This window comes from Peromyscus eremicus, chromosome 2, assembly GCF_949786415.1.
Source record: "Peromyscus eremicus chromosome 2, PerEre_H2_v1, whole genome shotgun sequence".
In the NCBI taxonomy this organism is placed as follows: Eukaryota; Metazoa; Chordata; class Mammalia; order Rodentia; family Cricetidae; genus Peromyscus; species Peromyscus eremicus.
This window is the reverse complement of record NC_081417.1, coordinates 144,478,715-144,547,697: the sequence shown is the minus strand read 5'-3', so window position 1 is coordinate 144,547,697 and position 68,983 is coordinate 144,478,715. Positions and strand designations below refer to the sequence as shown.

The following is a 68,983-nucleotide window of genomic DNA, read 5'->3' as shown; positions in this document are numbered from 1 at the left end:
GAAATACTAAAATGCTGGGTACTGAGCTGGACACAGTGCTGTGTTCACCTGCGGTCCCAGCTCTTAGTAGGAAGATGGCTTGGGTCCAGGGGTTTAGAGCGAGCCCAAGGAGCCCCTGTCCTTCTCTGTTTCCATCTCTGTCTCTTTGTCTCTCTCTTTGGTTTTTAATTACATTTTATTTATTTTGTTGTTTGTTTTTTCGAGACAGATTTTCTCTGTGTAACAGCCCTGGCTGTCCTGGAACTCGCTTTGTAGACCAGACTGGCTTCGAACTCAGAGATCCACCTGCCTCTGCCTCCCTAGTGCTGGGATTAAAGGCGTGCACCACAACCGCTGGTGGATTTTATTTGTTTTGTGTATGTATGCATATGTGTTGCCATGGCATGCATGTGACCGCCAGAGGACACCTTGTGAGTCACTCTCCTTCTTTCGTCCTGTGGGCTCCAGGGCCACACTCAGGCCATCGAGCTGGATAGCAAGCATTATATGCTGAACCATCTCAGTTTTGGCCTGGGTTTGTTTTTTGTTTTTTGCTGCCACAAAAAAAATGAGGGCTAGGTATGGTGGTGTGTGTGTATATTCGGGGTGGAAGCCGAAAAATCAAGAGTTCAAGGCCAGCTTAGAAAGTTTCAGGCCAGGTTGGGCTATCTAGCAAGTTCCTGTTGGAAGGAAGGGATGGAGGAAGAGGGACCTGCCTGCCAGCGTCGTGTGAGGGAGACTATCTGTTGACCTCATCTGACATTGGAAGAAGTCCAGGATTAACTAGTAATGTCTGCTCTGGGCACTTACAGGGAGGAGCTGCACTCACCTCCCCTGCCCTTCAGGGAGAGAGAGGCTCTTTTCAAGAACGTGGTACCCCAGGGAGTAATCTGCACTCTCTTCTTTCCTAGCTGCCCCTACCTGGCCCGCGAGCTGACCCTGGCCATCCCCATCATCGCTGCCATCCTCTTCTTCTTCGTCATGAGCTGCCTCCTGCAGACCAGCTTCACTGACCCTGGCATCCTACCCCGGGCGACCATCTGTGAAGCAGCCGCCCTGGAGAAGCAGATTGGTGAGGCTCTTACTCCCAGCCCGTGATAGCCCTCCAGCTCCACTCCCAGCCCGTGATAGCTCCCCAGCTCCACTCCCAGCCCGTGCTAGCTCCCCAGCTCCACTCCCAGCCCGTGCTAGCTCCCCAGCTCCACTCCCAGCCCGTGATAGCTCCCCAGCTCCACTCCCAGCCCGTGCTAGCTCCCCAGCTCCACTCCCAGCCCGTGATAGCTCCCCAGCTCCACTCCCAGCCCGTGCTAGCTCCCCAGCTCCACTCCCAGCCCGTGATAGCTCCCCAGCTCCACGGTCCGGATGTGAGAGGAAGCCTGGTTTTCCCTCCTACAGCCCTTTGCTAGGAATTTAGGAATTGAGCCGTGAGCAAGGCAGGCTGGAGCTGACACTGTAGTAGAGGGAGGCAGATGATGAGCAAGCAGGTGAATAAGTAAGCAAGAAATGCTGGCATCCAGGGTGCAGGGCTGCCATTTGAGCTGCCCTTGTATGTGTGACTACTGATAGGCCATTAGCCTGTGAGGTCAGTGTTATTACTCTTTTCCTATTCATTCACTGAAAGGAGACACAGAGAGTTTAAGTACATGGTTCAGGATCACACAGCCGAAGCCAGGCAGTGGTGGTGTGTGCCTGTAATCCCAGAGACAGAGGCAGGCAGATTTCTGTAAATTCCAGGACAGCTTGTTCTGCAAAGGGAGTTCCAGGACAGCCAGAGCTACATAGTGAGATCCTTCCTGGGGGGGGAAGGAACCAAGCAAAAAAAGAACACACAGTTAGTCAAGACCTGTGATGCACCTCCAGGCAGCGGTTGGCCTGAGCCTTGCTCTTAGATGTTCATATACTCCCCCGCACCCCCCACAACAAGGTATCATGTAGCCTAGGCTGGCCTTGAACTCACCATGTAGCTGAGGATGGCCTTCATTTCTGATCTGTCTGCCTCCACCTCCTAAGTGCTAGGATTATAGGCATGTTCCCCAACACTAGGCTAAATGTTTGTGTACTCTTTATTCATTCAATCATGAAACATTTATTGAACCCCTGCTGTGCGCCATGAGCTATTCCAGATGCTGGGGACAGGGAATGAAGGAAACTGACAATAATCTCTGTCCTCATGGAGGTCGAGGTGACATTCCAGGGTACAAGAAAGACAGTAAACAAATAAAAAGGATGTTAGGGAAGAGGCACGGGACTTGGGGCTGGCGGGGGTAGGTGGGTGAGGGGCCTGGCGGGGTGGGGGGGCGCGGGGGCCAGCTATGGGGCTATGAGGGAGGCATAGGCCTGGGAGGGGAACAGGCTAGGGGGGCAGCAGCACGGGGCATGGGCTAGTTTAGCCTAGAGGTCAGGACAAGCCCTAGAGGCTATGTGAGGAAGGAAAAGGTCTGTCGACTGAGGTGAAAGCATGGAGGAGGGAAAGCTGGGTGCCCAGAAAAGAACCTGCCCTCCCAGGCCTCTGAGTGGCTAGCTCTTAATTCCTCTGGAGGAGAGAGCTGTCTGCCCAGGGCCAGGACCTTCCTCTCAGCTGGCCCCACCCCAGCTCCTTCCTGCTGCGAAGTGACTCGGATGTTTGCACACCTCCAGGGTTTCCGGTCATGGCTGGCTCCTTGCCCTAAGAAGGCAGTATACTCACAGGCTTTTAACCGCCTAGCTGGCCTGGTGAGATCTAGTGACCTGTAAATGTCAGAGCCCAGCCACATCCATCCCCAGGAATTATTTTGCTAATTCTGAAGCAGCTGGGGAGGGCCCAGGAGCGGATACCTCTCAGCTTTGCCTGTTCATGGACACCTCCTCCTGGGCCCAGGAAGGGGGTGGAGCATGGGGGTGGAGCAACCACACCCATGTCTTCCTCTAGAAGCTTCCTTCCCCTTTGCATGGCTCTGGCCTCCCCATGCGTCTCCTCAGTGTATGACCTGGGCTGCTCAGCAGCCTCCGGGTTCATGTCCACTTCAGTCAGGCTAATCCCGAAGCAGGATTATTGTGCAACTCAGCCAGGCCTCTGTGTCTGGCTGCCTGGAATCCCCTGGCTCCTGAGCTGCTTGACTAGTAACAACAGTAATCCCCGTGTTTAGGGAGAGCTGGGATCTGTGTGTCCAGCACTGTCCACTGTTTTCCCCACAGATCTTCACATCTGCGGAGGGTGACCCCAGATGTGTAAATGTACACTCCAAGCAAGGGGTCACAGGGCCAAGGGTTGAAGAGAGAGGGAGGGAGTAGGTGCCCTCTTCCCACACCCAGGCTTTGTGTTTAGGGGTGGCAGCAGGGATACATCCCCTCCATCCTTTTATCTCCACTTTAATGTCCTGTATCTTGGGGTAGACCTTCTATGACACATTCCCACGGGGCTACATGGTGGTCATGATGAAATTGTTTTTCGCTGGGGTGTTCAGGCAAGGGAGATGAAGACATGGGTTTACCTATCACCGTGCAGGAAGCTCAGTGGTGTTAGCTGAAGAGAGGGATGGATGGAAGGATGGCTGAGGAATGAATGGGAGCCTCCAGGAGCTCTATTTGCTGCACTGGGGACATGTGAGAGGTTTTGGTGTCTCCCAGGGAGGACAGGGTGGGTTCATGCAGTTAAATGCCAGCTCTATACAATGCCTCTTGGCAGCCAAATGGATAACAAGAGTCTTTTCCTTTTCCTTTCTTTCTTCCTTTCTTTCTTTCTTTTTTTTTTTTTCCAACACAGGATTTCTCTGTGTAGCCCTGGCTACCTGCCCTAGAACTCACTCTGTAGACCAGGCTGGCCTTGAACTCAGAGATCCACCTGCCTCCTTCTCCCAAGTGCTGGAATTAAAAGCATGCACCACGACTGCCTTGTTGCTTTGAACTTTTTTTTTTTTTTCTTTTCAAGGCAAGGCTTCTCTGTGTAGCCTTGGCTGTCCTGAAATTTACTTTGTAGACCAGACTGGCCTCCTCAAACTCACAAAGATCCACCTGCCTCTTCCTTCTGAGTGCTGGGATTAAAGGTGTGTGCCACTACTGCCGGGCCGGATGGCCAGAATCTAAAAACAGGGATCTGATAGGGAGCCTACCCTGTGGGGTCGAGGCCAGTGTTAGGTGGAGAGGTCTGACTGGAAGAGCCTTTGGAAGCTCGTTGGGAGGAATTGGAGTGTGTTCTGTATGTGAGACTTGGAGAGGGGACGGTTGCTACCCTGTGAGGCCACACTGCACTTCAAGCACAAGAACCTGCGTGAAGGGAGCCCTCCAGGCAGACGACAGAGCAAAGGAAGGACAGAGCAGGAGGGAACGGGGCCAGGCCCGGGGCCACTGAGCAGGGCACGTTAGCCGAGCACACGGAGTCGTGCCCTTAGGAAGCCGTGCTTGAAAGGGTAGTGTGGAACTGGGAATAAGACTCATCTGAGAACAGAGTCTGAGAGTGGCACCATTGCCACCTGCTTGAATTGTACCTAGATTTTGAAATGTGGCCAGGAAGCTTCTGTCAGAGTTGAAACACATTTTCTTGAAAGGGTCTAAGGTCCCTGAGCCCTTCTGGCTCTGAGGTGAGTGTTCAAAGAAACAGGAACTGAACAGGAACAGTTGGGCAGGGCAGGGACTGAGCCTTGCTGCTCCAACAGGGACAGCAGGGGACCAGCTCCTCCCAGTTTGCCCAGCACTAAAACAGAAAAGTTTTAGAACTGAAAGCCTTGTCTTGGGAGAGCACCTGAGGTAAACTGAGGCAGTTGGTCACCTTCATCTGAGGTCTGGGCTCATCATCTGGTGGGCAGCTTTGCTAGATCACCCCAAGGCCCCGGGGCAGTTGCTCAAGAATCAGGACGTGTTCCTGAGGCATTCCTGGTCCAATAGGAGACAGCCCACACCAAGGCATTCACCTAGGCCCAGCCACACTCCCAGGACAGACACAAGGTCTGCTCTCTGGGGTGTCCTGGGATGCTCACAGCCTGTCCCATCAGCTCTGTGTGTCCGTCCCTGGCAAACCAAGGGCCCTTTCCAGGGAGGCCTGCCTCATCTCCTCCCTGGGCTGCTTCAGGGCTCTGCTGACCGGGCCACCCTCCTGCTTTCTCCAATTGGAGTTGTTTGGCCTCTGGCCTTCCTCAGCTTAGAATTTAGGTGCCTCCCTAGCACGCCCAGCTTGCTTTTCCTGAGGAGCAGTCATTGGAATTCAGCTTGCATGATTTTTTTTTTTTTTTTTTTTTTCCGGTTTTTCGAGGCAGGGTTTCTCTGTGTAGCTTTGCGCCTTTCCTGGAACTCGCTTTGGAGACCAGGCTGGCCTCGAACTCACAGAAATCCGCCTGGCTCTGCCTCCCGAGTGCTGGGATTAAAGGCGTGTGCCACCACCGCCCGGCGTAGCTTGCATGATTTTTACCCTGCTCATGTCCCAGCCCTACCTTCGTTAGTTTTTTCTTTTGTTTGTTAGTTGTTTTGAAATAGGGTTTCCCTGTATGTCCCTGGCTGGCCTGGATATATATGGACTCAATCTACAGACCAGGCGAATGCTCTCCCGCTTCTGTCTTTCCTGGGTGCTAGGGTTACAGGCTCCTAGCCCACCTAATGCCCAACTTTTTTGTAAAATTTCTGAGTGTTTTGCCTGCATGAATATATGGGCACCATTCATGTGTGCCTGGTATCTGCAGAGATCATAAGAAGGTATTGGATCCCTTGGAACTGGAGTTTGGGTGGTTATGGGCTACCATGTGGGTACTGGGAACCGAACCTGAGTCCTTCTTGAGACTAACAAATGCTCTTAACCGCCGAGCCATCTCTCCAGCCCCTCTCGTCATTTCTTTAGGTTTCCTTCAGTTGGCTCACTTTGGTTTGTTTGTTTGTTTGTTTGTTTGTTTTTGAGACTGGGTTTCCCTGTGTGACAATCTTGGCTGTCCTAGAACTCACTATGTAGACCAGGCTGGCCTTGAAGTGGGAGAGATCCACCTGCCTCTGCCTCTGTGAGCTACCACCGCCCGACAAATGGTTCATTTTTTTATGAGACTAGTTTACATGGCAAGTTTCAGACCACCATAGTGAGACCCTGTGGAGTCCCCTCCCAAAAAATATTCACTTTTAAATAAGCCTTATGCTATATAACAATGCTTTAGTCACTGACAAACTCCATTTATAACTGAGGTCCCCATTAAGCCACCTAATGGAACCAGAGCCTCCTTAGTTTGTGTGAGTACTTCCTGTGACATCTGCCTGGGGAAATCACCTACAGACACAATGACGTATTTCTTGAAACTGCTTTTATGTGACATGTGACATAAAAGTTTAAAAGAGAAATTTATGTAGGCCCCGTGAGGACAAAGCCAGGCTTATTTGCTCTGCAGAAAGCTAGGTTGCAGGGTTCCTGGCCATTATGGCGGCTGTTGAAGCAGGTACATGGAGGTGTGTGAGGTTCTCGGTGTAGGCGGAGATTTTCCCTTTGCTGGAGTAGAAGGATGGAAACCGGGAAGGGGAAATAACTTTCTCAGACCATGATTCACAAGCCTAGTGCAGGAAACTCCCTGCGGGGCAGAGCCACCAGGAGGCCAGCAGCAGCCCTCCCCACTTCCTCCCACCCCCACCCCCCCATCCCAACAATGTGGGACCTCAGGGCCTCTGGGCCTTTTCCTTTGCTTGCCCTGCTCCCCTCCTGGGTGCTGTCCACCCATCCCTGCTGAGCTGGTGTCTGATTCTATCTGGTATATTGCCACTTTGTGTTTTATTTTAATTTGGGGGTTTTGGTTTGTTCGTTTTGTCTGAGGGGGTCTTATGTAGCTCAGGTTCACTAAAGATGATCCTTCACCCCCAGGTGCTGAGGTTACTAGGGTGGGAACCACTGCACCCAGTTCACATGGCCCTGGGGATCAGAGTCAGGCTTTGTGATGTTAGGCAAGCACACTACCAACTGAACTTACATCCCCAGCCTGGGTTTAGGTTTTGAGACAGTCTGGGATAGCTGGGCTGGCCTTGAATTCCCAGTCCTGCCTTCACCCCCCAGTTGCTAGGAGCACAGGTATGTGACATCTTACCTGGCGCTCTTCTCTATTCCTGGTGGTGTTTTGTTTGTTTATTTTTAATTTTGTTTTGGTTTTTGAGACAGGATCTCCACCATGTGTTAGGCTGTCCTGGAACTCACTATATAGAGCAGGCTGGTCTCTAGCTCACAGAGAGCTGCCTGCCTCTGCCTCCTGAGTGCTGAGATTAAAGCCATGTACCGCCACACCTGGCTTTTCGGTATTTCCCTTCCTGTTAGATGGGTAATGTGCCGATATGGTTGTTACAAGGTTTGTGGGAGGCATGTGTTACACAGTGGTGAATAACCACTCATCATGCTCATGACCCCCCCCCCCCCCAGAAAAAGAGCTCTATTCTTTGTGTGTTTGTTTTTTGTTTTTTGTTTTTTTTGGTTTTTCGAGACAGGGTTTCTCTGTGTAGCTTTGCGCCTTTCCTGGGACTCACTTGGTAGCCCAGGCTGGCCTCGAACTCACAGAGATCCGCCTGCCTCTGCCTCCCGAGTGCTGGGATTAAAGGTGTGCGCCACCACCGCCTGGCTGTGTGTTTGTTTTTTGAGGTAGAGTCTCACTGTGTAGCTCTGGCTATCCTGGAACTCACTTTGTAGACTAGGCTAGCCTCGAACTCCCAGAGATCTGCTGCCTCTGCCTTCTGAGTGCTGGGATTAAAGGAAAGATCCACCACACCCAGTTTCTGTATTCTTCTTTTTTTAAAAAATATTTTATTTTATTTTATGTACATTGTTGTGAGGATGTGAGATCCCTTGGAACTGGAACAGTTGTGAGCTGCCATGTGAGTGCTGGGAATTGAACTCAGGACCTCTGGAAGAGCAGCCAGTGCTCTTAACCTCTGAGCCATCTCTCCAGCCCCGCTTCTGTATGCTCAAGAGTATAGACACCAACATCGGTAACTGAGTAGCTATGGGCTGAGCCTTGATAAAATGTCATCTCTTGTTTGCACACAGTCTTACAAGATCCCATTGCTCATTTTAGAATGAAGAAACTGAGGCTCTAAAGGCTGACAGGCTGACGGGCAGCCATGCCACATTTCAAAATGAAATCAAACTGGTCCCAAGTCACCCCATGGCGTCAGTGGCATCGACTCACTGCTTTCTCCGTGGCCACACAGTCACAGCTTCTGTGTCATCTTCCTGTGTCCCCTGGCCTTGCACTAAGCCTGGTGGGTGGCAGGGCTCCGTCAACCTCAGGGACGAACAGAAGTGGTCATGTGGAGATTACAGTGACCAGAACTTGAAAGTTGGTTTATGGTTAGCCTTGAGCTGGTGCTGGGGACAGGTGCTAACAGCTGTGGTGACGGCTGGGTGGCAGGCAGGCAGGGCCTTCCTTCCTTAAGCCTTCTCTGGAGTTGAGACCAGTGGTGGACCACCTGCATGTGAAGCCCAGGGCTCCACCTCTAGCACTACGACGGGAAAGCCTTTCCTGTAACCCAGGCCCACCCTGCCCTGGTGGAATGAGGTCTTGTTCCACACCAGTACTGGCTCCCATCGACAGCCCCAGCCAACAAAGCTATTTTGAAGGTGTGATGGGTCCTGGCAGTACCTCAGGCAGGAGGAAGCTGTGGGAAGGTCATCTGCTTCTCACAGTCGTGCACACGTGGGGAGAGGCGAGCCTCAGTTCTTGAAATGACTTCCTCTAGAGTTTCCTGTCTAGAAGGCACACTGGCCAGGGCGCTCACCAGTGTGTGGGCATCTGTTTGCTTTCCTGGGGAAGAGTTGGTCATAGCAGAAAGCTCTGAGATGCACCTAGAGGCCCAGCCGGCCAGGAAGTATTTCTTTTTCTTTCTTTTCTTTTTTTTTTTTTTCTTTTTTTTTTTTTTTGAGATGGAGTTTCTCTGTCTAGCCTTAGCTGTCCTGGAACTCACTCTGTAGACCAGGCTAGCCTGGAACTCACAGAGATCCGCCTGCCTCTGCCTTCCAAGTGCTGGGATTAAAGACATGCACCACCACTGCCTGGCCAGGAAGCATTTCTTAACCACTTCCTCCTTTCTTTAGTGAGTTTTTTTTTCCCTCAGGTGGCGGCCAGAGGACCTGAAGACAACCTTGCTGCATAGCGAGGCCTTGTCTCGTACCCTTGTATAAGGATGATTTGTCTGCATGTCTGTCTGTGTGCCATGTGTGTCCAGTGCCCACTGAGATCAGAAGAGGGCATTGGATCTTCTGGGACAGGAGTTATAGGCAGCTATGAGCCACCATGGGTGCTGGGAATGGAACTCAAGTCCTCCGGAAGAGTAGTCGGTGCTCCTAACCACTGAGCCATCTCTCCAGCTCCCAAACATTTTTAAATATATATTACTGTGGTGTGCCAAGCAGGCATCGAGTGAGCAGACATTTCTGGCTCATCTGTCTGTATGGGTCCCTTACCCACCACACCCAGGCCTGTACAGTATCTTGCATGTAGTGAATGCTTGTGTGTGAAGGAATGAACAAATGGATGCCTTGGGAGACAGAGATTCTAATCTCAGCCCCGCCTTCTAATCCGGGTTAATTTGGTTTCGCATCTGTAGAATGTGGCCTTGTGTCCTTGCCCGGCCTGCATACTCTGTGATTCAGGAAGACGGTCTCAGGGCACCTTGGTAATCACGTTTCCCTGTTGACCCTTGAAAGACTGAGCATTTGGTCGGGAGTAGCGGTGGACCTGCTCTGGGGGCAACAAGCTGTCGAGGTGGTAGCTGCTGGGCAGAGCAGGCGGCAGGCAGACCGGCTCGTTATGGCCCCCTCAAGCCTCCTTTGACCAAACCGTGGCTGCCGCTGAGCATCTGAATGGTGCCTGTGCCCCAGCTCCCCGGCTCTTGGCAGCTTACCTTCCTGTCACAGCTCTGGAGGGAGGGGGAACAGGCTGCCAGGGCCTCCCTCCCTCCCTCCCTTGTGGGAGAGGCCAAGGTTCCCGTGTGTCCTGAGGAGGATCTTTGGGATCCGGTGAGATTCCCAGGAGGTCCTCACAATACTGAAGAGGGTCTGTATGTGCCCTTCACTCCCAGAGGTTTCTTTATAACTCACTCTGTGTCTGTGTTGTTCCTATAGCAACAATAGTAGTGTTAGCTTCTATTTACGAGGCTCAGCATCCCTTACCTGAAAATCCTAAATGCTTCAAAATCTGAGACCACAACCAGAAAATTCCCCAGCAGACCTCACCCAGCAGATTTCAGTCAGAACACAGGTGCACTAAAAATATACCATAAATTACCTTCTGAAGCCAGGTGAGGTCCCTCATACTTTAATCCCAGCAGAGACAAGCCGGTCTCTGTGAGTTCAAAGCCAGCCTACAAAGTGAGATCCAGACCAACCAGGGCTACCTAGTGAGATCTTGTCTCAAAACAATAATGAAAAAAGAAATTGCCTTCTGGCTATGTGTAGAAGACCTGTGTAAAACCTGTGTGTAAGAGAATTTCATGTGTGGCTTGGATTCCACTCTCTATATATGTCATTATATATATGTAGATATTCTAAAATCTGAAATATGCCCAAATCTAAAATAGTTCTGGTTCCCAGTATTTCAGATAGGGGTGCACAGCCTCCCCAAGGCTCTTGCTAAATGCTAGACATTGTGTTGACCCCACTTAGTAAATTCTTAGCTAGTTCTCCCAGCAACCCTCGGGGGTGGAGTCAGTTCTGTTCCATTTTATTGATTTATTTTGATCAGAAAAGCTGAATGGTTTGATCTGCCTACCTCAGTAAGTGGTTGGGCAGAGATGTGTAGCCATATATATCTTACCAGCTTGAAAGCTCCTGTACAGGACAGGGAGACAGCAGTGGTCAGCTGGCCAGCGCTGGAGCCCCGTGGGCAGTGGGTCAGGACTTGGGGTCTGGTATGGAGCGATGCCAGTAGCTTGGAAAGAGCTGGCTGGGCCTTTTACCTTTTGGCATGTTCTGGCCCATTGGCCAGGACCAAGGTCAGTGACTCCCGGGCCACTAGCATTGTGCCTCAGACGGCCTTGTCCTCCTCCCTGCCTCACCACAGCAGAGAGCACGGGACCACCTGATCTCTGTTTTACTGAGGGAGAAACCGAGGCTCAGAAGTGAAAGGACTTCCTTCATGAATTCCAGGTGGGAAGGATTCAAGCTCAGTGTTCTGAGCCTGGTCCTCTGGCCTCTCCTGTGAATAGCTACGTAGGTACTTCCCAACCGCCCGTTCTGGTCTTTATAGCCTTGGGCATTGTGGTGCTCATCTGCTTCTGTGAGGCAGCAGTTAAGTTACTTACCCAGAAGCACCTGCTCCTAAGTGGAAAGGTCAGAACTTGAACTCCCAGCCTGCCTCAGCCTTAAAGCTTGTCTTCTTCCTCGGCTCTCTGCCTCCTAGTTCTTAGCCCCAGGACTGCCCTTGTATTGCCTTGTTACAGTCTAGCTCGAGGGAGGAGGCGCACACACACACAGGTCCTACTACAGCATCACGCAGTGACAGGTGTGTTCGGTGTGATGTGAGGAGCAGGAGTCTACAAGGCCTGAGGTGGCTGCGTAGGGTAATTGGAGATGAGGTTGGGCTTTGGTGAAGCCTGGTGAGAGAAGAAAAAGGAAGTGGCTAGGGTGTCCTGGGGCCAGAGACAGGACATCCAAAGCAGCAGCAGCCTGTTAGGGAAGGGGTGTGGGAGAAAGGCCCTGAACACCCCTGCAGGAGTTGGTTCTTTGGGCTGTGGATGTAGCTAGTGGCCTTGCAAGCACTTCCCTGGGATATAAAAGGTATTGATTGGATTTGATTCTCCAGTACCCCAAAGGGAAAAAAGTGCTGGGTCCACACACACTTTTAATCCCAACACTTGGAAAGCAGAGGTAGGCAGATCTCTGAGTTCCAAGCCAGTTGGGGATATATAGGAAACTCTGTCTCAGGGGGAAGATTGAGAGAGAGAGAGAGAGAGAGAGAGAGAGAGAGAGAGAGAGAGAGAGAGAGAGAGAGAGAGAAGAAGGAGGAGGAGGAGGAGGAGGAGGAGGAGGAGGAGGAGAAAAAGAAAAGAAAGGGACTAGAGAGATGGCTCAGAGGTTAAGAGCCCTGGCTGCTCTTCCAGACGTCCTGAGTTCAATTCCCAGCAGCCACATGGTGGCTCACAACCATCAATAATGAGATTTATAGCGTGCAGGCGTCCATGCAGGAGGAACACTGTCTACAAAACAAATAATTAAATCTTAAAGAGAGACGGGAGGGTGGGCTAGGGTGCAGCTCAGTTGGTAGCGTGCTTGTCTAGCATCATAGGCTCTGGTTTTCATCCCAGGACCACAAAAACTACCTGTGACAGAGGCTTAGCACTTAGGAGGTAGAGGCTTAGCACTTAGGAGGTAGAGGCTGGCAGGTCAGAGTTTCGAAGCCATCCTGATACACAGCAAGCTTGAGGCCAGCCTGGGCTACAGTGAGACCCAGTCAAAAGAGTAAAGTTTGTTTCTGGGTGGTGGTGGCACATGCCTTTAATCCCAGCACTCTGGAGGCGGAGGCAGGCTGATCTGTGTAGCCTTGGCTGTCCTGGAACTCACTTTGTAGACCAGGCTGGCCTCAAAGTCACAGAGATCCCCCTGCCTCTGCTTCTGCCTCCCGAGTGCTGGTTTAAAGATGAGTGCCACCAAGCTCATCTGGTTGTTGTTTTAAGATTTATTTTTATTTTATGTGTATGGGTGTTTCACATACGTGTATGCAGTGCCCATGGATTCCAGAAGAGGGCATTCGATTTTTTTTTTTTTTTTTTTTTTTTTTGGTGGTGGTGGTGGTTTTTCAAGACAGCTCTGGCTGTCTTGGAACTCAATTTGTAGACCAGGCTAGCCTCAAACTTACAGAGATCTGCCTGCCTCTGCCTCCTGAGTGCTGAGATTAAAGGTGTGCTCCACCACCATCTGGTAAGAGCTTTAGATTCTTTAGAATTGATAGCCACCATGTGGGTACTGGGAACCAAATCCAGGTCCTTTCAAAGAGCAGCACATGCTCTTAACCACTAAGCCAGCTCTTCAGCCCCTAGGTATATTTTTTTAATGGTTGAAGATGTTGAGACAGGGTCTCATGCAGTCCCAGCTTCCTTCAGTCTTTGCTAGGTAGCCAAGGCTGAGCTCAGCTCCTGAGTCTCCTATATCTACCTGCTAAGAGCTGGGATTGCGGAATGCCTGGCCAGTCTTGTGTGTCTTTGTTTTTTTAAGATTTATTTATTTGATTTCTGTGTATGTCTGTTTGCCTGTTTGAGTCTGTGTACACCATATGTCTTCAGGAGTCTGAGGAGGCCAGGAGGATGTCCCATGCAGGTCGTGGTGAGCTCTTCAGTGTGGGTGCTGGGAACTGAATTTAAGACTCTTAACTACTGAGCATCTCTCTAGCCCTCGTCTTGTCTTTTTTTTTTTTTTTTTAAGATTTATTTATTATGTATACACTGTTCTGTTTGCATGTATGCCTGCAGGTCAGAAGAGGGCACCAGATCTCATTGCAGGTGGTTGTGAGCCACCATGTGGTTGCTGGGAATTGAACTCAGGACCTCTTGAAGAACAGTTAGTGCTCTTAACCGCTGAGCCATCTCTCCAGCCCTCGTCTTGTCTTAAAAGGACTCTGGGAAAGTGTTTGGAGCTAGGAAGTAACTTGGAAGGGGCATTAGGAAGGATGCAGCTGTGTAGAGGGATGGGAGAGGAAGTCTTTTGGAGCAGCTCTTTGTAATATGGGCCTGACCTGCATCAGGGCGATGCGGGGAGGGGACAGAGGGCTGGAGAGGACATGCAGACCGTGGACTGGCCAGGCAAGGGTGGGGGCAAAGAAGCTGTCTGCAGAGAGGCACTAGTAGTTACTTGTTGCTCCGCAAATGCCTAAGAAAAGTAACTTAGGGGAGGAACAATTTAACTGGAGAGATGGCTCAGCAGTTAAGAGCACTGGCTACTTTTCCAGAGGACCCGAGTTTAATTCCCAGCACCCACATGGGAGCTCAGAACTGTCTGTAACTCCTGTGTCCGGGGGTCTAATCCCTTCCTCTGGCCCCCATGTACATCAGGCACACACGTGGTGTACAGGTATACATGCAGGCAAAACACCCACATACATAAAATGAAATGAATTGATTCTTTTGTTTATTTGTCTTTTCTTTTCAAGACAGGGTTTCTCTGTGTAGCTCTGGCTATCCTGGAACTCACTCTGTAGCCCAGGCTGGCCTCGAAGTCAGAGATCTGCCTGGCTCTGCCTCCCAAGTGCTGGGATTAAAGGCGAGTGCCACCACCACTCCCCATCCCCCCTTTATTATTAAGACAAAGTTATATATATATATATATACATATATATATATATATATATATATATATATATTTTTTTTTTTTTTTTTTGGTTTTTCGAGACAGGGTTTCTCTGTGTAGCTTTGCGCCTCTCCTGGAACTCACTTGGTAGCCCAGGCTAGCCTCGAACTCACAGAGATCCGCCTGCCTCTGCCTCCCGAGTGCTGGGATTAAAGGCGTGCGCCACCACCGCCCGGCTAAGACAAAGTTTTATGTAGTCCATGTTGGCCTCAAATTTGTCATGTAGCTGAGGGTAGCCTCAAACTCATGATTCTCCTGCCTCTACCTCCCAAGCACTGGGCTTGCAAGCATGCCCAGCAGGAATCTTGATAATTTCTATTATTTATTTTTTGGGGTACTGGGGATTAAACCTGGGGATCTGGTATGCTGGTCAAAGTGCTTTTTTGAGCTGCAGCCCTACTAGGGTGCTACAAATTGTTTTAAAGGACCTTAAACGAGAACTTTGAAACCTGGGTTCAAATCCTGGTTTTGCTGTGTACTGTGTGGCCTAGGGCAAGTCACTTAATGTGTTGAGCAAGTCTTAGCTGTAAGGTAAGGATGCTGAGAATGATCTTACCTTTAAAGCATGTGTCGGGATAAAGTAGATGTGTCTGCCTGAGTTCAAGACCAGACTAAACTCTGAAGTAATACCCTGTCTCAAAAACTAAACAACAGGACAAGGTGTGTGACTCAGTTGGTAGAATGTGCTTGCCCAGCTTCAGTTCCCAGCACCACATAGAGCCAGATGTGGTAGTTACATGTCTGTAATTCCAACATGTGAGAGGTGAAAGGATCAGGGTCATCCTCAGCTACAAAGTGAGTTTAAGCCAGCCTGGCCTACATGAGATCTTGTCTCACAAAGGACCAAAATGTATTCACCATTCTACCGGTGAATCCTATTTTACAAATTAGAAAGCTAAGACTCAGAGTTCACTTGACTCAGTCTCCTGGGCCCCAACCCCTGCCTTTCTGTACTTCCTGTTCTAAAGAGGAAATCTTTAGGTGCTTAATTGCATTTTAGACATGTGTGGTCAAGGTTATGATAAGAGTCTCTTTGGTGGTTGGAACTTAGATCAGAATGCATGTGCCTCACCAGTGCATGCTGGGTACCTGGACTAGAGCCTGGTGCTCCTGAAAGCCCTCAGACGCTAGTCACTGGAGGTAAGCAGCCAAACTGGAGGCTGCAGTAGACTAGTGTTTAGGGGCCCGGTTGATGAATGTTCCCAAGCTCAGCACCCATATCAAAACAGTAAGTAACTGGGCTGGTGGTTCCAGCACCCTGGCAGGTGAATGCAGGAGGATCTCTGTGAGTTCAAGGGCAACCAGGCCTACATAATGAATTCCAGGAACTAGGGATACATGGTGAGACCCTATTTTGTGGTTTTTTTGTTCTTTGAAACAGTGTTTCTCTGTGTAGCCCTGGCTGACCTAGAACTTTTTCTGTAGACCAGATTGGCCTTGAACTCACAGATCTGCCTGCCTCTGCTTCCCAAGTGCTGGGATTAAAGGTGTGTGCCACCACCGCCTGGTCAGACAGGATCTCTTTACACAGCCCTGGCTGTCCACAAACTCACAGAGATCCACTTACCTCTGCCTCCCGAGTGCTGGGATTAAAGGGGTGCACCACCACACCTGGCTGGCTACACACTCTTTTGATCTGAACTCTAAGATCATGTGAGTTCAGTTTGGAAACATTCATCCAACAGAACATGTAGAATTTGTAGACTTCGGGTAAACTTGTTATTCCTTCCATTAAAAAACAAGAAAATAAAAAGGTTCAGGCAACAGGTGGTTCTTCTGTTATCTACTTCTGTCTTACAGTGTGGTCAGTAAACATCTTTTTCTAAAAAAAAAAGTAAGAGGAGGAGGAGGAAAAGATACATTGTAGTCTAGGCTAGCCTTGAACTCACAGTTTTCCAGTTTCACGTGTCTGGGATTACAAGCATGAGCTACCATCCTAGCTCTGACATTCTGTTGACGTTGTTGTTTTGTTGTTTGTTAAGATTTTGTTTTTAATTATGTGTGAGGCGAGGGAGGTGTGCATGTGACTGCCAGAAGAGCTGAGCCACCTGACATGGGTGCTGGGGACAGAATCAGGTCCTCTGGGAGGGCAGGAAGTACCCTTCACTAGCACTGAGCCGCCTTCACTAACACTGAGTCCAGCTCTTCTCTGTAAGTATCATGGGCTTGGGTGAGAGTCAGACCAGTGGGCTGTAGATGTCCAAGTTCTAGATCCAGTTGCTTCCCTGGGGCTTACCTTGTTCCTCTAACTGGGAAGTTCTCATGGATTAGAGGCACATGACCTCCCTAAACCTTCCTAGGAGCTCTGTCCCTGATGGCCTTGCTCAGGGTGAAGGCCGGCGGGTATGTGAGCAGATGTGTGAGATAAGAGCACAGTCCCAGGCCTGGATGGAGTGCTGGGCCTGTAAGCAGTTCATAACGTTTGACCCTGTGCTAGTGTGTCGTCCCCCACTCCCATCTGGGCATCCTCTTTCTCTCTCTTCCCACCCCCAGACAACACAGGCAGCTCCACATACCGACCGCCCCCTCGGACCCGGGAGGTGATGATCAACGGGCAGATGGTGAAGCTGAAGTATTGCTTCACCTGTAAGATGTTTCGGCCACCCAGGACCTCACACTGCAGTGTCTGCGACAACTGTGTGGGTGAGTGGGAGGCCTCGGGGACCCCTGAGAGACTGAGTCTTGGATGCAGGAAGTCACGTGTAGGGCAAGACGGGCAGCATCTGAAATACTTAGGGCTGAGCCGGAAGGCTGGCTCTCCCAGATTGGCTGTGACACCTCTTGGCCCAGGGTTGATATATCCTGTCCTCCAGTCCCCAAGTATTTCGGCAGACAGAGACCTTGAACTTGTCTGGAGGCTTCGGTCCACTCTTCAGTAGGTCTGTGATCCCCGAAGCCTACAGCAGTGACATGGAAGACAGAGAGAGGATGATGTAACTGAGAAAGAAGGTGGGGAGGGAAAGAATCTGGAGGGTGAGGTGGAGAGCCTGGGCCAGAACTGGCAGGTGGCTCTTGACCACCCTCCTCTGCTAGGTCTGTTCCCTCACCCTGCTCCTTGGAGGCTCTACAGCTTGACAAGGACCCAGGATGGTCCCTTGGGAGGGTGTCATAAGGGAGAATCTATGTGACACCCAAGTGAGCTGAGCCATGGTGACAGTGCGCAGTTCCCAGGGCAGTGACTTCATCTTGCCAGCTCAGCACTCCCTCAAGAGGAGAGCTGGGGCAGCAGGCAGGGGAGTGGGTGACTCAGTGGGTGTTATTCATCCCTACCAGTCTGCCCCACCCACCTCCTTAGAGGGCACCAGCCTTGGCATAAGGCCCGCAACGGGCTTATGACCCAGATTCCCACAGGGACTTTCCTCATCAGTTGGGTGTGACTCCCACCCTCAGGGACTTAGCGCTGGTATGAGCTCAGTCCCTTGCCCTGGCCTCTGGTGCCAGCTCTCCATGAGTTACCTAGCGGCCCAGCCCTCTCTGGGCCTTAGGCCCAGAGTTGTTGGTATGTAGCTGGTAATAGGCCATGGTCTATGAATCTTTGAACCAGACACTCTATTGGATCCTGGAGATTTCAGGGGTCTGAGGCCGTCCATGTCTTGCATGAATGTCAACACTCAAGGGCAAAGCTATATAAAAAAGGAGTTACAGAGCAGGTGACAGGGGACCCCTACCTAGTTCGAGGCCATAGGAGACGTTTTAAGGGAGTGGCTTTGTAGTTGACATCTGAAGGAGTTACTATGGAGCTAAAAGAATAGAGGGAATGTGTCAGGCAGTGGGTGGGATCTGATGATCAAGGACTACCAGTAGGGTGTGTCCAAGGGAGGGATAGGAGTCAGCTGCTGTTGGGGGTGAGAGGATGGGACAGTGCCAGCCTGGGGGGAGGGCTAGCCACCAGTGCTGACTGAGACCCACACTGACTCCTTCCCTTTCTAGAACGGTTTGACCATCACTGCCCCTGGGTGGGCAACTGTGTTGGGAGACGGAACTACCGCTTCTTTTATGCGTTTATCCTCTCCCTCTCCTTCCTGACGGCCTTCATCTTCGCCTGCGTGGTCACCCACCTGACTCTGCGTGAGTGGGGGGGACAACAGGGGCGGAGGAGGACTGGCCAGTGAGCTTGGCCCTAGCAAGGGGCAGTGGTCACCACCCTGAGCTGGGTCTCTGTCCTTCCTTCCTAGGTTCTCGAGAAAGCAACTTCCTGTCCACTCTGAAAGAGACACCAGCAAGATATCTTTTGCCAGTTGTCGCCCTGGGTGGGAGTTGAGGCCTCTTCATGGGGCGGGTCTCCAAGTGGGATGGTAGGGCCATGTTCCCTAGAATCCACTCTGCCAGTTACTGTGTCAACACCCGGCCTAGAGATGATCCTGAATGGATCGTCATGGGAAGGGGCTGAGCAGGCAACCCCAGGAAACTGTCCCTGTCTGTAAAGGCCTGGCAAAGAGCGCATTTATGTATATATATTACACACACATTGTTTTTGTCTGCGTGTATGTCTGTGTGAGGGCGTCAGATCCCCTGGAACTGGAGTTACAGACAGTTGTGAGCTGCCATGTGGGTGCTGGGAATTGAACAGGGGTCCTCTGGAAGAGCAGTCTGCACTCTAAACTGCTGAGGCATCTCTCCAACCCCAAGTGTGTTTCTTAATTAAATCTTTGTTTATTGTATCTTGCGTGGGGGCAGTGGAGAACACGCGTGTGCCACAGCACACAAATGAGGTCAGAGGAACTCGAAGTTCCAACTCCGGCCAGCAGGCTTGGCGACAAACGCCTTTACCCCTGAGGCATGTCACCAGCCGCATGTTCCTTAGGGTGCCAAGCTCCCTGGACCATGTCGTGGCCAAGAGCCTGTGGTTAGAATTCCCCGGGCCATCCCTAGCCAGATCTTGACTTGCTCCTCAGGACTCCCATCCTGTTTTGGGGGTGCAGAGGTGATCCGCTGAGAAATGATGACTGGATCACAGAAAGGTTAGAAAACCTGTGCTTTTCAGGGGTATGGCTCCAGGGAAGGGTGAGTGAGGAAGGGTGAGCACAGGGTCCCAGGGTCTCCACCCTCCTCCACACATGTGTCCTTGATGGTCCCACTGTGCTGGAGTTGGTCATCTGCTTCTTCTCGATCTGGTCCATCCTGGGCCTCTCAGGGTTCCACACTTACCTCGTCGCCTCCAACCTGACGACGAACGAAGATGTGAGTAAAGTTGGGCAGGGCTGGGGAGCCTGGGGTGGTCCAGTGCAGCCCTGCTGGGGAAGCCCAGGCAGAGCCTAATGTCAGAGCCAGGGTTCCCACACGCTGCACGTCCTGTGCTTTGAGAGTCAGCACAGAGCAGCGTGGCTCCATTGATCCCTCCTACCTGCTCCCTTGTAAGACATCACCAGCTAGCATCATCTGAGCGCCCGCTGTGCCCAGTCCAGACATGCCCTCCCCTCACTGACCTTCAGCTCACAAAAAGAAGACAGTAGTGTGTGTCCCCAGGGCTGCTGCGTAACATTGACCCTCTAGAGAGCCACCATCCAAAAGAAGTGGATTCATTGCAGACTGGATGTATGGTGGTACATCCCTGTCATCCCAACACTTAGGAGACCGAGGCAAGAGGATCCTTGGTTTGAGGCTAGGCTGGGCTATGTGGGGAGATATTGACTTGGGGAGAAGTAAAAGGTCGGTTGGGAAGAGAAAGAACAGGAGCTTGGTTAGTCTGGTGGCTCAGGCCTGTAATCCCAGCCGCTCTTCCGGAGGACCGGGTGTGACTCCCAGCCCACACACGGCAGTCTGTGTAACCCTGCTGTAACTAACCCTGGGTAATCCAGTGCCCGCTTGTGCCTCCTCTGGCACATGCAGGCAAGACACCCACACGCATAAAATACATAATAAAGTCTTTAAAAACAGAGGAGCGAGGAGGAAACCACCTTCAAGAGTAGTGGTACGTACATGTTATCCCAGCATTTGAAAGGTGGAGGCAGGAGAATCAGGAATTCAAGGTCATCCTTGGCTACATAGAAAGTTGGAGGCTATCCCAGGACACATATGACCAGCCTGGTCTACAAACTGAGTTCCAGGACAGCCAGGGCTGTTACACAGAGAAACCCTGTCTCAAAAAATCAACCGCCCCCCCCAAAAAAAAATCCCATGACCTCTCACACTCTCGTTTGGGAAAACAAAACTGAGCACATTGATGAGGGCGGAAATGACATCAGCCCCAGCCCGCCCCCACCACCACTGGGTGTGCTCAGCACTAGTTCTGCAGGGTGTTACTGCAGCCTAAGCAGAAAGGGGTGCTTGGCCCAGCAAGTGGGGAACTTCCTGCTGAGCCCCTCCATGCCTTCAACAGAGGGCTTCCCAGAGGCAGACTGTTCAGCAGTGCTGAGTCCTGTCATCCAGAAATGATCTGTCCGAGGTCGTGGAGTGGAGTGGTAGGGTCAGAGGGGTTCAGCGGCTTTGTGCCCTCCATCCTGCCCCCCTCTCAGTTGGGGTTTCTATTGCTGTGATGAATCACCACGACCAAAAGCAAGTTGAGGAAATGGTTCATTTGGCTTACACTTGCACAGCATTGTTCATCAAAGGAAGTCAGGACAGGAACTCAAACAGGGCAAGAATCTGGAGGCAGGAGCTGATGCAGAGGCCATGGAGGAGAGCTGCTTACTGGCTTGCTCCCTCATGGCTTGGTCAGCCTTTCTTATAGAATCCAGGACCACCAGCCCGGGGTGGCCCCACCCACAATGGGCTGGGCCCTCCCCATCAATCGCTAATTAAGAAAATGCCCTACAGGTTTGTCTATACCCAGATCTTATGGGCATTTTCTTATTGAGGGTCCCTTCTTTCAGATAATGCTAGCTTGTATCCAGTATGTAAAACTATCCGCACAGATGGGTAGCCAAGGGAGAGGTGGTCTACCCAAGCATCCTCCCCAAGAATCTGGAGACTTCCTCTAGGTTCTGTCTTCTGTGCTAGCTGGAGCCTTCTAGTCTCTACTAGAGAGCTCCCTACACCCGGAAGTCCCCCCCCCCCCATCTTCATTGAAGGCCTCCACTAAAGACTTGTTCCCTCCAGTAGTCCAACCAGAACTGGTTTCTGAATGGACTTCCCCGGCCTCTGGGTCCCATTTCTAGATGGTGAAGAGAAGGGAGGCAGGCGTGACGGGAGTAGTTCCACAGGAGAGCGTGCCTCAGGGTGGAGGGTGGAGGAGGGAGCTCAGTGGTCAGTGCTTCGGCTATACAGTCCCCAACTCTTCTCCAGGGAGGGAGGCTGCAAGAAGGGAGCTTACCCAGGCTTCTTCCTCTTTCTAGATCAAAGGGTCTTGGTCCAGCAAGAGGGGCGGTGAGGCGTCTGTCAACCCCTACAGCCATAAAAGTATTATCACCAACTGCTGTGCTGTGCTCTGTGGCCCTCTACCTCCCAGGTAAGAGAGGGCACAGGGGAGGTGGCCTTGAGTCTGGACCTTAGCAGGTCTTTCTCCCTGCACGTACATGGATTCCTTGTGTGCCATCCTCTGCTCTGCTGGATGACTCAGAAATTCTGAGGAAGGCTGTTAGCTGTTAGTTTTAATCACATGTACTCATTTGTAGAATAAAAATAAGTACAACCAAGCATGGTTGTACATGCCTGTAATCCTCTCACTTGAAAGCTGAGGCAGGAGGATTGCTTCATGTTCAAGGCCAGCCTAGGAGACACAGTGAAACTGTTTCGAAGGGAAAAAAGTACAAAATAGTAAAGATCATAGGGTAGTCTGTGTAACCCTACTTCTCAGAGATTACCACAGTGACTGTCATGACCACACTGGGTGACATGCTCTTCCTGTATGTGGTGAGGTCACCACCCTCTCCCGGAACCTTAGTGGCTCAGCCCTGCTGGGAGGCTCCATGTCAGTGCTGACAGCAGGGGGCACCAGAACTCCAGAACAGGCGTTAAATGGCCATGGGTACAGAGGGGACAAGACCTTCCTTCTACAGATGTGCCCCAACGAGGGAGACAGAACTAGACCTCTCACGGCCTCCGAATAGCTGTTCGTTCTTACTTTTCTCTCACCTGTAGCCTCGCTTCTTGGCACCCAGACAGCTGAGTCAGTTTGAATTAACAATGAATAAACTTGGGAGGTAGAGGCAGGCCTGTCAGAAGTTCAAGATCATGCTCAGCTACATCCTCAAGTAGCAAGGCCACTTGGGGGTCCTATCTCAAAAAACAAAAACATTCTGGCATGATGGCACTACCATGTGTACCCCCTCCCTTTTTTTTTTTTTTTTGAGGCATAGTTTCTCTGTGTAGTCCTGAAACTCGCTCTGTAGACCAGGCTGGCTTCAAACTCACAGAGATCCACCTGTCTCTGCCTCCCCAGTGCTGGGATTATAGGCATGCGCCACCTCCACCCAGGGGCACCTGCCTTTTTAATCTGAACAGAAACAGGCAGATCTTTGTGAGTTCAAGACCAGTTTGATCTACATAGTGAGTTCCAAGAAAGCCAGGGCTGCAGAGTGAATCACTGTCTCAAAAAATAATAATAAGCTGTGCATAGTAGTTCATGCCTTTAGTTCCAGCACTTGGGAGGCAGAGGCAGATTGATTTCTGTGAATTCAAGGCCAGCCTGGTCTACATCATGAGTTCCAGGACAATCTACAATCTACAGAGCTACATAATGAGATCCTGTCTAAAAATAGTAATAATAATAAACAACAAAACCAAACTAGTGAATGAATTATATGGAAAAAGTAAGTGTCCAAAAGGTCTTATTTTACATGTATTTACATGTGTGTGTACACACATACAATGGTGTGCATATGGAGGTCATGAGTCCTTGGGGTTGAAATCAAGTCATCAGGTTTGGTGGCAGACACCTTCACCCGTGGAACTGTCTCCCCAGTCCCAGAGGGAGGGTCTTGAACTTCTGAATGGGAAGCAGCTTCCATTTGCCCAGCTTTCCTAGGGCTGGATCTTCCCTGGAAGACATTGTCTGTGTTGTCACACCACCTGGCCTTTGGCCCGGAGCCATGTCAGGAGTTCATGTCCTGTCCTTATGTTTTGGAAGCCTGATTGACCGGCGGGGATTCGTGCAGTCTGACGCTGTGTTGCCCTCGCCCATCAGAAGTGACGAGCCACCCTGTGGGGCCAAGCCAGACGCCAGCATGGTAGGAGGCCACCCCTGAATGTGACTCAGTGCTTGCCACCTGCTGCCCTCTACGCCTGCCGGGACCCTCCCCATACCATCCGAGGGAAGCAGAGCTGCCAAAGACTCCAGTCTTCGTATTTATTTCCCATCCTGCGTGGCTTTCTCTGAACTGTCCCATAGCTGGGCCCTCTGCTCCCCAAACCCAGGTTCCCACAGTTCGGACCCTAGGTTCCTGAGCTGATCAGTGGGAGGAGAGGAGAGCCACAGCCTGGGGGGGGGGGGTCACCAAGGGGACCATGCCAAGCCATTGCCTGTGCCTGGGAGGCCCAGTGTGAGTGAGGGTGTGAGCTGAGTGGACAGCCTCCCAGGTGGAGGCATGCATGGGCCCCGGGGAGTCAAGAGGCTTCTGGAAGCAGGACTGTTGAGCAACTGGCCCTGAACCACAGGTGGCCACAGGCCAGCGCCCTTCCTTGAACTGCTTTGTTCTGGGGTTCCTGCATTCCCTTTGTGATGATGATGGTTATTTTGGTGGGCTTTTTGTGGGGAGGTTGTATGGAATTGGCCAATAGGATAGAGCTGGGTACCAGTAGAGAGAGCATGGGCAGAGGGTGGGAGGCAGCTGGTGTCAGAGGAAGTCAAACTGGCCATCCAGGCCCCCAGAAGTTCAGCTCCTGTAGAGTCCTGGGCAGCACAGTAGAATGGGGAGCCTGCCTTCCCCAGCCCATGGAGACGCTAAGGATCCTTTCCTGTGCCCCCCAAATCTCTTCCAAGTCAGGGTTAGAGGTGGGTGGGTTAGATCATGCTGGCAATACTTGAAACGGGTTTATTAATGCTGGGTATTTTGCACAATTTTATAGACCTCTTTTTTACATACCCTTTTTTAAAATAGAAGTTAATGTGTTACTATCTGTGTAGTGCCAAGTCAAGGGTTTTCAGAAGGCTAGGTGGTTTAATACATTTTTTTTTTAACAGCAGATCTAGCTGTGAGTGATTGAGTGTGTGTGTGTGTGTGTGTGTGTGTGTGTGTGTGTGTGTGTGTGTGTCCCCGCCTGTGTACAAATACAGCTGACTTCCATATTCCCTGGGCTATTCCCTTCCCCTATTACCCTGTGTTCAGAAGCAGCATGGGGACTGGGAGGATATGCATTAGTCACAAGAGACCCCTGGGTTCCTGCCCTCTTTACTTCTGCCACAGCCATCAGACAGACAACCAGTGGCTAGGGACTCTGCCACCCAGCCCCCAGGTCAGGCTCCCAGCTGTGATCTGTCCCAACAGGCTGAGGCTAGGTGTGGTGGGTGGGGTGATGGGTCTGGGGAACAGCTGCCATTCTGCAAAGCCACACCCCCTCCTTGGTGTTCTGCTGAGTATGGGCCCCAGTGCTAGGGTCTAAAAGACGATGCATTTCTGCTGATTAGAAATGAAGGAAGAAGTAGAATAGACCAGGAGGCATGTGGGTTGGCCAGGAGCTCATAGCAAATCCTTCTGCTGGGAGCTGTAGTTTCTAATCAAAATAGAGACTTGTTCTTCTAGGCCCTGCTTTGGCCCTTCAGGTGGGTGAAGCCCTTGGGTCATAGCTCACTTAACTTCCATTCCTTGTTCCTGAGGCCAGTGGGTCCCAGACAGAGGGGGAAGTGGTGGCTGGGAGAGACAGTTTCAGAGTCCTAGGCCATCCTGCAGTGGCCCTGGGAGGTAGACAGAGGGGCTGGTTAGGAGGGCTCCCTAACCTGCCTTTTGTTTAAGCCAGTATTCTTTGTTCCCGCTTGTAATAAAACTTGTGTTTTTAAGAGCTGCTTTTCTTTGGTTTGGTTTTTGTTGGCTTTTGTTTTGCCGAGTCCCTGGCTTGCAGCTTATTAGTTCTGGGTTCTTTCAGACACACTTGGGTCTTCCCTGGGAAATGGGAGGCAGGCAGGCAGGCAGGCGACTGGAGGCACTCTGTGGCAGAGGGGCTGGGCCTAACCCACCTGACTGCCTTCAGCATGTCCTACCTTCTTGGGCCTCAGGGATTGGTACCTGCTGAGCTCTTTCCTGCTGACTTTCCACCCTGATCCCGTGATCGCTCAGCCAGAAACATGTGGAGACAGTAGGTCCCAGTTGGAGCTTCTCTTTTTTTTTTTCAAGACAGGGTTTCTCTGTGTAGCTTTGGCGCCTGCCCTGGATCTTGCTCTGTAGACAAGGCTGACAAACTCACAGAGATCCGCCTGGCTCTGCCTCCAGAGTGCTGGGATTAAAGGCGTGTGCCACCACTGCCTGGCGGCCAGTTAGACCTTCTTGTCCCTGCCCCAACCCAACCTCCTAGGTAGCCAGAACAGCAGATGCTAACACAGGCCGACCTCTCTGGTATCTCCTCCAGGAGGACACTTGTCAGGACTTTGCCATCTCCTGCACAGCCTGAGGGGAGCTAACAGGCCTCTCTGCAGAGGGTTAGCTGGTAAGACCATGTCTCACCTGTCAGCCAGCTCTGCCCACTCCTCACACACCATCTCATCCCCATCGCATGCTCACCAACCCATGGAAGAGTCCATCCATCTGTCTGCTGTGTGGTGTGGTGTGTGTGCTGGTGGTGGCAGGTCCCCAGGGGTCCCCCAAACAGAAAGCTCTTAGTCCTGCCCCATCCCTCCTTGGACGGGCGCATCCGTCCTTTCAGAAGAGGAGGGGTGAGGCCGGGGAGGGTGACACACGTGCTCTGAGGGGCCTGGGCCTGTGCTGGTAGTGTTGTGGTGTGCAGGGCCCTCAGTCAGGTCACTAACACCTCTGCATCCTGCCCTGTGTCCCTGCCAAGCTCTCCTGCCTGCCTGGTTTCTCTCCTGCTCTGTTTATTACCTGCTGCCTGCGCTTTGGCCCTTTTCTGGGAGAGGGGCAGCTACTATGGTAGCCTTTGACCCCGCTGGGGCCCCCGCAGGCTACCTCTTTCCATCCATCCATCCGCTAACCCTCTGTCTCCTCCTTCTTTGCCATCCTGTGGGATCGTCCAGTATGTTCGGGGGCTGAAGGAGCTCCTGAGGACCGCCATTCTCTGCCTCTTCAGGAGTGGCCTGGGGGGAGCCGGGCACCCTGTACCTTCACCTGCCTAACCTGTGGCCCATCTGCCACCATCTGTGCCTACAGGGTCTGTCCCCCAGCCTGTCCTACTTGTGTGCTCTCTGGAGCCCCCCACAGTGGGCAGGTGCTGACCTCTTGGCCCCCACCCCCACTCCCTGCCGGCCCGAGTTTAGAAAGCCATACTGCAGCCTCACAATATACAATACTGTACCACTGCTGAACCTGACCCTCCCCTCCTCCCGCCATGCCCCTTCCCCGGATTTGTGAAGTGTCAAGACTCTTCAGGAATCTTGCCTTACAGCCTCCCCCCAAGTCGGCAGGGCCATAGGCAAGCCAAGCAGGTTTCTTCAGGAGCTATCTGGGTGTCCCAACGCTGCTGAACAAGTTTGGCGACTGTTCTGAGCACACCGGCTCAACACTGTTCCCACGCCCCCATCCCCCTAGGAGGATGTGAAGTGTGAGCCTGTATCCTTGGCCCCGGGCACCAAGGGCTACACAGCTCCATGTTCTTCCAAGGACCCAAAGGGAAACGGGCCAGACCTGGGGAGATTAGCTGTGCCCAGCATGGGGGCTGCTCACCCGCTGTCCACTACCTTTTGTAACAGAAATAAAGACCTCCCCTCTTCTTGCCATAGCCTCCAGTGTCTAGAGTGTCTTGTACCACTTTCCTTTGGGGCGTGGGTGGGGCCTGCTGTGGATGTGTGAGAAACAATTGTTTGCCCCCTTCCGGCGCTGCTCTGGAGACAGAGGCCAGGAGGGACATGGGGAAGTGACCTCTTGGCTCTCTCTCCAGAACTCATTGCCTCCCAAGAGACCTTCAAGGCTTAGCTGAACTCTGAACTTCGAAAAACGGTGCCTAGTCCAAAACGAGGGGTGGTGGGTGTCAAACTCCAATCTGAAGCTCACATTCCCCAGTTGAGCCCAACCCAAGGTAGTCCATAGAGTCTCCTTCCCATTCCCCAGGTGCTTTCCACATGGACACACATGGACACACAAACACACAGTAAGTAAACATAAAAGGGAATTGCCAGGCTGGAGAGATGGCTCAGTGGTTAAGAGCACTGACGGCTCTTCCAGAGGACCTGGGTTCAATTCCCAGCAACCACATGGCAGTTCACAACCATCTATAACTCCAGTTCCAGGGGATCTGACACCCTCACAGACATACATGTAGGCGAAACACCCGTGTACACAAAATACAAATAATAAATTATTAAAAAAAAAAAAAAAAGCCCAGGCGGATGGTATTGCTGCTACCATTTATCAGGGCTTGCTAAGTATTAGGCTGCTTTTTTTCCCCCCGTAACCAAAGAGACAGGTGATCTCAGCTTTCTTACAAATGAGAGAGCTCAGGGAAGGTCACCTAGCCAACAGAGCTGTGTTACCACAGCAGGAAGAGGGAGGGCGGTTGAAGAAGCCCTAAACTTGGAGAATGCCATACCCAGGACGGGGCTGCCAGCCTCCTGTTACTGGTGGGGAGGCCTTAGCCCAGGAGGGGCAGGAAGGGACCTGCCCAAGGCCTCTTATGACCCAGCTGGAATGCAGTTCTACATGCTGACCTCATTCGGGCCTGTTTCTATAAATTCCACACTGTCTCATACCCTGGACTGGTTTAGCAGAGGGGGGCTACCTCGAATAGCAATACTTGAGAAGAAAAACAGGCAAACAGCTGCATCACCTAAGCGTCCTCCATTGTCCCTTTCTAGAGGCTGCGAGTATTCAGCTCGCAGCTCCGTAACTATTAAAACCAACCACAAGGACCCTCTGGTCAACTGCTGAATTTGATCATTCCAAAGCGAGAAATTACCTAAGAAATTACTAGAAAAGAAATGGTTTTGCCAGTTGTGGTAGAATCCCTCTTGCTGCCAGCCACTCCAGAAAGGTGGCCAGTGGCCACCAGGATGAGGAGAGCCCCCTGGACTGTATTGTAGCCCCGTCTCCTGTCCTGCTGACTCAGGCAGCCGCCTTGGAGTCCCATGCTCTGCCAGGACCTGCAGCCTCCTGCCTGCCTGGGCTTCTGGACTTGGGAAGTGGAAGCCTGGAGGCAAAGGGTGGCGACTGAGACAGGAACTGAGTCAGGATCTACAGGTCAGAGCCGGCAGGAGTGCCGAGCAGCCTGGCTTCAGTGGAGGAGGAGGAGGAGGGGGGGGGGGAGAAGCTTGCCGAGGGTCTAGAACCTGGCTCTAGACACCCACCACGTTCCTGGCTTAAGAGGCGTGAGAGAACACTCCCTTCTTGGACTTGGAATTTTGCCGGACCCGAGGTCCAAGCTCTTAGTGTCCTGGGATCTCCAAGTTGCCCCCCAGGACTTGGGGAAGCCCAGGCTAGATGACTAGGGCCAAGGGAAGCCCTTGAGAGCTGCGAGGAGTGTTCCAGAAGGAAAGGGAGGAGTCAGTGCTGATGGCACCTAACCGTTTGTCAGTCTGGAGAGGGAAGTCTGGGCAAAAAGTCTACCTGGCTGGGCCACATGGTGTGGATAGTTTGTGATCTTTCTTTATTCCAGAGAACCCAGCTAGAAAAGAGCTGAGGATGTAGTTTAGCTGACAGAGTTCTTAGGACCCCTGGGGACAATCCCAGCACCGCTGCATAAACCAAGCGTGGCGCACGCACTCCGTATGTAGACCTGACCAGCCTCGAACTTGAGATCCTCCTGCCTCTGCTTTTCTGCCTTGTGAGTGTTGGAATTACAGATGTGCAACAGTCTCTGCAGATCCCCTATACTGGGGACCCAACTCCAGACATCTAGGCAGGAACTCTACCCACCCAGCTACATCCCCAACCTTTTTTTTTTTTTTTTTTTTTTTTTTCTGGAGGTTGGAAGCGGGGACAGCGAGTCTCTTTGTAGCCAAGCTGGCCACCAACTGGAACGTGTCCCACGTCAGTCAGCCTGAGTGCTGAGATTCAAGGTGTGCCACGGCCTTCCCTAATGTGACGTTTTAGTGTGATTTCATTCCATCCCTTCCTGTGTCTGTGCTCCCAGTTAGGCAAAGCCCTCGGCATCTCAGGAGGGAAATCCCATCCGCTTCCTGGGAAACCCCAGAGAGTTAGCCAGGATCTGAAGAGTCTCTACTCTTGTGGTATACAAGCACATGCCATCGTGTCCTGAGGCCCACGCCCCCCTCCCGGAGGCAATGAGCAGCGTGATCAGGCACGGGGTGGGGGAGAAGACAGGCCAGGCTGTGCAACAGTCCTGGTTCAAGGATTAGATTGGCTGGGTCCCAGGGAGAAGGTTCCTTAGAAGGGACCCCGGAGTCCCGTCTGAGCTTGGGGGGTGAGGCAGATAAGCAGGAACCTACCCTATCCTCAGTACCCATACTCTTGATAAGGCTTGAAGACAGGGCCCAACCAAACAAGGACCGAAAAGTGGTCTCCATCTCTGAGGAGGCTTCTCTCCAGTTGGAGGCGAGGCTTTGATCGATGAGAGGGGACTGGAACCTCTGGGAGTCAAGTGGGGTGTCTCCCTGAGCTGGAATTGCTGCCCCATAAAACAAAATGGTGTGTGTCATCACTGGCTCCTTCTCAGCCCTGTCTTCCTCCCCAGGTTGCTAGCGTCCCCCCTGGGGGTCCAAACTGGACTGAGCACCCCATGGCCTGCTTCCCAGCCTCTGACAGGGCAGTCTGAGTCAGGCAAGACAGTCAGAGAGCTATGCCCCCGCCCTCTGTGAGCCTTGCTCATACATGATGGCAGGCGGCTCGGAAGGGACAGGTGACCTGACGTGGGGAACCGGAGAGTAAGGTCTCAGACAAGTGTCAACAGGCCACCAACTTGAAAGGGAAAATTGTGCTGTAATGAGGAAGGTGTCCAACAAACCGACTGGGTGACTAATTACCGAGGCTGGGCTGAAGCTTCAGAGGCCACTCGTTAAACACTCCATTAAGTGGCACCCTGAAATGCCACCTGCGCATTCCGGGTGTTCAGAGGGGACCTCGAAGGAGAACAAGGACCAAGGGATGGAACCGTCTTTGGGCGGACTCAGGAAGAAGTCTAGCTCTCGATTCCAGATAATGGCTCCCAGGCCAGAGGCCTCAATGGGGAAAAGTCAGAAGAAACAGGGAGCTGGCAGCTGGTGACCCTAAAAGCAGTTTCTCCTCTTGAGACTTGATGTTTCTACCTCTGCCGTCCTACAGAGCCATCAAGGGATTATATCAGATCATGGCTGCTAGTGTTTGGGAAACTGTATAGTCCTGCCTACACATGAATTCTCAGTGGAACCCTCCCAGCCCTCTAGACCAGCTCCTTGGGCTCTGCCCAGGCTAAAGAAGCCCAGTGGCTGAAGCCATCCTTACACCTGGAGGGACCCCCTGAAAGACAATCTGACTCGGTGATCTAGAATGTTCCTGCAACTCTGCTCTGAACAGCAGGGGGCAGTCTGGAAGCCTGAAGGATGCCTGTTCAGGTGGGACCCATGGCCAGGTTTCTCCTGCTGACTGTCCTGATGACTCACCCCATCCCATCCCAGCCCTTTTACCTTTAAGGAAGAGCCGGAAAGGGTGTGGAGAAGAGGAGGAGGCAGGGCCCAGGCCCGCCCAGGCCACTCCCAACCCCTCTCCAGGCCTGCCACCCAAGCCAAAAGGCAGACCAGGAGCAAGAGAGGCACAGAATCCAGCATTGGTCTCAAGGCAGCCAGTTCACCCTCCTGTCTGTCCCCGGAGTCATGGAGAGAGCCAGTCTGATCCAGAAGGCCAAGTTGGCAGAGCAGGCGGAACGCTATGAGGACATGGCAGCCTTCATGAAGGGTGCGTGGAAAAGGGTGAGGAACTCTCCTGCGAGGAGCGAAATCTGCTCTCCGTGGCCTATAAGAATGTGGTGGGCGGCCAGAGAGCGGCCTGGAGGGTCCTGTCCAGCATCGAACAGAAGAGCAACGAGGAGGGGTCGGAAGAGAAAGGCCCCGAGGTGAAAGAGTACCGGGAGAAGGTAGAGACAGAGCTCCGAGGTGTGTGCGACACCGTGCTGGGCCTGCTGGACTCCCACCTCATCAAGGAGGCTGGAGAGGCAGAGAGCCGCGTCTTCTACCTGAAGATGAAGGGTGACTACTACCGCTATCTGGCCGAGGTGGCCACCGGCGATGACAAGAAGCGCATCATCGATTCTGCCCGGTCGGCCTACCAAGAGGCCATGGACATCAGCAAGAAGGAGATGCCGCCCACCAACCCCATCCGCCTGGGCCTGGCCCTGAACTTTTCTGTCTTCCACTACGAGATAGCCAACAGCGCCGAGGAGGCCATCTCACTGGCCAAGACCACCTTCGACGAGGCCATGGCTGATCTGCACACTCTCAACGAGGACTCCTACAAGGACAGCACCCTCATTATGCAGCTGCTGAGAGACAACCTGACGCTGTGGACAGCCGACAGTGCTGGGGAAGAGGGTGGAGAGGCTCCAGAGGAGCCCCAGAGCTGAGGCAGTCTGCTCCCTCCCCGCCCCGCCTTGCCCTCCGGTCCCCAGTCTGCAGAGAGGACTAACAGGGAGTGAGATCGATCCGGCCCTTCCCAAACCCTCAATGTTCTGCCACACCCTGAAACGCTCCCTGGAAGGGGTGCAGCCAGGCTGACAGGGGCTGGAGACCCCACTCTTCATGCAGCTGTCTGGTGGGTGTTCCTAACCCTGCCCACCCCCGCTCTCTGCACCCCAACTTCCTTACACTGCTCCTGAACCTGTCCTCTGCCCCTGTGCCTCCTTCTGTTCCTGTTGCTTCCAGAGCCTAGGAATCGAGGAGGCTCCCACCACTGTGGCTGAGAACTGGACTGTGGCAAGGGCTGTGAGTGTGTGTGTGTGTGTGAGTGTGTGTGTGAGAGTGTGTGTGTGAGAGAGAAGGAGAAGGAACACATGTTTGCTGGGTGTGACCATGTTTCCTCTCAATAAAGTTGCCCTGTGACACTCCCGTCTTCTCCAGTTATTGGTCATGGGCTGGGAGGGGAATTGAAGGGAGTTAGAGAACCGGACTCTAGAACACCGAGTTAGGGCCTCAAGTTCCCCCGGGTCTGGGTCGGGTGACTTCAGGTGAGAGGCCATCGGAAGCCCCCACAGCGCACTGGTCCAGACCAGGTGAGCACAAAGGCAGATCAGGCGAGGAGAGGTGAGTAGGTGCCGTGGGCGGGAAAGCCGCAAAGCCCAGATGTGGCAGGAGCCACGAAGCCACTGAAGACAGCACAGTGGCCCTACTGAGCGCTTCAGATCTGAAAGCGGGGGAGCGGTCACATCAAGTGCTCAGACCTGAGCCGGAGGGGTGCACGATCCGAGGGAGGCAGGGGCATGGCGCCTCCACTAAAAACCCAGATCTAATAAGGGAAAGCTCTCCAAGGCTCGGCGATTCTAGGTGGGGACAAAAGGAAAGCCGCTGGCGAGCCGCCGGAGCGAGCAGGGTGGGAAGGGCCGCGGGGAGTCGGGCTGGACCAGCCCACGGCCGGCACACCTAGCAGGCAGCGACACGCACCAGCCCGCTCCGCTGCCTTCAGTCTACGGCCCAATCACAGGACGGGGTCCCCACAGGGTCCGCCCCCGGAACCCGATTGGCCAATGGGAGAGCGAACGGCCAGTACTCCCGCCTCCCGCCCCGCCGGCCCGGCGACCCCTCGCGGAAAGATGAAGCTGCGTCCCCGCGGCCCGTGGAGCGCAGCGGGGCGGCGCCTTCCCGGTTTCACTCCGACAAGTTGTCACCCGCCCGATTCCGGAGCTCGTCCCCCACCCCCGGGAGCAACGGGACAGGGCGGGGCCGTGCGCAAAATTTAGTCTCCGCCCTTTGAGTCATCGGCTCACCTGGCGGTGTCTGGGCCGAGCCCGGGCCTGAGTCGGCTGGAAAAAGGCCAAGACGCTCCTCTCGGAGCATCAGAGGCAAATCAACGCTGGTCGCCAGCAGGCTTAGGTTATGTCCCTGGTTGGCTTTGCTGCCCAAAAAAACCACGACAACTCTCTGCGCCTCAGTTTCCTCTCTGTATCGCTAAAGGCTCTTCAGTTAAAGTGAAAAGCAGGGGCCCTGCTTGGGTGTAAGGCTTCCGCTGCCTCGCTTGAGGCTCTTAATGTTTGTGTTCTCCTTTGAAAACGATTAGGAGTGGGAATTTAAGAAGTTCCTTCCTAGGTAGGGCACGGTGGGCCATGCCTTTAATCCGAGCTCTGTGAGGCAGAGTTCCAGGTCAGCCTGGTCAATAGAGCCAGCTCCAGACCCACACCATCCAAGGCTACATAGTGAGAACCTATCTATCTAAAAAACCAAAACTACATAAATAAAATGTCCGATTCCAGGCCGGGCATGGTAGCTCAAGCATTTAGTCCCATTTGGGAGGCAGGAGCAGGGAGATCTCTGAGAGTTAGAGGCTAGCCTGGGCTACATAGGAAGTTCCAGGCCAGCAGGGCTATATAGTGAAACCCTGTCTCAAAATAAAAGAAGAAAAAAGGTGTGCACTAGAGTAGTGGATGGTACATGCTCAGTAAACATCAATCCTTCCAGGGGCTGGTGTTTGGCTCAGCTTATCAAACGTCCAAGGATCTGGGCTCAGTCCCCAGCTGAAGGAAACCAAGGGGAAAAAAAAGTGGGGAGGGGGCCTTTGAAATGTTAGTGATTGAGTCTTCCAGCCAGTTCATCTGGGATTTATCCAGTATTTCACCCCAAAGCAGAATAAGCATCAGGCCCAGTCACTGTCAAAGTTGACCTGGGTGCTCTTTGGGCCACCTAAGAAAGCTGGGCTTGGGACTGGAGAGATGGCTCAGCAGCTAAGAGCACTGACTGCTCTTCCAGAGGACCCAGGTTCAACTCCCAGCACCCACATAGCAGCTCGTAACTGTCTGTAACTCCTGTTCCAGGGGACCTGAAACTTCCCACGGCAAAACATAAAATTAGAACAAAAGAAGAAAGCTGCCTTGGGAGCAAGCGGACTCTTCCTGGGAAAGTTCAGCGAGCTTAGGCCAGACTCTCTGGGTTCTCCAGAGTCCAAGTTTGGCCACACCTATGGTACTCGGCTCTTGTTACAGCTCCTAACTCCTCAGGGAAGCTGCAGGACCTCTTTGGGCTTTCCTGGTCCTCTCTTTTCTCATTTCCTGGTGATGTATGGGGTTTCAGGGTTCCCAAGCCACAGAGACTCTGGGCTAGGGCAGGCAGCTCCCTTCAGCTCTGGAGGTGACCTGGTTTCTTTCCACCAGACAGGTCTGGTGACTTTCTCTTAATGGGACAGGTCCTGGGAAAGGGACTCGTGTCTCTCAGCCTCTGCCTTCTGTGTGTCGGCTCCAGGGCTGCCCTTCATAGTGTGCTGGTCAAGGAGGTTAACAGGAGATGCCTGCACTGAAGACCGTGAGGCCCGCTGTTTATTAGCACCGGATCATAGCTGTGGAAGGCTGTAACCTCTCATCAAGGTGGTCTCAGAACTTTCTATGACATCTTTAAAAAAAAAAAAAAAGAAAAGAAAATATGAGGCGGGGGTGGGGGGGGTGGGGGGGTGGGGGTGGGGTGGCGAGATGGTTCAGCAGTTAAGAGTACTAGCTGAGTTTGGTTCCCAGCATTCACATTGTGGCTCACAACTGTCTGCAACTCCAGTCCCAGTAGATCTGATGCATTCACTTTTCTGACCTCCCTGGATACAGGCACAGGTGTGGTACACACAGGCACATGTGCAGATAAAACGCCCATACAAAGAAACATAAAGTTTTAAAAAGTTAAAAAAAAAAAAATGCTGTCTTTTCCTAGTCTAGATTTGATATTTAAAAAGTTTCAGTCGTACTGGGCGTGGTGGCCCACACCTTTAATCCCAGCACTCAGGAGGCAGATGAGGCGTAGAACCCTGTGTGTTCAAACCCTAATACCAAGGAAAGCAAAAGAGTGCTCCAGACAACCCACAGGAAGTTGGAGGTGGCCATTCCTCTCTTTCATGTGGATCATGTTCTTTTAACTTTCAGGAAATTACAAAGCCATGCTCAGATCAGATTCCTCTCAGAGTTAGTTTCCTAACACGCAGGCTTTGTCTTGTGTGTTCTCATTTCCTACTGTGACTTCAGCAACGTTTCTATGAAAGGACTGAGAATTAGGAGTGAAGGAGATTCCTGCACAGTGGGGCTCCCTTCCAGACCCCAGATTAGGCATGAACCACACCCAAACACCTGTTTTCACCGAGAGAGCCTTTATTAAGTGAGGAAAAAAAACTAAAATGGCTGCTTTCTGACTCCGGCAGAAAAACAGCAGCAAATGACCTGAAAAGGTGGTTTTGTTGTTGTTGTTTGTTTTGTTTTGTTTTGTTTTGTTTTGTTTTGTTTTTCGAGACAGGGCTTCTCTGTAGCTTTGGAGTCTGTCCTGGAACTCACTCTGTAGACTAGGCTGGCCTCGAACTCAAGGAGCTCCACCTGCCTCTACCTCCCAAATGCTGAGATTAAAGGTGTGCACCACCACCGCCTGGTGCAGGTGTCATTTTAAGAAGAGAGAAAGGGGAGGTCTGTGTTAGAACGGGCTAGAATGTGGTGGTGAAGGAGATAGGGGATGAGGGAGAAGGGGAAGGGACAAGGGAAAGGAAGCAGGGGTATTTGTCTCAGGGGTACAAGGGACTGCCTCTGGATAGAGAGGAGACAGTCGTGGTACATAGGCAAATGGCGGTTTATAAAGGTAAAGGGGAAACCTCGTGGTAGGATAAGGTGTTTAGGTTTTTTTTTTTTTTTTTTTTTTTTTTAGATTTATTTATTTATTATGTATACAGGAGAGGGTGCCAGATCTCATTACAGATGGTTGTGAGCCACCATGTGGTTGCTGGGAATTGAACTCAGGACCTCTGGAAGAGCAGTAGGTGTTCTTAACCCCTGAGCCATCTCTCCAGCCCCGAGGTGTTTAGTTTTAATTGGCATGTTAATTAGGTGAACCAAAAGGGCTTCTGATTGCTGGACTTTGGTGGTCAGCCTCAGGAGGAAGAAATGGCCAAATAAGGGAATAGAACTTAGTGGCTCCCTTTGGGAATGTAATGTTTTCAGCAAGGCTGGGGGAATGGGGAGAAGGGCAGGGCCTGCCAGAGCCACATGCTCCAGTGGGCCAGTGTCCCTTCAAGGGGTACAGCCATTTTTTTCCAGCTTGGCGTGGTGACAACAGTTTTTATACCAGCACTAGGGAGTTGGAGGCAGGAGGATCAAAAAGTTCAAGCTTGTCCTCAGCTACAGTGGGAGTTTGAGGCCAATTTGGGCTTCATGATATTCAATCTAAATAGCAACAATTTGAGTGGTACAGGAAGAATTTGCAATCTAAAATTATCTAGAAAATATACCTACTATTTTCTATGTTTCAGCTTTTTTAAAAAGATTTATTTATTTATTTATTTATTTATTTATTTATTTATTTATTTATCTATTTATTATATAAACAGTATTCTGCCTACATGTATGTCTACAGGCCAGAAGAGGGCACCAGATCTCATTATAGATGGTTGTGAGCCACCATGTGGTTGCTGGGAATTGAACTCAGGACCTCTGGAAGAACAGTCAGTGCTCTTTACCTCTGAGCCATCTCTTCAGCCCTGTTTCAGCTTTTTTGAGGTAAGGTTTCACCCGGAAACCTGGGTTGGCCTGAACTCACTATGTAGCTCAGGCTAGACTCCAAGTCACTATTCTCTTGCTTCAGTCTCCCAAGTGCTGGGATTACAGGTGTGAGCCACTAAAGCCTAGTTTCTTTCTTCTTTTCTTTTTTTCCCAGACAGGGTCTCATTAGCCTAGGCTGCCTTGAACTTGGTACGCAGCTGAGGGTGACCTTGAACTCCTCACCCTCCTGGCCCACCTTCCAGGTACTAGAATGAAAAGTGTGCACCAACACACCAGGGCTGCTCTTACATGTCCCTGCACCAGCAAGAAAACCAAACTGTAGACCCAAATGTTCAGGTGACAGACACCAACATTAACTCAGAACCAAGTAAGCATCTTAGGGAAGCCAAGACCTTGTCAGGCCACTGTGAGTTCTTCCAGGAAAGCAAAGTACTCTTCCCCAGGAACACACACACACACACACACACACACACACACACACACACTCATACACACAAACATACACATACATATACACATTAAACACACACTCAAACACACATACATGCATACACAGTACACACATATGCACAAACATACACACACATACACACATACATATACACATATACATAACGCTCACACACATATACATACATACACTCACATATATATCCACATATGTGTGTGTACATGCACCCACTCCCACACATGCACCAACACACACACACACACACACACACACACACACACACACACACACACGAGTGTTTAACATCAAAACATCCCAAGCCTTTCCAGGAAATCTGAATTTCAAGTGTTCACATCAAGATGGCTCTCTGATCAACACCCGCTACCCCATCTACCCACCCCCTCCCCGCATCCGGATCCTTCCTAGGGAGCAGGATGCAGAAATAGCCGCTGTTGTCCTGATCACCCTGTGCCAGGCATGCTCATGTCTTTATCCTCATGGAATCATATCTGTTTTACCCATGAGGCAACCAGGGCTCACTGCATCACTGAATAGCCAAGGTTAGACCACTGCTTGTGCTGGGCGTGGGACAGGATCTGACTCTCAGGCCCATGATCTTGGAACTACACTAGCTATTTTCAAGCTGTTCGGAAGCTGCCTCCAGGCAGGACCCAGGTGGCTGGGGTTTCCTGTTTCCACACACTGTAGCTAAAATAGCCGCACATATGTCTGTTTTGTGTGTTGGGGTTTCGGGAGTTAAAAATACGTTCAAGAAGCATGCATTGTGTTGTGCTAGCCTGCTCCTGCTTTGGACTTCCTACAAACCAAAAAAAAAAAACCAAAACCCTTTTTCTGGTTGCCATCCATCTCCTCCACCCCAGGCCCAGCAGAAAGGAGCCCTTCTAAGAGGACTGTGAGAGTGGACCCGTTTCCGGCTCGCTCGCCATGTTTAGGGCTCCTTAACCTGCCTTGCTCCTGCTCTTCACCTGGATCTCAGGGCCCACCCCACCCCCACCTCTGCTCTGTGTGGGGTGGGGAAGGCAGGTTTCTGCAAGGTAGGTCTCCCTCCCAAGAGCCCCCCTCGCTCCACCTACCTACTGAGTCAGGAGCCAGGAATGTCTGTGGGGGCAGCAGACAGGTATGCCACCCTGGGGGTGTCAGGGGCTGATTCATCTCTCCCTTCCACCCAATCTTCTCCTTACAGGGCTGGGAAATTGAAGTCTGTCTGGAGATAAGAGAGCCAGCCCTGGGTTCTCAGAAGCAAGGAGTTAGCGCTGTGAGTAGGGAGGGCATTAGGGCTGAGCGCTCAGGTGCAGGAAGGGGGGGCACACTCCCCACCTCTCTCCCTGGGAGAAGCTGACCGAAAATCTCTCTCTCTCTCTCTCTCTCTCTCTCTCTCTCTCTCTCTCTCTCTCTCTCTGTCTCTCTCTCTCTCTCTCTCTCTCTCTCTCTCTCTCTCTCTCTCTCTCTGTCTCTCTCTCTCTCTCTCTGAGACAGGGTTCTCTGTGTAGTCCTGGCTGTCCTGGAACTCCGCTCTGTAGCCCAGGCTGGCCTCGAACTCAGAGATCCCGAGTGCTGGGATTAAAGGCATGTGCCACCACCACCTGGCCTAAAATCTCTTTATCTGACTATAGGGACTTTCAGATCAACAAGATGACTTCTGGGGTGACTTCTAAATTAGGGGAAATCTTACATGTCAATCTCTGCTCTTTCTGTGACCCACAAAGCAATGTGGACACTGAGAGACTGAAATACTGGAAGAGTGTCCGGGAAGATGGCTCCGTCTAGAGGCCCTGAATTCAGATCCCGGTTCCCACATAAGAAGCTCGGGCAGCACATCTGTCATCCCCGGGCTGCGGTCAAGAGAAGAGAGTTCTCGGGACTTGCTGGCCAGTCTGCAGAATCAGCGAGCTCCAGGACAGTGAAAGACAGTTTTGAGGGCTGGCAGGATGGTTCAATGGGTAAAGGCACCTGCTGCCAAGCCTGAGGACCTGAGTTCGATCACCGGGACACACAGAACTGACTTCTGTAAGTTGTCCTCTAACCCGACCTGTGCAGCCACTAACACACATAAATAAATACATAAACATAATAAAATGTTTGTAAAGTTAGAAAGGCTAGGGACAGCTCTGGGTTAAGAGTGCTTACTGATGCAGGGTGGTGGTGGCACACGCCTCTAATCCCAGCACTCACTATCTTTGTGAGTTCGAGTCCAGCCTGGTCTACAAAGTGAGTTCTAGGACAGGCTCCAAAACTATACAGAGAAACCCTGTCTCAAAAACCAACCAACCAACCAACCAAACAAACAAACAAACAAACAAACAAAGAAACAAAACCAAGAGTGCTTACTGCTCTTGCAGAGGACCTGGGTTCAATTCCCAGCACCCACATGAGGTGGCTCACAATAACCTGTAAATCGAGTTCCAAGGGATCTGACACTCTCTTCTGGTCTCTTCAGGCACATGCATACACTTGTGTACATATATCACACAGGCATACACACACACCCATAATAAATAAATCTCTTCCTCCTCCTCTTCCTCCTTCTTCAGACAGGACCTCTGCCTCTGAAACACTGAGATTAAAGGCATGTGCCACCAATGTCCTTCCTACTTTCTATTTAAATTTTTTGTTTGTTTTTTGTTTTTTGAGACAGGGTTTCTCTGTGTAGTTTTGGAGCCTGTCCTGGATCTCACTCTGTAGACCAGGCTGACCTCGAACTCACAGAGATCTGCCTGCCTCTGCCTCCCGAGTGCTGGGATTAGAGGCGTGCACTACCGCTGCCTGGCTAAAATACTGATTTTATGTATTTTGCCTGTGTATATGTCTGCACCGTGTGTGCAATACCCATGGAGGCCAAAAGAGGGCGTCAGATCCCCTGGAACTGGAGTTACAGACAACTGTAAATTGTCAGGTGGGTACTGGGAATGGAACCCAGGTCCCCCAATATTTTTATCCAGTGTTTTTGCCTAGTGCACAGTGGCTCATGTGTATAACCTCAGTTCTTGGGATGCTGAGACAGGAGGACTGATCCAAGTTTCTTGTCTTTAGACCAAATAAAAGCATTTTACCCATACTAATCCTTTCCACCTCTGTCAGCCCCAGATTCTCTAACCAGTCAGTTTTAAAAATGATTTATTATTTTTATGTGCATTGCTGTTTTGCCTGCCTACATCTAAGTCTGTGTGAGGGTGCCAGTCCCCTTGCAGTGGAGTTATAGTGTGAGCTGCCACATGGGTGCTGGGAGTCGAACCTGGGTCCTCTGGAAGAGCAGCCACTGCCCTTAACTGAGCCATTTGTCCAGTGCCCCGGCATGTGCTCTCAACTGCTGAGCCATCTCTACAGCCTTCAATTGTCTTGAGGCACTGTCTCCTATAGCCCAGGCTGGCCTTGAACTTGAATGGAGCTGAGGCCTACCAACCCCTCAATCTTTTTGTTTTTTTGTTTTTTTTTTTTTGTTTTTTGAGACAGGGTTTCTGTGTGTAAGAGCTCTGGTTGTCCTAGAACTCACTTTGTAGACCAGGTTGGCCCCTGCCTCTGCCTCCCGAGTGCTGCTGGTATGCCCCTCCACTGCACAGCTTTTTTTTTTTTTTTTGAGACAGGGTCACATTGTGTAGTCCTGGCCATCCTCGACTATGTAGCCCAGGCTGGCCTCAAACTATGAGATCCACCTGCCTCTGCCTCCCGAGTGCTGGCACTATACCCAGCCTTTTCATAGGAAAGTAAAACAAAATCTGAAGGTATGGCAGCCATACTGGAAGGTGGGCATTCCCTTATCGGCACATTTCACACCAAATGAGCCAGACCAGACACCTAGTCATGTCTCCCTGTCTAGTTTTTTCTTTGTTGTGAGATATCTTACTATGTCTCACAACACCTGGCTGGCTTGGACCCCAGATCCACTAGACCCTGCTGGGGTATGGGCACAACCACCATCTCTCCCTTTCTGTTTTTAATGTCTGTCTTACCCGCTTAGTCTAAGTACACAGACCAGAAACTCCATTTGTAGCCAGGCAGTGCTGGTGCACACTTTTAATCCCAGTGCAGGTGGATCTCTGTGAGTGAGGCCAGCCTGGTCTATAGAGTGAGATTCAGGCAGCTAGGGTTATACAGAGAAACCCTGTCCTGAAAAAACCAGATACTCCATTTATTAGTTTATATGTTTATTTAAGAGGAATCTCATGTAGCCCAGGCTAACCTTGAACTTTCAAAGTAGTAAAAGCTGGCCTTCATCTAATCCTCCCACTTCCAGCTGCTGGGACTACAGCTGTGCACCATGGAGCCTGGATGAGAACTACTTCAATTTGTTGAAGAAAAAAACATGCTTGCTGTCACACCGGTCTCTAAGCTGTAGCTTGCTATGCGCCTCCACTCTAGGAGCACAGTGAATGCGTGCTGAGGTGCAAGGTGAGCTGTAAAACTGGAAATGATGCCTTCAGCTCCTGCTTATGGTCTGTCCTGGTGAGTTAGGGCCTGTGATGGTCAAGCATCAAAACCCATGACCACAGCTACTGCTGCTGTTCAAAGACAGAACCCACCCTCCCACCCAGACTAGGCATTTGCCTAGCAGCCTGGGCGTCAGGATTCCTGGGCCCCACGGATGACTCACAGGAAACCCCAGGCTGTGCCTCCTGGTCTCAGTTTCCCTGAATTGCTCTGTTGGTACTACCCACCTACTGCGCGGGTATTAATAGGGTGAGGCGCTTTGAACTCCTCAGATGAAAGAGGCTGGGGAAACAGCACCCGGTTATTAGCCCTCCACGGCCAGGCGTGGGAGCTGAGGCCGGCCGCCCCTCTTCTGCTCTCAGCCAGGGCTGCCCACACTGGGCAGCAAACCACCTGTCCCCCTCCCTCTTCCTTCACTCTGCTAAACTGCATTCTCCCACTGCCCAGGCGGAGACCCACCGTCCATCCAGTCGGGACTCATAAACCATGTACAGACGTCTCCACCTTCCCTCATGCCCGATTACAGATTCCATGGGACGATGGCTTTAACCAGAGGGGGCACTCCAGAGTCAGCAGAGTAAACTATGAGGGAGGCAGGCTTTCGACATTTCTATCTTCTCTCTCTCTCTGGGTTGCTCTAAGAGCCACGTGAGGACCCTATGTGTGTAAGCTTTGTGAAATGCCAAGCCTCAGTACATGCAGCTGTAATGAATGGGTCTACAGATAAAACCCGACACAAGCGTCCCTTGGCCCTATTGTGCCACCTACTGGCTGAAGATGCAAACTGCAGGCCCCCAGCTGCACAGGGGTCTCCAGACAACTGCCCTAAATATTTTCTTTAAACAACTCACTTGGCACAAATCTTCTTTAGACACAGGGCTTCATATAGCCCAGGCTTGCCTGAAACTCACTATATAGCCAACGCTAGCCTTCAACCCCTGATTCTGCTGCCTCCACATCTCAAGTGTTGGGATTAGAGGCATGTACCACCACAGAAAATCAACTTTGGTTTTGAAGTAATCTTTTCTTTCTCTCTTGGCAGAGCTGGGGATTGACCCTGGTGCCTTGTGCATGCTAGCTACTATGGAGCAGCCTCCATCCCACCTTATGTTCATCTCTTCTTTTTCCTTTTTTGTTTTTTTGAGACAAGGTTTCTCTGTGTAGCCCTGGCTATCCTGAAACTCTGTAGACAAGGCTGGCCTGGAACTCAAGAGATCCACCTACCTCTGCCTCCCCAGTGCTGGGATTAAAGGCGTGTGCCACCACCGCCTGGCTAATCTTTCAAACTTTGACTAATATTAGCTAAAAACAGAATAAAACCACGTGGGCTGGAGAGATGGCTCAGAGGTTAAGAGCACTGGCTGTTCTTCCAGAGGTCCTGAGTTCAATTCCCAGCAACCACATGGTGGCTCACAACCATCTGTAATGAGATCTGGTGCCCTCTTCTGGTGTGCAGGCACACATGCAGACAGAACATTGTATACATAATAAATAAATCTTAAAAAAAAAAAGAATAAAACCACCTCATTCATAGGATAAAAATAAAGGCCGGCGCACACACGTACACACACACACACACACACACACACACACACACACACACACACACACACGCCCGCACAAGCACTAAATGAAATTAAAACCAAAACAAAGAAACAGATCTGCAGACATTCCTTTGTTCTGCTCCAAACCCCTGGTTCCTGAGGGTTGAAAGAAAGTCTGAAGCCCACAAAAAGTAGAAAATCATCTCGTATCACAGCACATCCCACCACAGCCCAAGTGGAGACAGTCCTCAACTTTCAGGCAGCATTTCGTGGGGGCAGGGCTCGAGCTTGAGGACACTGCTGTGGACACTATGTCTGCTTTTTTATCCAGAAGTCCTTCGCAGGGATGGATGTTTCCTCCCAGCTGGGTCTGTAGTCGGCTGACCGTCATCCAGGCCCAGCTGTTATAGCTGCATGGCTTCCTGCTCTGCTGTCTGGTCCGAGGATGCTAAGTACTTCTCTTGGATGCCCAGAGTGCTGAGGGAAGGTGTGTCAAGGCTTAGAGGACAGGCAGGAATTGGGGGACTGGCCCAGGTAGGATCTGACCTCTACTGATGACCACCATCCAAACACATCTGTCTTCTGCCCTAGTTCCCACAGCTGGATGTGAGCCGCCTTCTAGCATCCCTTCCCTGGCGTTCCTGTTTCTTCCCCACACTGCTTAGAACAAAGGACCAGGGAGCACTAGCCCTCCAGCTCTGTGTGGCACATGCTCTAGAGACAGACCAGGGTGTTCAAATCCCGCCCCTGACACTTCCTTTTTCTCTTGAGGTCACGAGAGCTATGACCATGGAGTGAAGAGTGCCTCCTCCACACCCGGCACTGACTGGTGCCATAACTATGGTTACTTCCCTTTCCCCACATGGCAAAGATCTCCTCCGCTGTGCTTGGGCCACAAGGGCACCCTCCCTCCCTCTGGGACACAACACAGGTCAACTCACAAAAGGAAAGGACCAGACACTGCTAACCGTGGCTACACACGAGCCATCGCCTTGGTCCTCTCCTCCAGGGGGACACGTGCTCTACCGCCACCATCCGAGCTTCAAGTTTCTGGTGACCTTCCTGCCTCAGTTTCCCAAGTACTAGTTTACAGGCAGGAAGCTTCACGCATGGCTCTTTTCTATTTCACATCTTTATCCAGTGAGACTTTAGAACTCTGCTGCCCCTAATTACACCCATTAAGTGCATTTTCCACACTTACAGGGGCTCTCCTAAAATGTGCATCAGCTCTCAGAGAACCGGAGGAAGACCAAGAGTTTAAGACTAGCCTGCACTACACAGGTTCTAGGCCAGCCAGGGGTAGAGAAACCCTGTCTCAAAACACATAATAAATGCATCCTTTGAGCTGATGTCTACACATACTTCCCACCACTTTGGTGCTGGGCGGCATCAAACCCAAGGCCTCATGGCAGTGGGCAAGCATTCTAGCCTGGGTCCACACCAGCCCTCCATCACTAGCCACATCTCCTTCCCCATACTCCGGCACCTTTTCCCTGTTCATGCACTACACCAAGCAAACCGAACCCTTGCACCTCTCCCAACACTGTTTCATGTCTAGGCTTCTGGGCTGCAGCTCCTCTGTTGTCCCTCCCACAATCCCTAAGGATACGAGGAGAAATGAAAGTCAGCTCCCATGGCAGCAGACATCATGGCCTCCAGGCTTCGCTGCTCTTGAACCCCGAAACAGTAGCCGTTGGCTTTATCCACAGCCTGTAGGACTCGCTGGATGCTGTCCTTGTCCTGGGCAGAGAAGAGAAGTAACTCAGTGAGGGAATCAGGTGGGTCAAGCTGAGGCCACGCCTAACTGTTCTAACTCCTCCCACGACAGTTCCATAGACCACAGTCCTTGGCCTAGAAGAGTCCATTCCCCAGGGGGCTGGCTAGCCAGAAACTGCCCAGATTAGAAGAGATCGGCTCCTCCATGCAGTCACTGCTGGGGTTTTCTCCTATGGCAGCATCCCCGCCATCCTAGAATAACTGTCCCACTGCTTACTAGGCCAGGCAGCCTTTAAGGTCAGAAGTCAGTGAAGGTCAAGGTACCTCTGTGTCAGGGACAGCATTCCTGTCAGGGAGGCACCCAACAAATACCTATGTTATCTGGCCCATAATGGTTTCCTCATCCGTCTACAACAGTGAGAACAGTCCACATATCTCAAGGAAGTATACAGATCAAAATAACGCATGCTCAGCCCTCAGCAAGTGCTGGCAGGGAAAGGTTTGAGCAGGTGGTAGCTGGCATGTACACACTCCCCTTCTCACCCAGGAGCCAAGGGTAGTGTTAGAAGGAAGGCCAAGTTAGCTCAAGTCCCCAGTGAGAAAGCAATCTGAGACCACCACGTCTCCTGGGTTAATCTGCCACGGGCACGAAGAGAGGGATGGAGGTTGCGGGCTGCTTTGTAAACCCAACATAGTCACTCAGCAAAATGGACCCCGAAATCTGTCCCCTTGGTCCTGGGTCAACTTCTTGATGGGACTCTGGACTGGCTCACGTTCACTCACACTCAGGAGGGAGCATGTGCAGGGACGACTTGGTGACTCAGAACTACAGGACTGAAGTCTGGTCTCTGCTTTTTACTCTGATCATGCTCCACTGCTCCTGGTCCTGAAAGCATGCCAAGGACAGAGCCAGGCCACAGACGATTAGGGGAGCCATGCAATCCTTCTGTGTCCTTGGCGTGTCGGAGCTACAGGCACAGGGAAGAGCTCTCTTCCTATCTGCTACCTGGATGTTCAGCGGGATGAAAGAGACCAGGCTGTAGTCTTCGATGAGTTGGACCAGCTTCTCATTGAGCTGGCGGTAGTGACTGAAGAAAGGGTCAGATGCCAGGTGCTCAAGCAGGTAGGAGAGGTCCAGGACTTCCGTGTAGTAGTCCAGGTTGAAGGCTACGGAGAGAAACTGGAGTTAGAAGCTGCTGACATTAAGCTAAAGATCCCAGGACTGGAGGGACTGAGCCATAGCTCAGCAACATTGTTAGTATCCGTAAAGGGCCTGGTTCTAGTCCTAGCACCCAAAGGGGGATTAAAAACCGTAAGCAGGGGTGGGGATTTAGTTCAGTGGTAGAGTGCTCACCTAGCAAGCACAAGGCCCTGAGTTTTGGCCTCAACTCTGGGAAAAACAAAACCCTAACCAATAGACGTGAGGCCACATTCAGCTGTACAGCACTTGCTGGTACACGAGGTGCTGGATTCGGTCTCTAGCACTACGAGACCAGAGAGACCCAAAGCCTGGGGCTTTTTATCTGTTTGTCTCCGTCAATCACTGTGTTTTTCTAAGACGGTGTCTCACACCTCAGCTCTGGCTGGCCTGTTACTCACCATGTAGCTACCCAGGTGGCCTTCACAGCACTTCTCCTGCCTCAGGCTGCTGTGTGCTGAGATTACAGGCATGCCTGAGTGTCACACTGGCTTCCATTATTTCCACCCACTGAAACAGTGAAATGATGTCACTAAGAAGAGAAATATTCTCTTGGCCTGGTGGCACAGGCTGGTAATCCTAGATACAAGGGCAGCTAAGGCAGAAGGGTTGGAAGTTCAAGGCTAGCCTAGACTACAGAGTAGATTTAAAGACAGTCTGGGCAGTTTAGTGAGACCCTAATTAAAATGAAAGGGCTATGACATTGCTCAGTGAACACAGACACTTGGAGCCAATCCCAAAAACCTAGAGTCATCCCTGGGAGCCACACAGCAGAAGGAGATAATCGATTCACACAAGTTGTCTTGACCTCTACACAAACATGTGCCCCCATAAATGAAGAAATTTAATTTAAAGGGGGAAGCTTGAGAGGTTAAGAGTATTTGCTACTCTTCCAAAGGACCTGAGTTCAGTTCCCAATATCCACATGTGAGGCTCACACACATGGCATACAGTCACACAACACACACAAAGATTTATTTTCTTTCTTTTTTTGTTTTTTTTTTTGAGACAGGGTTTCTCTGTGTAGCTTTGCGCCTTTCCTGGATCCCGCTCTGTAGATCAGGCTGGCCTAGAACTCACAGAGACCCACCTGGCTCTGCCTCCCGAGTGCTGGGATTAAAGGCGTGTGCCACCACCACCCGGCTCACAAAAAATTTTAAGTCAGGGCATCACTATGTAGCTCTGGCTGTCCTGGAACTATGTAGACCAGGCTGGCCTCGACCTCAGAGATCTGCCTGGCTCTGCCTCCTGAGTGCTGGGATTACAGCCTGCGTCATTACCGGAGGGCTGAGGCAGTTCTGAACGGTAGAGTGCACACCGAGCAGGTGTGAAGCTCCAGGTTCAATCCCAGGATCATGAAAACAAAGCAATGACTCCTTCCTTCCCTTTCTAGAGAGTGTTTCATGTGGCCCAGGCTGGCCTTGAACCCTGGATCCTCCTGTCTTCACCTCCCAAGTGCTGGGCTGACAGACAGGCACCATCACACCTGGCTAAAACGCTTGACTTCATCTACCATTACTAAGCAGCCATGTGCACAGGTGTCTCCCTTATGGGGCTGTTGTAAGAACTAAGCTTAGGAACCCATCCCCTGCCTGTCCACACCAGTGTCACACAGACCCTGAGAACTATGCTTAGTCCCTGCCTCATGAAGCTTGGTCAAACCCCAGGGTCTTAGTACACACACTGGAAGAACTTTATAAATGCTGGTGAGTTCAGCAGCAAGGCCTCCTGGGTAAACCACCTTCCCTCCCCTGGTACAGTTCCTTCATGAAGATGAAGAAATCAGAATAGATGCTCTAACATCCGGTTTGGTTTTACGAATAGCTTCCCAATAAAAAAGAAGAGCACATGTGACAGACAGCCACTTGGGCTCCTTGGAAAGTCGCCCCCAAAGATGAGCGGACTCTGGGCTGACATCCCTCCATGTCCTGATTATGTCCTCATTAGGCAAGGTCACTTCCACGTCATCTCCAACACCCTCCCACCCCCCACCCCCGCTCATATACTACGAATTTCAGCTTTCTCTCTTGGTTCCTTTATGGCTTCAGATTTTAAGGAGCTGATGCTGTTAGCACAGCAGAAGAATAATTTGGCAGGAAAAAATGCTGGCCATTGAGACACTACCCGACTCCAATCTATTTTCCCTGCTTCTTGCCAAGGAAGGATGCAGGTATAAGTCGGCTGTCTACAAGCCAGACCCTGGGTCTACCCATGCCTTGGTCTTAAGGCTCTCCACCCTCTAGAAGATGGAGGATAAACGTCTGCTGTTTGAGACACCTGGTGGATAGCAGCTGCACTCTAGCTGTTCAAACTAGGACAACACTTTTGCCCACAGTGGACTGGCTACTTCTCACCACCCAAGTGTCAGGGCGCCACGGCCTCCAACAGTTACCCACTTCCTTCAGCCCGCCACGGTCCCACCACCACCTCCTTTTAATTGCCTTGTAGCGCCCATCTGTAATCTCTAAACCAACTGTAGTATCTGGCACAGTGATGCACAAAATAAATGGTCAGTAGTCAGGAATACACAGTGGGGCAGCTTCCTTCATGCTCCAAGTAGGGGCTCTTACCCAGCTTCCCGTAGTGTTCAATAAGGTCCATCTTGGAGAGGAGGTTGACATGGGGCAGTTCCACATGCAGCATGGTGGCCAGGGAGGTGCACAGTACTGAGATGAACTTGGCTGGGTCTGTACAGTAGTGAGAATCCACAAGGTGGACAGCTGTCAGCTGTGAGCAGAAGATACAGGATGAGAGGGAAAGGCAGACTGGAGTGGGAGGGACTTCCTGATCCTCGTGAGACTAGCCGCTTAAGGATCCCAAGTAAGCCTTCCTCAGCTGTGTTCTGCTTCTATTTCCTAGTATACGTGTGTGCGTGAGACAGGCTTTTATGGCCTGGAACTCATGATCTTTCGGCCTCCACAGGCCAAGTGCTGGGATTACGGCATGTGCCACTTTCCCTGGCTCTTGTATTTAATTCTAATAGCCAGCATCACGTCTTCCTCCCAGAAAATATGGGGTATTTTTTTCTTACAAAGTACCTTTTTCTCCTTCCTACTATGCTGGGGTGAGGCGGAGCAGAGTAGGTCCAAATCCAGGGCCTCTACCACTGAGCTAAATCTCCAACCCCTCTTACAAGGTATCTTGCAAAGAATCCCTGGGTAGGAGACAGGTTCACGTTACACTGCATCTGCCTCTCCACTCTTTCAATAGATACACTTTTGCACACCAACTACACAATTGCTGAGCCACTTTCTACGTGATCACTTCCACATTGAGAACTAACACGTTAACTTTAAAGATGAGAAAAATGAACTGAGAGGACTTTCCCAGATCACACAGTTGGTGGCAGAGCTAAAATTCGACCTCAAGAAGCTGTAGTTCTGCTCCAAACTCAACTCAGACCCTATCTCTCAATGTGACTTGGGGGTGTGTCATCTGTCCACCTCCCTGTCTCAGGGACTCTATCCGCATAATGGGCCTGCGGACCCGAGACGCACCCTGAGGTCCCACTGTGCCATCTGGGAAAAGATGCTGCGCAGGGCGGCATGGTGCGTGCAGAGCTCCACCTGCCCGGGGCAGTCGAAGAGAAAGTAGTGGCCTCGGAGGGGCTCGAGCTTGGCGCGCAGCCAGTCCAGGTTGGCCTCCAGGTACTCCATGCAGTAGAGCAGGCCACCGTTGGGCCCCAGGCGCAGCGCGTCCATCACGTCGCTCAGCCCCACCAGCTCGCCCACGTCCACGGCACACTCGTAAGGCAGCCCTTCGTTGGCCGGGTCCAGGTTCACCACGGCCACGCGCCGGCCGAGCGCGCGCAGGAACTCACTCATGCCCAGGCAGTACGTGGTCTTCCCGGAGCCCGGGGGCCCGATCACCGCCTGCCCGAAGGCCGTGGCCGGGGCGGACCCCGCCATAGGCGGAGCAGGCCGGCCCACGGGCGCTTCCCGAACTGAACCAAGCTGACCCACAAGAAAACAAGCAAACTACCCGGCACGGAAGGGTAAAGCCCCGACTTCCGCACTCCGCCGGAAATTGCCCAAGAGGAAGTCCCGCCTACACGCCAGCGACGCAGGCCGGCCAGGGAGTCGTGGTTCCGCAGCCGCACTTTCTCCCGCCGCGGTTGTCAGTCATAGGGTTTCCCGGCTTCTCTAAGGCAAGCTTCCAGACCCGGTCCAGCTCTAAACTCTTTATTCTCGCGCAGACCCGCCCCCAGCCAAAGGGTGGAGGTGGTGAGGGACCGCCCGACCCTCTGGACCAGTTCTTCTCTGGTCCCTTTTCTTTTTCTGGTCTCGTGACGCCCTCCTTCAGACCCCCCCAAACCGACTGGAATGTGCCACAGGCAGTCCAGATCTCTGAGGCGAGCCCAGACAAGGACTAGGGTTCGGAGACCACCCCAGAAGGAGGGGTTTTTGTGAAATCATCTTTGAGGTAGAGAAGCGGCAGGCACGCTCACCAGGTCTCAGTACATGAGCCTGCTGCGCCAACTCCGAGGCTCTTGGCTGCTTCAGAGGTGGATCCACAAGGCAAGACCCAGGCTGTTCTCCTGGAGCTGAGTGACCCTGACCAAGGACGTAGCTTCACTCAGGCTCCGAGGACCTGTCCAAGGCACAGCTGGAACCCCTCACAAAAGTCACATCTGTCCGAAACTTCATGCTGGTTGGTGGCTGGCGTCGGAGCAAGGACTCCGTCCTGTCTTGGGGAAGAGGCTCATCATAGATTGTGGAAATGAGTCCCAAGCCAGTTCCTCGGGGCCTCTTCAGTTGCCCAAATGGCTGTAGTTTCTCTCCATGGTACCTGGATAAAACAAGGCAAGGGACAGAAGTAGCTACTACATTATCTGGTTTGTCCTGTAAGACACAACTGTCTTGTGCTGGTGGGTTTTGAACCCAGGGCCAGGCAAATAGTCATCCCTGAGCCACACCCCCAGCACCAAAGACAAAGCTTTAAATATCTGGAACTCTGCTCTCCGACTTCTAGAGACAGTCTATGCCAACTACAAGGAACCTTGGAATTTTCATTCCTACAACGGACTCCCTTATCAAGCCCAAAACCAGACTCGAGGAAATGACTTTCCTGGGGGACCCATGATTTTTTTTTTTTTTTTTTTGTTTTTGGAGACAGGGTTTCTCTGTGTAGCTTTGTGCCTTTCCTAGAACTCACTTGGTAGCCCAGGCTGGCCTCGAACTCACAGAGATCCGCCTGGCTCTGCCTCCCAAGTGCTGGGATTAAAGGCGTGCGCCACCACCGCCCGGCTCATGATTTTTTTTAAGTTATAGGATTTGGTCTAAAGTGAACATAAAGAACAGTATCATCGATTTCTTCTACTTCTGCTATGAAGTTCATCTTCCAGGAGTACCCAGCATGCATCTCAAAAACAATGGGAAGAGGGAAACCAAACAGCATGATGACCGTAAGGAGCCCTTCAGGGGTGCACTTACCCCAATCCACGTTTGCATCTGGGGTGCTGGCCATCACCATCCAGGGCCTCAGGCACCCCGGAGCACCTACTACCCAGGCCCTGGCCTTCAGCCCAGCCCTGACGCTCCATCACCTTCCGGCCAATGCCCTGCAAAGGGAAACAGTGAGAATCAAGAAAAGAGGCTTAAGTCTGACAAGGTTGTGCATGTCTCATCACTAGGGAGGCAGAAGGGTATGAGTTCAAGGTCAGGCTAGGCTACATATGGAGACCCTGCCTCACAGGAAGTAAGGGATAGAGGAGAGAGGAAGGAAGGGAAGGAGAGAGAAAGGAGGAGGGAAGGCATGCTCTTTGGAGGAGAAACACAGAAGTGTCAGTGGGCTGGGCAGCGCTCACCTTGGTGTGGCGCTCAAAGGTGCCCACATGGCGTCCTATCACAGATCCATCTTCCTGGCCATCACGGAGTCTCTGTTCCAAGCGCATTTGGATAGAGTCACGGGCATCTTTGTCTCCACCATCTGAAGAACCATAACCCATCTTGTAAAAAGGTCCCTCTCATCAAGGCTCAGGTGTCTGGGGTCACCTCACAAGACTTACTGATTCATCTTCATAATGTCCTATAATCTCTCTTCTGAGACGGGAACACCCCAGAATAGAAAGCACAGTTCTCATCTTACAGATGAGGGACAGTGCACAAAAGGCACAGACTGACAGAGATGAAATCAGAAATCAGACTACTAGGTGCTAGAGAGACGGCTCAGCAGTTAAGAGTGTGTACTGATTCTCTACAGGACCTGGGTCCATTTCTCAGCATGTACATGGCAGCCAACAACTGTAACTCCAGTTCCAGGGGATGTCATGCCCTCTCATGCACTCCAAGGGTACCAGGCACGTGTCATACTTCCATGCAGGCAAAACAGACATACACATAAGATAAAAATAATGAATCTTAGCTGGGTGTGGTGGCGCATGCCTTTAATCCCAGCATTTGGGAGGCAGAGGCAGGTGGACCTCTGTGAGTTCAAAGCCAGCCTGATCTACATAGTGTAGCTCTACAGAGCTACATAGTGAGCTCCTATCTCAAAACACCAAAAATAAATAAAAAAAATCTTTATCAAAAAAGAGCAGCCAGGAGCTGGGCAGTGGTGGCGCATGCCTTTAGTCCCAGCACTCAGGAGGCAGAGCCAGGCAGATCTCTGTGAGTTTGAGGCCAGCCTGATCTAGAGAGTGAGATCCAGGACAGGCACCAAAACTACACAGAGAAACCCTGTCTTGAAAAAAACAAAACAAAACAAAAAAACACACAACAGTCAGACTGGTCTACATATTGAGTTTCGGTCGGGACAGCCAGGGGTACACAGATCCTGTCTCAAAATTACATACATACATACATAAATAAAATAAAAAATAAAAAAACAGAAACAAAACAAAAATCCAGGTCATTTATCACTTCAGAGCTATGAGTTGATCAAGCTCATATTTAGAGCCAAGCTTCTATTTAGAGCCTGTTTGCCCAGAACCTGAGAGGTGTTCCCATAGGCCCTTAACAGAGAGGATCAAGGGCCTGCCCACTACCAACACTTAACTACAGGTGGTGAGTACTCTCAAGCAGAGATGGTGTGCACAGTCAGCCTGTTTCTACAGCTCTGCACCTGCACATCCAACCACTTGGAAGCTACTCAGAAAATACTTTTTTTTTTTAAAGATATATTTATTATGTATACAGTATTCTGCCTGCATGTGTCCCTGCAGGCCAGAAGAGGGCACCAGATCTCATTACAAGTGGTTGTGAGCCACCATGTGGTTGCTGGGAATTGAACTCGGGACCTCTGGAAGAGCAGTTGGTGATCTTACCCACTGAGCCATGTCTCTAGCCCCCTCAGAAAATATCTTTATTGGTACCAACACGTGGACTCCCCACTCCATCATTATTCCCTTAGTAATGCTAGATGCATGGTGTTTACATGGCATTAGGTTCTTTGAAACATCTACAGAGGACTTGTCGGTTGGTTTTGAGATAAGAGCTCACTCTGTAGCCCACGCTGACCTCAAACTTGCAGCATCCTTCATGTCTCACTCACTTCCACAGTGCAGGGATTCCAAACTGGACACTACCGTAGCTGGCAAGTAATTTCCTTCCTGGTGCTGGAATTGAACCCAGGGCCTCACATATGTAGAAAAGTACCACTGAGATGTAGCCCCAGCTCTTGCTAACTTTTTTTGAGAGAGATTATTTAAAGTATGCGTGAGGATGTGTGTAGGTCTAAGCAATTACACCATTGTGTAAGGAAGCATTGCAGATTTTGGTATGCACAGGGGCTCTAGAAGCATTCTCCTTGGCACACTGAGAACAAGTGTACAGGGGGCTGCCCCTAGTTCCCTGACTTAACTTCTTCCAAACATGTGTAGCTAACAAACAGGGCTAACACTCAGGTTCCTCCCGGACTCCACCCCTTGTCCGTACCTTTGTCGTAGTAGACACTCATGTCCACGTCCCAGTCATCGGCCGTCTGCTCGTCAAAATCTACAGGGGAGAAGCATGGGTTGAGGTCTCTGAGTTCTTTGGCTCTGGGGCCAGGGATCAGACCCGGAGCCTCACACAAGCATGAAGTGCTCTACCGCCCGGCTCCGCGCCCCGCCCCAAGGACTCCCCCAGTTGTCTTCTGAGCTAAATCTAGCGTTAGACAAACATTCCAGGTTCTAGACCAAGTCCTCATTCCAAAACAGGATGGAAGCCATTTCCCAGCTTTATTTAGACTGTCAGGGAATCTACTATGTGGAGCATTGGCCCCAACTTTGGCTTGACAGTTCTTGCCCAGGAACCAACCTAAGGGTCTAGATCTGAAAGATCCCGACAAAGCCCATGTGTTCAAGGCTTAGTCCACAGCACAGGGAAGGAATGGGAACTTCACGAGGCAGAGCTTGCTTCACGCGTGACCTTCAAGGGACCGTGGGGCCCCCTGGCCTTGTCTTCCCTCTCTCTCCCTTGCCTCCCAGCCATGAGGCGATTAGGCTTCCTGCACCATGTACTCAACCACACTGTGCAGCCTCACCACAGGCCTAAGAACCAATCGGCTCAGGCCCTCAGACCTCCAATCTGAGCCAAGGCTCTTCCCTTTGGCAGTGAACTCATCTCCGCACTTGTCACCCTGCACAGCCTTACCTCCTTCCTCCTCCTGCCAGAACTGAGCGTCGGTGTAGAACACCAGGCCAGAGCCACCCTTCTCCCACTTGAGCTCAATCTCCTCCTCGAAGAGCCGCTCGGTAGTCCGCTCCTGCCCGGTCACGTCCTCATGCAGGGCTTCATGACGCTCCCACTCCTCACACCGGTCATCATCCTGGGAGAGAGGAGGGAGAGGTGACCTGCGTGTCTGACCTCCAGACCTCAGGGCCCAGCGGGGGACACGGGACCTGGACCTCAGCACCATGCCTTCAGGCTTCTCCAGAAGCAGCACATCTAGACTTAAAACCCCGACCGACACCCGGCGCCATCCCTCTGCTCCTCACTCCCGACTCCCTCAGTTCTGTGCCTCTGGCCCAGCAGTCCCTCCTCCACCCCCCTGCTTCTGTCCCTGGTCAAATCCTCATGCTGAGTCCTCCAGGACACAAAGCCCACTTAGTGCACAGCGCGCTCTCTCTCTCTCTCTCTCTCTCTCTCTCTCTCTCTCTCTCTCTCTCTCTCTCTCGTTATCAGTACACACCATTTAACCCTTTCTCAATTATGTCGAGGAAGGGACAGGACAAGGACTAAGCAGCATTTCCTGCTGCTCAGGCCCTTCCTATAACTGGGTTCTTGGAATAATCCCAGTGGTCCTGTGAGGTAAGTACTGTTATTCCCATTTTACAGGGGAACTTAGGTCAGAGGTAACCTGCCCACAGCACTATGCCAAGAGCAGCTGAACCAGCGGGCAATCCCAGGTCATCTCCACACAGCCTTCCCACACTCCTTCTTTCTCGTTTCAACATTTAGGCTCTTCCAGGGCAGCAAACGGATCATAGACTGTCTTCAGAACTGAACCCCAGTTCTTGCTACGATATGCTTAACTGGACCTGTGCAATGACAGGATGACCCTTGGCTTGACTCCGCCAGTGCCCTACCCTGGTTTAAACCCCAGGAGGCCCCAGGAACCAAGGCTGCAGAGCAGGTGGTACTCACGCACGACCACAGCACTGGGCTGAGTACCTGAAACACCGTGCCTCGCTTTCCCCACCTGGGAGGTGAAGGTCAGTAAGGACCACACAGGACCATCTCAAAAGCAAAATAAATAAATAAGGTTTCACAACAAATCCCACTTCACTTGATTCATGGAGAAAGGAGATGATGAAAATGTCTATTCTGCTGACAAAGTTAACACTGGAGGCTGGTGAGACCAGAACAGAGGCGGAGCAAGGCCCCTGATGGAAGCCCAGAGGCTGGAGAAGCCTGGAGAAGGAGCTGGGCTCCCATCTCTAACTCTGCTCCTACCTCTTACACACTTCTGGGTAAATTCCTATATATCTCTTGCTTGGTACCTTCCATCTGTGAAAAGGAGCCTTCCCATAGCCTTCAACACTTTCTAAGTAGAATACACTTGAAAATCTTCTGATAAAAACCCTGGCCGGGCGGTGGTGGCATATGCCTTTAATCTCAGCACTTGGGAGGCAGAGGCAGGTAGATCTCTGTGAGTTCGAGGCCAGCCTGGTCTACAGAGTGAGTTCCAGGAAAGGCACAAAGCTACACAGAAAAACCCTGTCTCCAAAAACCAAACACTGGGGGAAAAAAAAAAAAAAACCTGGACACACCCTCCCAACCAAAAAAAGTGTAAAACGTAAAGAGAGTTTTACATTTACTGCTGGAGCGGTTCTTCTCCACAGAGGAACCTCCGTCATACACATGACAGGACAACAGTACTAATGCCTTGGCCTGTCTTATTTATTTATTTATTTATTTATTTTTTAATCTCATGTATCCTGGGCTGGGTTTGAACTCTGCGTAGCTGAAGATGACCTTGAACTTCTGATCCCCCCATCTGGACCTCTCATAATGCCGGGATTACAGGTGGTACCACCCTGCCAGATTGGTGCGCTCTGGGGTTCAAACTCAGGGCTTTGTGCTCGCTGGGTGAGCATCCTACCAAAGGATCCAGCCCCGGCCTGGCCTCTGCAAAGAGATGAGAAAAGCGCTGCACTACTCACATCATCGGAGTGAGACTCTTCTTCTCGCTGCTCTTCATCTTCAGGCTCATCCAAGAGGCTGGCTGGTGGCTCTTCCAAGCAGGTTCCCTGGGGGATCTCCTCCCCCTCGGCAGTGTACACCTGTTCTTCCTGCTCCACAATCTCGGAGTCCTCGTACTCGAAGGGCACATTGCCATAGCGCCGGGAGGAGCCTGTCTTGGGAAACTGGAGCTGCAGCTGGGTGATGATTCGAGGTGGAAGCCGGCAGGCCCGGATCAAGTCCAAAAAGACCCGCAGGGGCGTGCCCACGTTCCCATTGGGCATCAGCACCGGTGGATTCAGCTCAGGTAGCTGCCTCAGGTCAGCCAGGGTAAAAGCTTCATTGTCTGCCTTTCGACTCTGGAGCTCCTTCCGGGTCTTAAAGGGAAAGGGCCCTAGATCTTAGGGAGGAGAGGAAGAATGGATGTTAAATCCCTAGAAGCTTTCAGTAATATTCAAGTCAGTAGCAAATCTCAGTTTAAAAGCTGATTCCTGCCATGCGGTGGTGGTGCACACCTTTAATCCCAGCACTCGGGAGGCAGAGCCAGGTGGATCTCCGTGAGTTCGAGGCCGGCCTGGGCTACCAAGTGAGTTCTAGGAAAGGCGCAAAGCTACACAGAGAAACCCTGTCTCGAAAAACCAAAAAAAAAAAAAAAAAAAAAAAAAAAAAAAGCTGATTCCTGGGCTGGAGAGATGGCTCAGTGGTTAAGAGCACTGACTGCTCTTCCAGAGGTCCTGAGTTCAATTCTCAGCAACCACATGGTTGCTCACAACCACTTGTAATGAGATCTGGTGCCCTCTTCTGGCTCTGGCCTGCAGGGACACATGCAGGCAGAATACTGTATACATAATAAATAAATAAATCTTAAAAAAAAAAAAAAAAAAAAAAGCTGATGATTCCTATAAGGCACGGTGGCATACATTTGAGAGACCAGCACCCAGGAGAGTGAGGCAGGAGGAGCTTGAGTTGGAGGCCAGTCTCCGAAAAGGGCTAACACGATGAACTTCCCTCCAAGCTGAAGGCCTTGAGTCTGATCCCAGAATCCACAGGGTAGAAGGAGAGAACCTTGTCCTTGCAAGGTGACCTCTGACCTCCACACTAGTGTCACAGCACATGTGTATCTTCTGCCTCCACAGAATAAATGTAACAGATGCTTCTGTGTATATGCCCGAGTGTATGTATGTATGTTTGTATGTATGTGCACCACATGCATGAAGGAGCCTGTGCAGGTCAGAACCTCCGAGACTGGCGTTCTAGGCAGTTGTGAGCAGCCATGTGGGTGCTGGGAATTAAGAATCCTCTGCAAGAGCAGTAACTTAACTAAGTACACTTAACCTGTGAGCCATCTCTCCAGCCCTCGGATTTCTTATCTCCCTAGAGGAATATACAGGTTTCTTCAACCAAAGATAGAATCATTACCTCTCAACTATATTTCCAGCCCTATGCTGACCTTTGGTGTAGCTGGAGAATTTTTCTCCAGCTCCCACCACCAAGTCCCACCAGTCCCGGACCCCACTTATAAAATAAACACACAGACTCTTACATTATTTAAACTGCTTGGCCATTAGCTCAGGCCTATCATTGTCTAGCTCTCACTGTTATATTTAGCCCATTTCTATTAATCTTTACTTTGCCCCGTGGCTCGTGGCTTACCGTTACTTTACATCTTCCTTGTCTTGGTGGTGGCTCCAGCCGGTCTCCCCTTCCTTCCTCCTTCCTCAATTCTCTCTCCTTGTCCCGCCTATACTTCCTACCTGGTCACTAGCCAATCAGTGCTTTATTTATATAGAGCGATATCCACAGCACTTTGGATGCTCAGCTGTCACCAAATCCCACTGTACATATCTTGTGTTCCAGGCATATCAAATGATTTTTTTTTAAAAAGATTTATTTATTTATTAGGTATGCAGCATGTATGACTGCACGCCAGAAGAGGGCACCAGATCTCATTACAGGTGGTTGTGAGCCACCATGTGGTTGCTGGGAACTGAACTCAGGACCTCTGGAAGAGCAGTCAGTGCTCTTAACCTCTGAGCCATCTCTCCAGCCCCAAATGATTTTTTTAAAATTATGATTTGCTTGCTTAGTGTATGTAAGTGTGTGTGTATGTGTGTGTGTGTGTGTGTGTGTGTGTGTGTAAGTGTGTGTACACAGTGTACCTATGGAGGCCAGAAGATAACTTGCTGGAGTTGGTTCTCTCCTTCCACCATGTGGGTTCCTGGAGATCCAACTCAGGTCTTCAGATCTGGCCATGTTGGTGGCCCAGGATTGTTTTGAGAATTCAATAAGGAAATGATGGACTGGTCAGATATGTTGGTACACACAATCTCAGCACTTGAGAGGCAGGGGCAGGAGGGGCAGGAGCCCAAGGTTACTTCTTTTCTTTATTTACTTTTGAGACAGGCTCTGTCTGGCTTGAAGCTCGCTATGTAGACCAGAGTGGCCTTGAACTCTTGAGAGCTGCTTGCTTTTCCTGGGACTAAAGCAGGTACTACCTGCCTTGTTCAGTGTCATTCTAACACACACAGAGTTTGAGGTCAGCACAGACTACATGAGACAGGGACACGCAGAGAAGCAGCTCATTGCTCCCATGAAGTATACCTTGATAAGACATTGCTCCTAAAGACTTCGTCAAAACCATAACCTTGCGCACGCACGCACAAATCCTTCTCTGAAGACATTTGCTCAGCAACTGTTTGTTCACCCTTGAACTGACACTGTTTTTTCTTTTTGTTGTTGTTTGTTTTGTTTTGTTTTGTTGAGATAGAGTCTGAGCTACATAATCTTGGCTGGCCTGGAACTCACTTTCTAGACCAAGCTGACCTCGAACTTATGAAGTTACAGAGATCCACTTACCTCTGTTTCCCAAGTGCTAGGACTAAAGGTGTTCGACACCACATTTGTGAATGATTCTTATAGCCAAGGCTAAACTGTTTCAAAATTATTTGTATAAACTTCTCCATCTGGCATTTTAAAACTCTTGGCTTCCTTTTCCCTGATGGACACACTTGTGCCCCGCCCCCTTCTGTTGCCCAACAGCGATCTCCCGTGCTCTCTAGAGTTAATTCTTTCCTCTGCAGAGCCAGTTCTTCAGTCGTTTATGTTAGGTTAGAAGAAACCAAATTTCCTTTGTTTGTTTGGAGACAGGTTTCTCTGCGGAGCCCCGGCTGTTGTGGGCCTTGCTTCGTAGACCAGGCTGGCCTCATACTCAAGATTCACCTGCCTCTGCCTCTGCCTCTTCAGTGCTAGGATTAAAGGCGTGTGCCACCACTGCCAGGCTCCAAATTTCTTTCCGAAAAATCCTATCGGTAGTACAACATCAACTCCTCAGAGAAATGGTCCTAATAAGCGATAAACTGGAAACTCATCTACATAGGTCTCTGTTTTGTTTTTTTGTCTTTTAAGTCCCTGAATGAAACTAACGTGCAAGTTGAGGCTGAAAACGCGCACTTTGTCCAGAACTGACTTAAAACTCCTAAACGGTGGTAAGCAGAGGTCTGACCTCTCTCCACTACCCAGGAAATGTGCCTCCGTTCCAAGGCCTGTAAGTCCAGTCCATTCTCTCTCCCTCTTACCTGAAGTCTCAGTGGGTAGCCTAAGCCTGCGGATGAGACAACGACCAGGGAGCCAGGTCCCCTGAGAGTCCAGCCACCGGCGGCCCGAGTACATGCGAAGCAGCCGCTGAGCTTGGGCCACTCCCCGCACCGAGACGATGCAGCAGCAGGTGCGGGTCGGCACGGGAGCAGAGTCCCGGGAGGGGACAGCGCGGGCATCGGGGTCTGTGTTCTGGGCGAGAAGCGGATGCTCAGCAGCAGGGTCGGGGGCAGCTCGCGCCGCGTCGGGAGCCGCCGCCTGCGGAGGACCCCTCTCCGGCCGATGTCGGTAGTGGAAACACAGGAAGCCTCCGCCGCTCTGTTCCCGGAACTGGCTAAAGTAGTTCCGTAGCTGGGCCGAGCGTAACCTAGGCGGGATACCACTCACCACCAGGTACACCGGCGACTCTTCGTCCGCCTCCCTGGGCATCGCCATCTTGGATTGTCACATGATTGCTCGGCGTCAACTCTCGCGAGAGCAACACGTCTAGGACTCTGGAGTCCGCTTCTGGAGTGCGAGCTCTGGGACTGGTCGGTCCTTCAAGCTGTGTGTGGTTTAGCCGCTCTCGGGCCGAAACCGTTTGCTCAGATCCACCGATGGCCGGGAACTCTTCTGATGGGCTGTGGCTCAGTGAGAGCTGACCCGGCACGGGGGACACCCAGTGTGGAGCACCCCGGAGGCTGAGCCCGGAGAGCTGGCGGGAGTTTGATGTAGGAGTGGACTATATATATAATACCAATCCAGCCAGCGCTACATGACAAGATTGAATCTAAAATAAAAGTTGAAAAAGCCGGGCGTGGTGGCACACGCCTTTAATCCCAGCACTTGAGAGGCAGGAGGATCTCTATGAGTTCAAGACCAGCCAGGGCTACACAGAGAGCGATCCTGTCTAGGGGGTGTGTGTGTGTGTGTGTGTGTGTGTGTGTGTGTGTGAAGAGATGGCTCAGCAATTAAGAGCGTTTGCTGCTCTTACAGAGTACCTGGGGTGGATTCCCAGCACCTACAATCTACACGGAGGCTCATAAATCCGTAACTCCGGTTTCGGGGCACACACGTGGTGGGCCTACATACATGCAGGCAAAACCCTCACACGCAAAGCTTTAACAGAAATTTTAAAAATTAAAGAACAAAATAAAACAAGTAACTGTATGGATGTAGGAAACGATTCCCAGAAGCCATGGGTTATTAAATGAAAATCCTAGTGCCATCAGTGGGCTACCTCCCTACAAGGTGGTGTGTCCCTTACAGCGTCGATACTGTGACTACCATAGAGCAACTCCTGTGTGTAGTGCTCCGGAGGGCCAGAAGAGGGCGACGGATCCTCTGGAACTGGAGCAGACAGCTGTGAGCGGCCAGGTGGGTTCTGGAAACTCCAACCCAGATCCTCTTCAAAAGCAGAGAATGCTGTTATCCCTGACCCATCCCCCTAGCCTCCTGGTGGCATTCTTGAACTCATAACAACTCTAGATCTGGTCAAAATTAGGCCCTTCAACTCCTACCATGGAGGATGGAAAGGCTTCATGAGTCTGGACCCCTCCCTAAGAATTTATATGCTATTGAAAGTTGATGGTAATGTTGTGGCCAAGAAACGAGACCCCTGAGCAAGACTACCATAGAGCAGATATCCCTGAGCAAGACTACCATAGAGCTGATATCCGATGCAAAACACAAAGGGGTTTATTGATAACAAGCAAGCCCAGGCTTGGTCCGTGTCCAACACTCATCACAGCGGGTGGAGGAGGATGGCCCTGAGCTCTCAGGGTGAGGGTTTTTTAAAGGAAAAATTGCAAGCAGAGTGGTACAAACCTTTGCATCATATGTTTGGGTGAGGGTGTGTAACCTTTGAACTTACTGGTTGGGGATTATAGTTATTATTTTGGGGCAGCCCTGGACAAGTCCCAGGCTTTGTCCTTGGGCTGCCCTGGAGGCTGGCTGGCCTTGCATGTTCACAACATTCTCATTGACCCACGCACGTAACTCTAACTTGGTAAGGAGTCCCAGACAGTAAACAACTGGCAGAACCTTGAGCAGTCAGAGTACGTGCAGAAAGAGAGTTACTACAAGGACTATGTCTTTTGTTCATGGCCCTCCCAGAACTGCTTGCTCAAGTCTTAGGAAACTGAAATTGAGGCCTGATCTCTGAGAGAAGACTGACAGCCTGTTATGGCATCTGCTTGGTCCTTTCAGTAGGAAGGGTTATTACGTAGCAATTTTCTCTGAATTGAAACATTCTATCCTGAGTGGAAGGACCTTTAATATTCTCCAAGTAAACAATGGGAGCTAGAGAGATAACAGTGGTTAAGAGCTTTGGCTCAGGTTCAATTTCTACCACCCACTTGACAGTTTACAACTATCTGTGATGCCAGTTCCAAGGGATATGATGCCATTTTCTGTCCTCTGAGGGTACCAGGCATGCACATGATACACAGATATACTTGCAAGCAAAACAATCATACATATAAAATACAATTTAGAAAAGTATACAACTCACAAGTCTCAGTTCCTAAAACATACAAGATTCACAAAGTTCCCTCCCCAAGCAGATATAAGCAGTAAGGACTGCTGGAGAAAAGAGACTTTCTAACCTGTCTGGCTGCCTGCAAGTGTAAGGATTATGTCCTTAATTACGTCACCAGCCTGCGACTGCATCCCAGCCTAAAAATTGGGTGTGCCCTCTCTTTCCACGTGGTCTTTCTCTCTCTCCCTCTCCCTCTCCTTCTCCCTCTCTCCATCTCTCCCTCTCCCTCCCTCTCCCAATAAAGCTCTAGAAAGGTAACCATGGCTCATGATTCTTCTGCCACCGCAACATCCAGTGCTCTCTTTTGTTGCCATGAGCGCAGCTGCTTAACCAATGTTGGTGCCGTTCAGACTTGAATAGATCAACGAGGACCTGCTGCCACTTGCTGCCTCCTCCCCCATCCAGCGAGACCGCGAGACCCCCACACAGCTACCACTACTGCTACCGCCATGATTCTTCACCACAGTGAGTGAGTCCACTGCCGTTCTCGCGGCTGTAGTCTGAGCTATATTCTTTGCAATGGACACCCCGGGGGTTGTCCTCGGGCTGTGCTGGCAATGGCAGGCACATTTTCACTCCTGACGAGGGGGTCAATGCTTTCTCGGGTCCATTTTGGACCAACTGCAGCACAGCTGCAGCCCTTCCCATCCCTTGACAAAGAGGATGGGTAAGGTGAGCTGATTCATAGATCTCTCTCCACTCTCAGGGACGCCTGAGATTGGAGTCTGATCCCGGTTTGTTATTTTAATTTTTTTATTTTTCTCTCAGCTACAGCCATGGGACAAAGGGACGGATACATTTACCACTTACATTGGCGGATAGGGGCAGGTACCAGTAAATCTGGCCACATAACGGCTTCTCAGAAACTTCTGTCAGTGAACGGGCAAATAAATGAGTTACTTTATCCCCAAGCTTTCTGCTAAAGCTCTAAACCCTTCTCCCTCCCCACTTCTGCATCTGCCACATGCAACCTTTTCTGTCTGACTTCCGCCAGCAGTGGGAGGGCTCAAATGGGCGGGCTTGGGCGGCTTCTATGACTCTCGCCCTAACTCACCTTAACTCCACCCACTCATTCTCGAACTGCCTTGGGAGACACAGACACACAGATGATCTGGAAGCGGCTAAGATCCATACGAATAAGTTTACATAGTCAAGAGGGCTCTTAAGCCAAAAATCAGCCTATATCCTCAGACAAGTCTTCCAAAAAGATTGGTTTATAGTCTGCCTCCTGGTAGATCTTCCAAAAGCTGTCCTTAAGCCATCAATCATCAGGAAAAAAAAAAAAAAATTCAGGACACAGAGTAAAATCTGTCTCTTGTTCCCCAGACCTCCCTGACTAAAACTTAAACATCTAGAGAGCAAGGCTCCTAACCCCACAGGCAAAAGAGTCATCTGTGGCATTTAAGGTGTGCCAGGGAGGAGATAAAAGCCCGAAAACAAAATTACCAAGTGCTGGCACTCACTGACTCCCAAAAGCTGTCGGGTCCCTGTTTTAAGTGAGGAAAAAGGCTACGGGCTAGCGAATGCCCTGCCAGGCCATCAACAGCCTTGTTGAAAGTGCCACCTAGAAAGACAACCAGTCGGCTGACTGCCCCCAGGTGCCAAGACACATGGATACATCAAGCTAAGACCTCCAGCAGACCTAGGCTTGGCTACAGACATGGCGGGGAACCCAGAACGCAGCAGGGAAGCGATCTGTTTCTGTCCTTCTGGACACCAGAACCACTGACTCGGTCCTGGGAGTTTGGGGATGTCACCTCTCCTTTCTCTATCATCGGGTACAGAGGACAGCCTTACCCACCTCACCAGATTTTTTTTTTTTTTTTTTTTTTTTTTTGGTTTTTCGAGACAGGGTTTCTCTGTGTAGCTTTGCGCCTTTCCTGGAACTCACTTGGTAGCCCAGGCTGGCCTCGAACTCACAGAGATCCACCTGGCTCTGCCTCCCGAGTGCTGGGATTAAAGGCGTGTGCCACCACCGCCCGGCTCACCAGATTTAATTACACTTTCAGAGTTACTTAATGGAAAAAGATTTCCAGCTAAGGTAAGAAATCATTGTCTCACTCAAGATCTACTGCCTGTGTTTCTCACGTGCACACAGACAGGGTCCTGATCTTTGCCTTGTCCCTAATTCCAAAAAAATAAATTCTCATACACAATAAGCTTTTCTCTTCCCAGTTCCCTGTTCTAACTCACTGTTCAGCTAATGATACAGGACCACCATAGAACCAGAGTCCAGAGATCATCAAGTAAGAAACTGTAACAGGATGCAGGGCAGTGGTGGCGCACACCTTTAATCCCAGCACTGGGAGGTAGAGCCAGGTGGATCTCTGTAAGTTCCAGGCCAGCCTGAGAAAAACCCTGTCTCAAAAAAAAAAAAAAAAAAGAAAAGAAACTGTAACAGCTAAAAGGTATTTATACCCCCAGACCCAGACCCAAAAGCATCTGGACACTACAAAAAGACTTTAATAAAGCTTAACATGTTTCAAAATTCATCTGGACAGGCTGGATCTACCAACATAAAATAATAATGATTCTTTTCTCTCTAAGCTTTTTTGTATGTCACCAGCATCTTGTCAGACAGAAGGTTCCCAGACACAGCCAAGAGGGGATACATGTCTCCAGAGCAAACGGATGGCAGACAGTATCCCACAACGCCTGTCTACCTCGGAAGACTCCCCTTCCCCATTCCCCCAAGAGCCAACCAACGTCCAATAGTCAGCTGGAAGCAGCTTTTGAGAGAAACGACGTCCCTATTCCCATCTACCTGCTTTTTTTATAATAAGCGAAAGGCTGGGACGTAAGGATTATGTCCTTAATTACATCACCAGCCTGCGACTGCATCCCAGCCTAAAAAGCGGGCGTGCCTTCTCTGTGCTCTCTTTCTACACTCTCTCCTTCCGTATTCTCTCCCCTCCACATGGTCTCTGTCTCTCCCTCTCTCTGTGTCTTTCTGTCTCTCTGTGTCTTTCTCTGTCTCTGTCTCTCTCTGTCTCTCTGTCTCTGTCTCTGTCTCTCTCTCTCTCTCTGTGTCTCTCTCTCTCCCTCTCCCAATAAAGCTCTGGAAAGGTAACCATGGCTCGTGATTCTTCCGCCACTGCAACATCCAATGCTCTCTTTTGTCAGCATGGCGGCCAGCCGTGAGCGCAGACTTAACCAACAGCAGGTCCAGCGGTGCAGCTTGTGAGTCATCACCCATGTTGGGGTAACTTTTCAGAAATGCCATTGTCTACTTTTGAGTCATCTAGCTACTATAAGAAACCCCTTACCCATACTCCTGTAAATAACTCCTATAAATTCATTGATTCACCAAGTTGGACATTGGGAGAATCGTTGCTGGTTAATTTTATGTGGACTTTGGTCTGTCATTGGTTCACTATCTAGGGTGAGGAGATCATTGTTTTCATTTCCTACAGAAAAGTCACACTAAAGGGAGGAAGAGACATTTTCTTCAGTAGTGTGGTCACTGGTAAGGTGTCACTGCCCCTGACAACACCTCCTCACCCATGCTCCTTCAAGGGATCTTAAAAGAAACTCATTGGTTCACTAAAAAAAAAAAAAAAAAAAAAAAAAAAAAAAAAAAAAAAATTCAGTTGGTGGTGGCACATGCCTTTAATTCCAGCACTCAGGAGACAGAGGCAGGCAGATCTCTGTGAGTTTGAGGCCAGCCTGGGTAGCTAGAGTTTTCCTGCCTGGCCAACAGTCAGGACAAATCTCTCTCACCCACCAGTCCCACAGCCGCTTATACCCAACCAAGTAAACACAGAGACTTATATTGGTTACAAACTGTATGGCCGTACCAGGCTTCTTGCTAACTGTTCTTACAGCTTAAATTAATCCATTTCTTTTTTTTTCTTTTTTTTCTTTTTTTTTTTTTGGTTTTTAGAGACAGGGTTTCTCTGTGTAGCTTTGCACCTTTTCCTGGAACTCACTTGGTAGCCCAGGCTGGCCTCGAACTCACAGAGATCCGCCTGGCTCTGCCTCCCAAGTGCTGGGATTAAAGGCGTGCGCCACCACCGAATGGCTAAATTAATCCATTTCTATAAATCTATACCTTGCCACATGGCTCGTGGCTTACCAGCATCTTCACATGCTGTTTGTCATCGTGGAGGCTGGCAGTGTCTCTGACTCAGCCTTCCACTTCCCAGCTTTATTCTCCTCCTTGTCCCGCCTATACTTCCTCCTGCCTGACTACTGGCCAATCAGTGTTTTATTTACTAACCAATCAGAGCAACACATTTGCCATACAGAACATCCCACAGCAAGCCTGGTCTACAGAGTGAGTTCCAGGACAGCCAGAGCTGTTTCACAGAGAAACCCTGTCTCAGAAAAAAAAGAAAAGAAAAAAAGTTTACAGGGGGTTAGAGGCTGCAGAGATGGCTCAGCAGTTAAGAGTTCTTGTTACTCTTGCAAATGACCTGGGTTTGATTCCCAGCACCTACATGGCCGCTGATAACTGTCTGTAACTCTAGTTCCAGGAGATCTAAATGCTGCCTTCTGGTCTACAGGCACCAGGCATGCACAGGCTGCGTAGATATGCATGCAGACAAAACACTCATACACATCAAATTTGTAAAAGATAAAAAGAGAGAGTAGGGCCGGGTGATGGTGCACACCTTTAATCCCAGCACTCGGGAGGCAGAGGCAGGTAGATCTCTGTGAGTGCAAGGCCAGCCTGGTCTACAGCCAGAGCTACACAGAGAAACCCTGTCTCGAAAAACCAAAAAAAAAAAAAAGAAAGAAAAAGAAAAAGAAAAAGAAAAGAAAGAAAGAAAAAAGAGAGAGAGTAGGAAGGACGGTAACGGGAAAAGAAGTCAATCGGGAGGGAGACAGAGCCGGCGACAGAAGGAGCAAGAATGATAAAAATACATTATATACATGTGTAACAGTTTCAGAACAAAACCATTAACATACGATAAGGACACTGCAGCCAACAGACGAGGCTGGGGCGTGGCCGCGTTGACAGAGTGCTTGCCTAGCATGTGCTTGCCTAGCATGTGCTTGCCTTGCCTAGCATGTGCTTGCCTGGCATGTGCTTGCCTAGCATGTGCTTGCCTGGCATGTGCTTGCCTAGCAGGCACGAAGCCCTGATGTCAACTCCAGCATGGCAGAAACTGGTGTAGGTCTGATCACAGCAGGAGGTAGAGGCAGGAGGATCAAAAGTTCAGTGTAGCCCTTGGCTGTATAACAAGTTTAAGGCCAGCCTGGGCTACATGAGAGCCTGCCTCAAAAAATAAAAAGAGGTCTCGTATGCGTTTGTCAGGAGCTGGGTTTTTGTTATTGTTGTTTTTTGTTTTTTTCAAGACAGGGTTTCTCTGTGTAGTTTTGGTGCCTGTCCTGGATCTGGCTCTGTAGACCAAGCTGGCCTCAAACTCACAGAGATCTGCATACCTCTGCCTCCCAAGTGCTGGGACTAAAGGTGTGTGCCACCACCGCCCGGCTTGTCATGAGCTGTTTTGACAGTGTGAAGCTTGAGACCACAGCCCAGCATGGGTCCTTAATGAGGGTTAAGGACCCCAGATCATTCTTCTGTATCCTGAACACAGTTCACTGCAGAGAAGCAGCTTTACTCATTGGATTTACGTAAGTCAGGAGTGAGCCTTGTTTACCTTCCGTGAGACCAGACAGATTCCAAATTCCAGTTCTTTGCCTCATAAAAGCTTAGTCGACCTTCTCGTCCCTGCCAATCAAGCTTTGGATTAACTTCCTTCTCCCTGGGTCTCTGAACTTTGGCCCATTCTCAGCTTGAACCAGTTCTCCCTCTCCTCTTCCTCAAAAGTCCCTCACAGATTGGGCCGGCTTTAGAGCCAATGATTTCCCATTTACTGACCCCATCAACTCTATGTCTGCGGGTTACCCCACTTCCTCCCCCACAGCTCCTGTTTACTCCCACCTGAGAAAGAAAAACCCTGTTTGCCCTTGAGACCCTAGAAGATCTCATAGTCGGGTCAGGGCCGCTCCTCAGTGCGATGATTCCTGCCCTCATAATTGCGATAGTTCCTTTTTACTAATCCTTACAATCCTGCTGCTGAGTCTAGTGTTGTTGGTCTCAT

The 68,983-nt window shown here is 51.0% G+C and overlaps 4 protein-coding genes, 1 long non-coding RNA gene and 1 pseudogene across 5 annotated transcripts in view; 3 read left to right on the top strand and 3 right to left on the bottom strand.

Moving 5' to 3' along the window:
• The window catches only part of Zdhhc18 (zinc finger DHHC-type palmitoyltransferase 18), a 29,230-nt gene extending 5,637 nt beyond the window's left edge, over positions 1-23,593 (top strand). The window contains exons 2-8 of the mRNA XM_059255129.1: positions 891-1,051; positions 16,730-16,879; positions 18,167-18,304; positions 18,412-18,460; positions 19,315-19,417; positions 21,511-21,623; positions 23,244-23,593. Coding sequence (XP_059111112.1) covers positions 891-1,051; positions 16,730-16,879; positions 18,167-18,304; positions 18,412-18,460; positions 19,315-19,417; positions 21,511-21,623; positions 23,244-23,361 — 832 coding nt within the window. The 3' untranslated portion in view covers positions 23,362-23,593. The remainder of the gene's footprint in view (positions 1-890; positions 1,052-16,729; positions 16,880-18,166; positions 18,305-18,411; positions 18,461-19,314; positions 19,418-21,510; positions 21,624-23,243) is intronic.
• LOC131905451 (small nucleolar RNA U13) lies at positions 7,217-7,332 on the bottom strand (annotated as a pseudogene).
• Positions 23,594-30,937: 7,344 nt separating the features above from the next.
• Positions 30,938-32,229, top strand: Sfn (stratifin). Its single transcript, XM_059256167.1, is given in 2 exon segments — positions 30,938-31,101; positions 31,104-32,229. Coding segments are annotated over 2 exon segments (744 nt in total). The 5' UTR covers positions 30,938-31,019; the 3' UTR covers positions 31,766-32,229.
• An 11,192-nt stretch (positions 32,230-43,421) lies between these two features.
• Gpn2 (GPN-loop GTPase 2) lies at positions 43,422-50,312 on the bottom strand. The gene is made up of 5 exons (XM_059256166.1): positions 49,715-50,312; positions 48,788-48,944; positions 46,026-46,186; positions 44,913-45,043; positions 43,422-43,780 (listed from the first exon to the last, which is right to left on the bottom strand). The coding sequence occupies exons 1-5, from the start codon at positions 50,123-50,125 to the stop codon at positions 43,708-43,710; spliced, it is 933 nt and encodes a 310-aa protein (XP_059112149.1). The 5' UTR covers positions 50,126-50,312; the 3' UTR covers positions 43,422-43,707.
• A 36-nt stretch (positions 50,313-50,348) lies between these two features.
• Positions 50,349-60,882, bottom strand: Gpatch3 (G-patch domain containing 3). The gene is made up of 7 exons (XM_059255128.1): positions 60,397-60,882; positions 56,803-57,221; positions 54,791-54,965; positions 54,092-54,151; positions 52,024-52,145; positions 51,650-51,777; positions 50,349-51,005 (listed from the first exon to the last, which is right to left on the bottom strand). The coding sequence occupies exons 1-7, from the start codon at positions 60,848-60,850 to the stop codon at positions 50,789-50,791; spliced, it is 1,575 nt and encodes a 524-aa protein (XP_059111111.1). The 5' UTR covers positions 60,851-60,882; the 3' UTR covers positions 50,349-50,788.
• A 463-nt stretch (positions 60,883-61,345) lies between these two features.
• LOC131905205 (uncharacterized) lies at positions 61,346-64,305 on the top strand. Its single transcript, XR_009377869.1, has 2 exons — positions 61,346-61,771; positions 63,178-64,305. It is a non-coding gene; the product is annotated as an uncharacterized LOC131905205 (long non-coding RNA).
• Positions 64,306-68,983: the final 4,678 nt, after the last annotated feature.

Coding starts and splice junctions, on each gene's coding strand:
- Gpn2 (XM_059256166.1), bottom strand. CDS start 50,125: ATGGCGGGGTCCGCCCCGGCCACGGCCTTCGGGCAGGCGGTGATCGGG. Junction 45,044..46,025: donor TCATCCCGCTGAACATCCAG/GTAGCAGATAGG, acceptor TTCTCTGCCCAG/GACAAGGACAGCATCCAGCG. Junction 43,781..44,912: donor GCTGACTTTCATTTCTCCTC/GTATCCTTAGGG, acceptor ACCTTCCCTCAG/CACTCTGGGCATCCAAGAGA.
- Gpatch3 (XM_059255128.1), bottom strand. CDS start 60,850: ATGGCGATGCCCAGGGAGGCGGACGAAGAGTCGCCGGTGTACCTGGTG. Junction 54,966..56,802: donor AAGAGTCTCACTCCGATGAT/GTGAGTAGTGCA, acceptor CCTCTCTCCCAG/GATGATGACCGGTGTGAGGA. Junction 51,778..52,023: donor CCTTTGAGCGCCACACCAAG/GTGAGCGCTGCC, acceptor TTCCCTTTGCAG/GGCATTGGCCGGAAGGTGAT.